We start from the raw sequence: 72,089 nt of genomic DNA on the forward strand, positions 1-72,089 counted from the left end.
TAAACTTGACTTGACTGAAACAAATCCAGGCTGACCCCTACTGTGCCAATTTGGCACACTTTGGCAGAGTTTGGCTGAATTATTGAAATTTTAAATGTATTCTTCAAATTGAAAATGTGGCTCGCTATTATATATTTGTTCATAAAACTACAGTTTTTATAAAACTACATTTTTTTTTTCAGCACCTTTTGTTTTCACACTCTAATTCCAAACTTTATATACAAACAAACTATAAGGAAAAAGGGTGAATAGAGAAAATGAAAAACAGTTCACTTTGAATCATGCCACACTGTAAAACAGTTCTTGGACATAATTTGCATTTGGCTATCTGCGTACTTTTTTGCATGGCGTTTGAGCTGTGGACAGTCGTTATAAGAATGAAGTAGATCTCAGATGAAGATCTGGACATATGACAAGAGTGTGTCAGTCTCAGAGTTAGACAGGTATGAGGTAAAGAGGCCAAGTCCCCTTGAAAGGGGACCTTCTGGCTTAAGAGGTTAACTGAGTCAATTGAGGTCTCCAGTCCTTAAGGCATTGTTCTGGGTTTTTCATGTGATCTCCTGGTTGATGCGTTCTTCTGCGGCAGTTTCCCACTGCTATTTGTTTTCTCCAGTTGTGGATTTTGGTTTTCCTCTTGGTTTGCTGGTGTCCTAGTTCTGGTGATAATCAGGCCTGGGTTTGGTTTGTAAGATTGAGTTCTGCTTTTAAAAAATGTAGTTTATTCAAACTTAATCCACGATTCAACAAGGGGAGGTGGTTTTGTTTTCCCTGAGGGCCAGGTTGGTTTGGATAGCTTTTTCCCTTAATAAATGAAATCCTCATTTGAAAACTGTTCTTTGTATTTACTCAGGTTATCTTTATCCAATATTAAAATGAGTTTGATAATCTAAAACTTCAAAGTGTAACAAAAAAGCAAAAACAGAAGAAATCTGTAAGGGAGCAAAAACTTTTTTTACAGCACTGTATTTTCTGAAAACTATGCCGGTGCGTTGTGGTAAAAAGAGAGCTGAGCCGAAAAGCAAAGCTCTCGATTTACTGGTCGGTCTACGTTGCTATCCTCACCTATGGGCATGAACTTTGGGTCATGACCGAAAGAACGAGATCCCGGATACAAACAGCTGAAATAAGCTTCCTTCGCAGGGGGGCCGGTCACTCCCTTAGACATAGGGTAAGGAGCTAGGCCATCCGGGAGGAGCTTGGAGTAGATCCACTGTTCCTCTACATCATGAGGAGTAAGCTGAGGTGGCTCCGGCATCTGTATCCCTGGACGCCTCCCTCGGGAGGTGTTCCAGGCACGTTCTACCAGGAGGAGGCTCAGAAAACGGCGCAGGATATGCTGATGGGACTATGTGTCTCGGCAAAAATACATTTAGATTATTGAAGCCTATAAATATTAAGGATATGGAACATGAGTAAATTATATTAACCCTTTCAACTTTTTCCAAGCAAATAATTTTAAAAGCACTCAAAAAAAGCCCTTTATGTATGAGTTTCTTCTAAACAGGAGGTCAGTACCTTATGATGATGGGGATGTCATCTTGATCCTCTGTGTCTGATGGACTATTGTTGTAAATAGAATATGGGCTGTTTTCTTTAATATAATACAGTTTATTTCAGATAACCTAAGCAGGAAACAACACAACAGATTTCTGCTCTACAACAAAAAATCTGTTTTGGAATTTTGCTTCTAAGGAGAGAAACAACCCAAACCTCCAAGGTAAAACTCTCAGAGAGCATTTCTCCTGACTTCCTCCTTACTGGAAAGAAATCTCTATATAAAATTCACTTTATAAACCCAAACTACTGATGGAGCCTTTGGTATCAGTCAGTCAGTCAGTCATTTTCTACCGCTTATTCCATAGTGGGTCACGGGGGAGCTGGTGCCTATCTCCAGCAGTCTATGGGCAAAAGGCAGAGTACACCCTGGACAGGTCGCCAGTCCATCACACACTTTGGTATCATTACTTTTGTATTGGGTGGACTTTGTGCTATTTATGAATACTCTATTTGAGTGATACATACACAGTGTCAAAAAGCTTTTGCAACATTTGTCTGCATTTACGTCAGCCCTTTTTTAAATGTTTTTCTCAATTTCAGTCATGAAAATTAGTATAACTGTTGTGAGCTAGAAGCCTAACATAACAGAAAGGGAACATTTACTAAAAATGAAAATGTTTAAAATTAAATCGCCCTTTAAACCTGGAAGTGTCCTGTTTCATCATTTCTTCCATTTAAGCTGCACTAGACAGCACTCTTGCTAGACTTATATTAATTTTCATGGTGTTACGGCCAATTGCCTTGTCTGATTCTTTTTAAATTTTGTTTTGTTTTGTTTAGTTGCAGGTGATTCCTGTTTGGAGGTCTTGTTCCTGGTTGGCACTTCCCGTAATCAGTTTTTGCCTATGTTGATGTGTGCATCAACTCGTTATCAGGAAGCAATATGTAAGATTACTTCCAGCTCAGTAGTGAAAGCAATGACCACGTTTTTCTCTACCATTGGTCTCCCTAGAATAATTCAAACAGATCAGGGCACAAACTTGCAGTCAAAGCTTTTCAAACAAGTTCTTAAAGTTTGTCTCCAGCATCTACCATCCCGAATCTCAGGGGGCGTTAGAACGTTGGTATCAGACATTAAAGTCGATGCTGCGTAAATATTATGTTGAAGCTAAAAAGGACTGGGATCAAGGAATACCGTTTGTCTTGTTTGCGGGTCGAGAATCCATTCAAGTATAATGACTGCTCTGCTGTGTCATGTTACTTTGTAGTTGGCAACAAGGTCCTAGCTTTGCTACCAGCTCCTGGTTCTGCTCTTTCAGCCAAATTTTCTGGACCTTATGAGAGTTGTGACAAGTTAAGTGACACTGATAATGTAATTGTCACTCCTGAAAGGAGGAGGATGTTTTGAGTGTGCCACAAAACACGTTGAAATCTTATTGTGCACGAGACCCAGGCTCCCCCCATGTACTTCAAAAAGGGTACATACTACCCTCCATTAGTTCCTAAGCACTTATTGTGATAGATTACCCAGAATATGCTAAAGAAAATGGCTTTAAATTATGTCCCATTTCATGTCAAAGTGAACGGCTGCCGAACTCTGAGAAGTTGAAGGTACTACCTAACCAACTTTTACATCTAACTGGGGATGAAAAGCATGATATTATCACCTTAGTTAACCATTTTCCAGGTGTATTCAATGATGTACCAACACAGACCTCAGTCTTTAAGCATGATTTTGATATCATCCTTACAGAATCAATCCTGTTAAAAGAGCTCTAATGAAAAGTGAGGCAGGCTATATGTTGAAATATGGATTTGTTGTGCAAAGCGCCAGCCCCTGGAGTCTCTTAGAGACTAGGCCTGATGGTTCGCCTCATTTTATAATAGATTTCTAAAAAGTTAATTCTGTTACAATCATTGACTCCTATCCACGTCCTCATGTGGAAGATTGCATTGATACCAGGATACCTGAAAGACCTATAAGCTCCGTGACTTGTAGAAGGAATAATGAGCCTCTCCTCTGGTGTCCTTACTGAACAGCAGACTTAAGCCCTCCCCCATCAAACCCTCATTCACAAACAATGTGTCTAACATTTACATATACATGCAATTTAAGGGGTTCATTCTTGTTTTGGATTAGTCCACTCCCCTCTTCCCCTAAGGGGTCTTAATGGTCCATTCCACATCACTGATGCTTCCTGATGAGCTTCTGTTAGACAAGTCTTTGATCTCCACCTAAAAGTTGCTCATTCATTCTTTTGTGACATTGTAGCTGTTCCTCTGCTCACATTTAAAAACAGTCATATCATAATAACATACTTCTAAGGAAGAGATTATGCCTCTGCACTGAATTTCGGTAATGTGTTCCTCAACAAGTGCTGATGACGTAATGTTAGGGAAATGATTCTTCCTCCCTCGCACAAACGTCAGCAGATCTCAACAGGAAACAATAACACTATATGAATCAGAGCTACATTCTGTTTAAATTTCCTTCCGTCTTGTAACTGTGTTTGAAGTAGTTCCGTAGGATCGTCATCAGATGAATTAGGGGGACACATCTGTGTGGGGCAAGGCTCCACAGGTCACTTCTGTCATCAGAAGATGGATGGAACTGCAGCAACAATACACCCAACAACTTCCCTTCATTCATCCCTCCCTCAATAAAACAGATGTTACAACTGTGAAGTGTTTTCTTTCCCATGGTGCAGTGTGGTTCCACTTTTGTTTATTTATGCTCTCATACACATCCTTCTCTTGAGTGGATGCTGAAACTGGATGTGCACACATCAAACAACAGTTGTGCATACGTAGGTGGAGGACTTTTACTAAGAGATTGCCCAAGCTCTGCCGCGGTGATCTGGAACCATATATTAATCTTAGTGTAACTCTGGATCCAGGTCTGAAGTTCAACAAACAGGTCAGCAGTGTTTTGCAGAAATGTTTTCAGTTATGTCAGGTTGCCATAATGAAACCAATATTATCTAAATATGACCTGCAGATAATAATCAATGCTTTTATCACAACTTGTCTAGATTATTGCAATTTACTTTATGCTGGGATCAGTCAGCATCTCTTTCACACCTTCAGCTTAGTTAGAATGCTGTTCTGTTCTTTCATGTCTCCACTGGCTGCCTGTGTGCCAAAATTTATTTTAAATACCTTAATGTTCTCGCTCCTTCATACCTTTTCAGTTGTGGCTCAAAAACTATGAAACAAGTTGCCATTAACTATTAGGCCGGCTTCTTCTCTTGCTGTTTTTAAGGCTCTCTTAAAAACACATGTATTTTTACTCGCCTTTGACACCATGTGACTGATTTGTTGTTTTGTCTCTTTTTATTTTATCACAGTCTTAGTGTGTTTTTATTCTGCTTTTTGTGATTTGGTCATATTTTATTATTGTTTGTGTTGGTTTAATCTGTTTCAGTATGGAACTATATTTTGGTTAAAAAATTGTTCTTTTAAATGTGCTTTTTAAATAAAATGGATTTGGATTTGCATGCACAAGATGGGGTTACTTGACCCTATTGTAAACCTGTTGGTTGACCCCCTGACCTTTTCAGATGTGATGAAATGGAGAGAAACCTCCCATTTCCCTCCACAAGGGTTTCTGGCTTAACTAGTCTAGCAGAAAGATTGTTAATGAGCTCCAGAATGGATTTTTAATGACACCATTGCTTTGTTTGAAGAGTAAGAGTGGAGCACAAAGAGCATGCAAGTGCTGAAACAGGTGTCTTTGACTTGACTGGACAGATGGCAACATCTTTTAGAAAGATTTGAAAAGAGGTCAGCATGACAGAAAACCATTGGAATTTGTGTTTTAGACTTGGGATTTTTGTCTTTTAAAATCATGTTCTCTGTCTTAAAATTTAAGAAAAATTAGAAACCTTAGATGTTTATGGAGATGGACCTTTAATCTTAAAACGTGTGCTTTATAAAGGACTCCTTTTATTGTGTTGACAGATACACACAGGATTTTAAATTTACAATAACAGGTTTTCCAAACAGATAGAAATTTAATGTTCCTTTTCCATGCTTATACATTTAGGTAAATATTTACATACAGTTAAAATAACCAGATATAAACCAAAGAGCAATATTTATCATATTTTAGAGCTAGAAAACCTAACAATCTAATCTATTTGATAATTTGATGAATCACAATCAGCCATTTCATTGTTTTTCAAGGCCAAAACCTATACTTTTCTGACACAAAAATTCTTCTTCTTTTTTTTTTTTTTTTACATAAGATTTTATTAGGGCTGAAGGATGAAGAGAAAACACAGTTCATGCCATGACAGATGGCTCTAACAGTTCTTCAGCAGCCAGATCATTGAGGTGGCCACAAGATGCTTGTGAGCATAAAGATTCCCAAGTAAGAAAATGGTTTGTTTTACAGGGGGTTTGTTTTTATGTATCTTCAGTTGGTATAAACCATCTTCTGATGTCCACAAATCACTTCATTAAATGAAATCAATAATCATTTTCTCCAATCTCACTTCATTGCATGTTTAACCTGTATAATAAGCTACAGCATCCGCACATCGAGCGACTGTGGATCATTATTTTTGACTTTTCATCCTGCCACAACAATGCAGCTTCAAATTGAAGGGACTTTTTGGTTTGAAACAGCCTGCTGTTAAAACAACCTGAGAACTAGATTAACGTAGTGCGGTTAAACCTTCTCGAGTAAAAACATGAGTAAAAACATTTTAATAATGTAAATTTGAGTCTTTTAAGCACTTCCATTCACTACATTTTAAATTTTCATAAAACGTGTTCTGCTTGGCACAGTTCTTTGTAGAAAAGTAAATACTGATGCACATATACTTCGTAAAGATGTTGGTTGGAATTGAAACAGAAAATCTGTAAAAATAAGGATTTCGCCATTAAATCCTTCTGTTTTCTCCCTTTTTACAAATAAAGTCAGATATAGTAAGTAAATATTAACGCCTTCAAAAAAGAAGCATTCCCATGTAAATATCTACTGAAACCATTCATTTGCTAATGTTTTCAGCTGAGTGGCACCCACACACAAAAGGAAATGTTGCTATATTATAACTCCTAGAAACTGCTACTGCTTTTCCTCCGTCGTCCTTCCTGCCTGTCTTGAACTTTTGTTTCCTTTGCTGAATAAGGGGCTGCTATGTGTCCCCAGTTAGCATGCAATGGGATGTGGTTAGGAAACAGGAAGAGAAACTCCCTCAGCATCAGGGAAATGATGGTTGTCCATACCTTGAACTTTGTGTCATTTACGAAGGCAGCATGTACCAATGCTGTGCTCACAGGAATAGGGGGTCAGTTAGGATGTGAGCAGGGCGGTCTGTAACCAAGCGCTAAAGAAGGCCAAAGGTCAATGTGGGCGAAACACAAGGTGGAATATTTCCGATGTTCTTCATAAGACAGACATTAGGGGTCGTGTTACCGTAATTATTTTCCTCAACACACATACGGGGTATTAACAGCATACAGGAAGAAGACACACCGTCATGTCAGTAACAGCACATTGGCACTGACCACACACCCAGACCTCCCTGACGCCTGTCCACCATTCGATGCGTCCTCACAAGCCGAGTGTCTCATGTCCTCTATTTTTACCATCTGGCGCTGAAAGCCTCTGGAAGCTCCTTGTCAATGGGCATCCCATTCCACTGCCAACAGTGTGTCACCATTTATTAAGTCATCATTACTCAAGGCTGCTTCAGCTGCCGAGGTGCCAATGGCTGTCGCAAATAGATCAGCAGCAATAGGCCAGGCTGTTGCTGCTCTCTCCTGAAGGGCGACTCGAACGGGCGTGCTCTGGCACATCTTTCCAGCATCGAGGATCGACGCAGGTAGTCAGGCTGGTGTTAGCACAGCTAATGCAGACAAATGGAAGCAGGGTCATGGATCAGGGCAGAGGAGAGAGGCAGAGGTCCGAAGAGATGAGATGAGTGACACAGTGCTTTCATGTGTCTGTCTGCACCTCTTTTTGTTTTGGGTAAACAACAAAAAAGGCTGTTTAGACTAAAAGGGTGATGAGATATGAGGCTGGGGAAGCCGATGTTGAGGAAGTGAATGCACAATGGAAGGCATGGCTGCATGCAGATACACACATGAATAGATGATCCTTAACTGATAAGGGAGCCTTTAAACAGGCATAGAATTTATCAGCATGCCATATGAGTAGATTACAAAAATACAAAAATCCAGCCATACAGATTTTTTTCTAGCTTTTTTTTTCTCTTTGGACAAAATCATTTGCAAAAGATGTGCTCAAAAGTAGAATAATTCACTGAAAACTCAGTCTGAAACTTCCAATTTGGAGATAAGAAAATAAAATTTTAAACTGTAATTGCTCATGTTATATCATGTCTATGATTCTTTTGGTTCAATTACTCAACCCAGATGCAGACCTGATTACTACAGACCTGTGGAATAAAGAATCCACTTGAATAGAACCTGACTGACAACATGAAGTATCACAAAAAGCAATAAATTGTGACTTGATTTAAAAAAAAAAGAACAAAGGTGAAAGAAAGTCATTGACGTTATTAGTTTGGAAAGGGTTACAAAGTCTTTGGGAGTCCAATGGGCCACAGTAAGAGCTATTATCCACAAATGAAGAAAACATGGAACAGTGGCGAACCTTCCCAGGAGTGATGGGCCTACGAGCACATTGACAAATCATCCAAGAGGTCATAAAATAACCTAGAACAATATCTAAAGACCTGTTGGCCTCATTTGCCTCTGTTAAGGTCAGTGTTCATAATTTAAGAATAAGTCAGAGTCCAGGCAAAGGTGGCACCCAGTGGAAAGTTCCAAGGTGAAAAACACTGATGATCAAAAAGGGACAAAGGCCTGTCTCACTATTCCAAAAAAAACATCTTGATGATCCCCAAGACGTTTTGGAAAACATTCTGTGGATTGTCAAAAAAATTTTGAAACTTTTAGGATAGCTTCCCATTATGCTTGGCATAAAACTAAGAGCATTTCAGAAAAAGAGCATCATACCTGCAGGCAAACCTCTTGGTAGTGTCATGGTTTAGGACTGTTTCAGGGCCTAGACAACCAAGTGTACTTGATGGAACCACAAATTCTCCTTTCTATCAGAAAACGTTGAAAGAGCAGGTCTGACCATCAGTTCCAGGACCTTAAACGCAAGCACATTTGGGTTATGCAGCAGGGCTTTGATCCAAAGTACACTAGCCAGTCCATCTTTGGAGAGGCCTAGACAAAGTCCATATTTAACTGCGACTGAAATACTGTTGCATGTCATTAATTAGGCACTTCATGCTCCAAAACCTTCCAACATGACTGAATTAAAACTATTCTGTAAAGAAGAGTGGGCCAAAATTTATCCACAGCATTTTAAAAGACTAATTGACAATTATATAAAACACCTGATTGCAGTTGTTGCCTTCAAGGATAGCACTACCTGTTATTATGTTTAGGGATCCATTATTTTTCACATAAGGCCAGGTTGGTTTGGATAGCCTTTTTCCTTTTCATAAAACTCACTGTTTGGAAAAAAAAAAGGATTGTTTTGTATTTACTGAGGTTACCTTGTTTCATAATAAAATTATAAAAAATCTGTAAGGGGACAAATATTATTTTACACACTGTTGGTTATAAAACAATGTTTTCCTTATAGAATTAAGAAAATACTTCACATGTGAGCATTTTGATGAGTGTCTCAAACATTCCTGAAAATACTTGACTACAAAGAAACAGATGAAATTGCAAAGTTTAGGATTGCAGTGGTGGTAGAAAATGACAAAGGGGCAAATTGACCCCGAGGCCTTATACGAATAAATAAGGAGTTACTGTTTATCATAAGCATTTAGATATAGAAATACAAATTTGCAGAACAGTCTACTTCTAGTAAAAAAATCTGTGAATAAAATTACAAAAATTCAAAAACTGCTCTAAAAGTCTTCACCCCAAAACTAACAAAACCCATGGCAAAAAGGTAGGCTTCAAACCACTTACAACAGACGCAACAATGTGAAATCAGATACACTTTATGATACTGCAGCAATAGTTTCAAAACACACAATGTGCATGGAAGTTCAGGGATATGCGGGTACCCTGATATCACATACACACTTAGGTTGCTTACAATATACACCATCCAAGCCCAGTTCTCAGGTTGTTTTTCTTTACTATCTCGATGTGTCTGAGTTAACACATCAGCACTCTTGTTTATCAAAGCTTTTATCACTTCACCATTGCCGTGTCACCCTTCAGAGGAAGCAGGAGGTGCACGCACACACACACAAAAAACACAAGCACACACCGGGACCTGTAGAGGCTGGCTTAGGTTAAGAGGAGGGGGCTTTGTTGACCTACATCACTGATTTGAATGACTTTACCAGAGACAGGATCTGTCTCAGACTATGCAGGTTGCCTACCAGCATGTGTTGCACTTAAGTGAAGGGTCTCATCTGGAAAAGTCAAAAACACACTTAAACTCTGTGCACTATGTAGAGAATAATGCAACTCTGACCGTGTCGTGTGTATTAGACTTTAAAGTTTTTGGAAAAAAAGGGACATTCTAATAACAAAATTAAACAAAAAAAATTTAATTCTATGTTTCTACAGTACTCCATGCGCTTTTCAAGTTGATATTTTTTGACTCTGTTTGAGGAGACATGTCAATATTTTTAACCAAGAGTACAAACTTCTTAGCATTGGCAGTGCATAATTAGTTATTCTCCGCGCATTCTCTTTGACATCATTTTGATTTTACTTCCAATCATTAACCTTGTCCACATATAACTGAAATCTGCTAGCAACAATCAACACAGAGCGAAAAACCTCAGTTCATACCTGTTTTCAACTATTCTTGCATTTAAAGCAAAAAAAGTTGTTTGCTGGCCAATAAACAAATTTCTCAAATCAGATGGATACAAAAGGATCAAACTACTTCCATTTCATGCCAGTAAACAAACTGTTTGGTGCCAGTGTACTTAACCAATATGTATCACTGTTTTGCTCTGGGTAGGTAAGCAACTTGATGACTTATATAAACAACTAAATGGCCAGCTTGTCATTGTAAATAAAAATTGCCTCTAAATTGACTGACCTGGATAAAAATGAAATATTCCTATAAACACCAATTCTTACATATAATTTAATTACATTTTATTTTCTCAAGATTTTATAGTATGGTTTGTTTTAATTCTTTATTTTCCTCATTTGGGCCTGCTGACTTCATAAAATTTGACAGCTGATTTCACAAAATTTTACATATTACCAGTGGTTGCACTAAAAGCCTTTATGATCTCTGTTTATTTACATCTAAAGTTTTTATCTGCTCGATGTAATGTGTTTTTCTGGTTTAAAGTATCTAAATCAATGAAAGAAACCTATAAAAGGTCTAGTATACAGTTTGGATGTTGGTCTGCAAACATGAACAATTACATAAGTACCTTAAATTGACAATCCTTTTAATAACAACTCTAGATGAAAAGTTAACAAAACTATACAAGTGATAGAAAAAAAGACTTTATTCAGTCAATCTTCCTGTAGTTTTTTCAGTCACACGTTTGAAACCACATTGCACAACAGCGTTTCCATCAACAAGTTTTGGTGAGTTTCACTCTTCTGAATAATGTTGTTGGAAGCTAATGTTGCAGGATGAGTCAGCCATTGAGATAGAGCAGAAGGTGTGGTGGTTGCTAACCAGAAACAAAACCTAGAAGTGAACAAAACAAACAAAACCAGTCAACTGGCCACAATGGAAAGACAAACAGAAGTGGGTTTTTGGAAATTTTTTTCTTTTATTGCATAATTCTAATGGTCTTTGTCATTTAAAATAAAGATATTTCATCAGAAATTGAATCAGTCAAATGCTAGTAAATTAGAACTATTTAAATAGACATTTGCTTCCTTCCCATAGGTGTTTTAGTAAAAATCCTCCTGCAAATCAAGGTGGCCAGATGGCAACTGTGGTTTACCTACTGAATCCTTGTTGCTTGAATTCCAATTTCTTTAGACAACATCTGGAAGTATCCTTTGGTGTGATGGCTGTTTTAGATGTAGTGCAGCACTGTGAAAACTTTCTGGATGCACTATATATCCGTACTTTTGACTAATGATACTAAACTTGGTATTTGATTTGCTTCTTTTGATTTTGTGCTAAAGTAACCCTGAACTCGACTATTTTACATTGAACGGAGACTCCTTAACACACAGTTTGAAACCCTTTATTTTCCTTTTGAAGCACAAAAAGAGCTTTTTCAATGTTTATTTTTTTATAATAGGATCCCTCTATATTAAGAGGACCGTGTAAACAGCAATACATAGACTGATCAAACTTTAACTCCATCAATCTGGAATGATTAAGACTTAAAATTTATGAAACCTTTACCATCTTAGTGAAAATAAAAGCAGCATTTACAATGCTTTCAGTTATATATTTTTCACCATAGTTTAATGTACACATTACTGTCTACTTGGAAGGAGACAAATTGTAAAACAAGGTTTGATTTTGGATAGAGCTTGAAGTGTTTTACAGCCGCGATTTAATTCAAGGCTGCAAAACTCTGATGGATTTTTAAGTTGTTGGCAGTGTATTAGCCATGTCTATCTTTTAAACAAACTGTATTCATAAATATTCACACAAGATAAAACAGTGTTTAAAAAGAAATCCTTCAACCAATTTCTTTTTTTTTTTCATTTAAACTCATGCATACAAACTAAACGATTTCTGTAAGTCAAGGATTTCATAAAATGTATTGGCAACTCTCTCTTCTGAATCTCTATCTTTTGTCTGACCAGATAAATCCTGCTTTTTAAGCACTCTAATAGGCCAGGTAGGGGCACTCAGTGATTAAACTTTAAATTTCTTAGTCAGAGAAAGTTAGTGGCTGAGGAATTAAAAGAAGTAGGGAACAGGGCTTTCATTGCTGTGAGGGAGAATAAATTAAGGAAAAAAATAATGACAAAGAACAAACGTGTGGAAAAGTCAAGACTATAAATCTTAACCATTCTACTTCCTTTCTATGACACTGCTTTCATCACTGCTCTCAAGTAATACCCCACCTCCTCCTTCCTCCTGCTTTCCCTCCCTCTCTCTCAGCTGCTCTGCCTCCCCTCCCCTCCCTTACTGTGGATGGTGTAGCTATCGCAGTCTGGTGGAGCAGCACACAAGGATTAGAGGGTTGCGAGTGTCTGCTCAAAGAGTGGGAGCCAGTGGATAGAAACAGATAAATAATCTCAAGCAAGAGGATAGCCTTGTTATGTTGGATAAATGGTTTGATTTCATTTTCCTCTGCCTTTACATCTCATCACAGTCAAGCTAAGGTGTCTTCACCTGGGGGAGGACAGATAAGTCAGTCAACTATACAACCTGGATTTCCACACAGGGAGCCATGTGAGCTGTACCCCCTCTGCCGACTTTACGCGACAGAACTGCCCCAAAAGTGTGCACGCTGAGCCGGGGAGTAAAACCAGGATTCGCCCACTCTCCCTGGAACCTCTACTTTCAGTGATTCCATACCTCAGCAGAGGACACCATTCTTGAGGTCGGGCTCTAAGTGGCCCCCTGGTCTGGAGGCCAGACAGCAGCACTCCAGCACCATGGATTACCTGCTTGGGACTGTAGTGTTGTTGTGTTTTGTGGTGCAGCCGGGAAGAGGAGTTGATCCCAAGCACAACGTTCCCAGGCTAAAGCTGTCATTCAAGGGTAAGCCCATTCCTTGTGTTTTCTGACTCCAGGTTATATAGGATTACTTGTGTGTTTGCTTTTATACCAGACCTGTTTTTCTTGCCCATGGGTGCTCTTTTGTGCTGTTCTTTTCATGTATTCTTTGGCACACTGAGTATTCCTTTTTTTTTTCTTCTTTTCTAGTCTATTTCTGCTTCTGTTTGTCTCTTGGTCAGTGCACAAGACCTATCTCTCTTCAAAACCTTCTTTATTCATTTATCCCATTTCCTCGCTGCTTTCCTCACAGTCACACTGGCTGTCTCTAAGAATTCACCATTCTCCTTACAAATGGGGAGATTGTTTCCATATGCTGTGGAAGCACTCCTGCCTAAAGTTAAATGTATATACTGGCCCTGTATCATTTTTCCTCCTGTGCTGTCCCCTTCTGCTGGTACTGCACAACCCTGTTAAGTGCAATGAACAGGCAGCAGAGCGTCAGTTCTAATGGCTTCTGTCCCAAAATCTCCAAAAAGGGGAGGGGGGATCTTGCCTGTCATGACACAGAGCCCCTCTTTGAGGCTTCTCTTTACTGTATCCTAAATTCAACAGTTGAAGACTTTGAATTCACTAAGATTGAGCTTTTTTGCAATAAGTCACCTATTTGCATATTTTGTGGAGTGTAAGAGAATTTATCATGCACGTGTGCATTCTTGACTTACACAGCAAACATGTTATTCTCCCTGCTTCTGTGTTATTTTGAGGGGAGACTGCGGAGCGCCGGTTCTTCCTCTCCTTCTCCTCCCTCTTTCTCTTTTTCCCGTCTCGCCTCCTCTCTCACACCCTACACTAAATCAGGCTCCATGTAATAGCAGACTTTTCAACTTGGACAGAAATAACTGGCAACATTTTTGCCATTTTTGGGGGGACTTTTTGGGAAAGTACATTGCTTGAAGTGTGGTCTTATGACTCCTCGCTGCGCCCTCTGAAAATTTATGAACAAACTGATTTGCAGCTGAAAGCATGGTTCAAGTCCTCTCACACATTTTATTGTCACAAAAATCTTTGTTTTATTTTTTCAATTTTAATGTTTTTTGTTTGTTTGTGAGGGAGAATCAAATGTTGACCTTAAGCATGGGCTGAATATAATGTCTGTCACCAATTTATGTCTATGTTTAGACAAGACATTTAGTGCAACTTATGTTTAGAGGCCAGCTATATGACATGCTTTATTCTTTAGATGGATGACAAGTTGTAATTTGAGGGCAGTATAGTTCCCTTTATCACCCTTTCAGTTTCCAAATGAAGATGATTGCACATGCCCTTAGGCTAAAATAACAACAGTACTGACTTAGTATTTTTTCTTTCTGTTTAGTTTTCTTCACAAGTCATGATGTCAGGCTTTAAAATGTGATGACATGAGAAGATCAATTGTTGGACTTACCTGCTTCATGTCAAACATCCCATGGGCTCTATCACGTCAGTTCACAAAGCGAAGCTTTTAAGGATGATAGGGAAATGTCAGCTCTTCTTCCATCAGGCATCTGCTTAAAGAATGTGAATCTAGTCTTTTGTGGTCCTCTATGATGTTCCGTCTGACAACTGAACATGTTGCCGACAATAGTGCGAGACAAGAGACATGTCGCTGAGCATCAAAGTGTGGATTGACAGACTGTATGAGTGATGGATGTGCATTGTCAAATTGAGAAAGCAAGTCTGTTTCTTGTCTTGTTATATATACAATACTGTAATATAAAAAATGCAGTTTGCTCTAAAGTCATGTTGTTTGTGCTAATGTTCTTGTTAGATCTTGGTGTGAGCACTCAACACCCTCTCTTGTGATTTCCTCTCCCTAGGCTGGAAGAGGTGCCTCAGCCTGTGTGCAAAAAATGTGTCAGGTCTTGCAAGTCCTAATATATTGAGACACCTGGTTTTGGTGCGTATGCACGAGCTCACAAATTGGGATCTTTTATCAGACTGTCGAGTTCTCTGTTAAACATGTGATTATAGTCAGCTGTTGGCTCACAAGAGTGTATCGTGTGCAACCTTCTTTGTGTTGCCCTCTGGCCGGCATCTTTTGTTTTTCGTCTCCACAGGTGTATGATGGCTCTCGGAATGTCTGTCAGGAAACGGTTAATAACAATACTGTGGAAGATGGTTGAGGGGATAAGCATTCACTTTTTTTGAAGGACAAGCTGGCAGATGCACAGCAGATGACACAAAAGGAATGGAGGCTGGTTGTTAAGTAAAGTGTCAGTCATCCCCTCTACCCTACGTGAAGCCAGCATAGTAATTAAGTCAAATAAACAACAGGGAGGAATTCTCATGGGAAGAACAGTCAAACAAGCAAATCTCCAGAGCAGGATGATCACATCCTGACTCCCAGGAGTGTCTCAAGATTTGGGGTACTCAGATAAACACAGAGCATGTGACCAGAGTCCCATGAAATTATCCTCAAATAAGAGCTGATGACAAGCCCCAGAGGGATTGATAGTCGCATACAAGTGAAGAATTCTCATCATCTAGCAGGGGACAGGCAAATGACTGCAGAGTGGGCAGTTTGCAGTGAAGAACGACTGAGAAATGGAGACAGGTAGATAAAATGACCCCTCATGGGACATTCTGGCAGAGCAAGTGGAGAGTAAATGATTTCCCAGTAGGGTCAGTTAGACATTCAGCGAAAAGGTTGCGGTTTCACGGGGGACACTGCGATGATCACAGCAGTTAATGATTTTCTCTTCTCCTTGAGATTGCAGAAATGCTTACTTTTCTCACCTTCACTAATATTATAAGGAAGGCAGGTGGGTGAAAATAAAAGTCTAAGAAGATGTGTTATTATTTCACCGCAGGTCAACTTGTTGGGATTGCTGATAAAAAATAATATAACTTTGTAATTATGGTATTGAGAAAAGCTGACTTAAGGTTACTGCTTTATTGTAGCAGCCATAAAAATTACAGGAGACAGTGATACACTTTCATGAATTAACGCATAGCTACAATCACATTCCCGAATACAATCTGTGTATTGCAATCTTGCACGCTGTAGGCAGCCGTCAGGAGTAACACTGACCCCTAAAGGTCAGCAGAGGCACAAACAGCACAGGCATGCAAACAGTAAAGGTAGGCAATGGATAAACCTTGAAACGCTGACCCTTTTTGGAAATGCAAAAAGAAGCCAAGAGCCAAAAAGTGTGGAGGTTAAGGTTAGGTGACCCTAATACATGACCTCCTCATACCATCCTCTCCATCAATTGAAGCAAGAGTAAGAAAGACGGTAAAAGAGTGAGAAAGGTATAAGGCATCTGCATTTGGTTTGCAATCCTTTAAAATAGACACTTGGTGTGGAACTACATTTAGAGATGTCTAGTCTGAGCCCCATAATAAGCCTGTATGTGTTTAGGAGTGACTGCTTCTCTGCAAAATAACTGCAGTTTGTTTGTTTGTGGGTGTTTGCATGTGTGTTGGTTTATCTATTCTTGATTTTCTTCTCCTGTTTAGTCTTTGATGTGCGAATTACCATGTGAGTATCACATTTGGAGTGTCTCTCATCTGTATCTATCCGTTCTGCTGGCTGAGGCTGACAGAGCGGATGTAGATAATTACAAGGTGTACTCCCAACGCGCCAACCTTGAAGATGCCTGCCTCCATCTCCCTCCTTTCCTCTCTTTCTCGTAGTTTTTTTCTCTCTCCTGTGGCTAAGTTGTCTCTCAAGGAACCACAACACCACAAACCCTAAGTGCAATCTTTAAGAATCTTGTGTGTGGGGGTATTTTTTAACATCTCTTCTCTTTCTGTCTCTTTGATTGCAGGTCAGTTAATACAGATCTTTTTCATTGGTTGTTACTCTTTTCAACTTTTATTTGGACAGACAACCTCCCACTAAGACACACATGCACTGAACCTTCATCTTTGCTCCCACGCAGCCACATTTAAATAGTAAAACCGATGTTTTCCAGTAGACTCCATTTCAATGTGCCCCCATGTTAAACTTTAATGTAATTCATTTCCATGCACTCACTCACAAACCTGACCACAGTTTGTTACGCTCCCACTATTCTGGTCCACAAGTTGAAAGATGGTGATGATGAATGTGTAAAAAGAGTATGCATCTGCGCTGACTCTCGTTGCCCCACAAATAATTGTGCAGTGACACAGCTTCATTTGCGAAACCAAAAACCATTGGTTTCCAGCCATCAAGAAATAAATCACTTGCTTTCATTGCAACAGCAAATAAAGCATATTGCCATTTCTCTAATTTGTGAGGTTTAACAAATGTATTTTGGATGTCTCTGTTGTAGGCATGGTTACCATATCAAGATATGCAAAGGTTTCAAAACGTTATGGCTAAAAACTGCTACAATTTTATGTTATACTGTTCCTCTGCATTATACTTCTTTTCATGAATCAAACTGCTGCATTGACTTGAGTATTCTCTGACCATAATTAGCATAAAATGTCTCCAACTCTCATGCTGCTGTACACTGCCAGTCAGCTGGCTGAAAGAAGGCCACTGTGCTTTTCCAGTGAAAGAAAAACTCATTGAGCTTTTTGGAAATATTTCCTGTTATGTTAAAAAAACTGAAAATCATGGCATGGTAGCAGTGCCACCTTTTAATCTTAAATGATGTAGCCTTTGCTTTAAAACTACACTTGGCAAGGTACAAGCAGTGTCTGTTTGGAGCCACTGCTTTCAAAATGGCAACTGATACAAATAGCTCAGCTTATATCAGTTTGCTATAGTTGTCATATTACATAAAGAGTATAATGGCAAAAAATTTACATTTTATTTTGTGTAATTAGGCCTCAGGTATACTACTCCATATTTTTAAACAGATATTTTTCCTCTAATTTTGAAAATAAAAAATTGCTAACACAGTCTGTGGTCTTTCTGCACCAGCAAGTAGCAATCACATTGACATTAACTTCATCGAAATTGAAAAGACAAATATCCTAAGCGCTAAAGCAGTGGTAGGCTAAAGATTTTCTCCAAATAGCTGTTGCTCATATTGTCTTTGATTACCCGTCCTTGCAGTCATTCACTTCTTGATGGAATGGAGGTTGATGGAATGGGGATGTAAAGAAAATTTGTATCATATATATATATATATATATATATTTATATATATATACATATATATATATATATATATATATATATATATATATTTCATCATGGTTATCACTGTTATCACAGTTTTCTTGAAATGTGTTACAAATATCCATGCAATAAAATTATTTACATGCTAAAGTTACAGTTAAGATAGAGTCAGAACAAACAGATATGGGGGAAAAAAAACCTAAAACAACCTTAATTGCCATGTTTTTTTAGTAACGAAAGCAAGAGTGGGCATGTGCAAAATTGATCTTGATTTTAAATAATTTCAGATATGCAGTCCATGTGTATACACCAGAGTATTTGAAGGTCACCACTTAAAAAATGTTTTTTTTTTCCCTTCAATGTTTAGTGAAAATATAGTGCACATAGAGAAAAAAATGTTTTGCAAAACACATGGGTAGGTGTGGATAGGATCTGTTTTCCTGAAAGCTACTACTGAAATTAGCTAGTGTTTATTCTATATATTTGCTTTAGTCTATGTATCACAATAAAAATAACAATACACAAATGTTTTAGAGTTATGTAAACTATCATAACTGTAATAATCAATATGTTAGATTATCAAATGTTATCAGTTGTAGGACTAAATATAACTTTTATTGTTTTAATAAAAGCCTTTGCATAATGCTATATGTTTTTGTGAATATTTGTGTAAATACTGTGAAGCTGCGAAATTTTCTGCTCACCAATATTGTATCATGAGAATATCATACTTGCCTATTCCTTGTCTGTGGGTTTCTTCCTAGACTATGTTTTGGATTGCAGCATATCTCCCTTTTAAGAAAATGCAGCCATGCACAGTGTTATTCAAACAGAAATGCTAAAAAAATATGATTAGAGCTCAAAAAGTGTAGACAGAGAGCAGCGTCAGCACCGTTTGTGTTTTTTTTTTTTTTAGCAATTAGTCTTCGTGTTGTATATATACTAAGGATTTTATGTCTATGTGTACTTTAGCAATGCACAGGCATGCACAGCAGAAAAATACCCCGTGCCTTTGCATCTGTGTTTGGGAAACAGGCTTGAGTTACAGCCTTGTGCAGATTGCAGTACTGTGGGTATGAATGGGTCCCACCACCTGCTAAGTCTTGTCAGTCAGATGGAGCAAGGGTGCACCGTTCAATCTGAGCAGAGTTGTGTTATGAATAAAAGGGACATCTTTGCAGAAAGACACACAGAATGAGTGACAAAGGAAAAGGATTAGCAGGCAAACAAACATGATAAACAAGTAAATGTAAGGATTTGTTTTGGAAGTTTATGTTAATGTGCAGTGATTTATTATAAATAAAGAAAAAAATTATATTTAACATTTAAGTTCCTTCCATTTGTCCTCTTTTTACAGTTTGCTGTGTATTGGTTCATATTTCCCTCTGCTATTTTTCTAAAAAGAAAACCAGAAGAGTATAAATTTATTACAATTTAGACATTTTCATTCAGTATAATTTTTCATTGCATCGGCATCAATAAAATGCATTTAACAGTTACACAAAAAATTGTTACACATTATCCTCAGAGAGTGTATAGAGCTAGGATCTAAGATTTTGTCATATATAACCGAGTCCCTCTTTCGCTTTAGCGTGTTCGATGTCACACTTTGCCGAGGTTACATTCAGATCTCTAGCCTTGCCTCATTAATTTGTAATAAAATGGCAGAGCTGACATTCAGCTACACCGCGCAGCTGACAGGCTGCACTAACAGGCTCAGGCTCCAGACATGGCCATGATAACCACAGCCTGGTTCCTCTCAAAGTCCATCCATCAAACTGCCTGGTGATAGCAGTATCTCCCCTTTTTTGCAGGAGTGATATTGTGATAGACCCTGCCCAATTTTAACAGTTTATTCTATTTCATCAGGCTCACATTGGTGGCTTTATTTACATACCAAAGACAATGCGCATGTGTGTGTTTTTCCGGGGCAGCCTGGTTATTCCATGAGCATTTTAGCAGTTTGTGAGTACAGCTGGCACGGCCAGGCCCCAAGCAGTCTGTGGTCTCTGCGCTACTCTCTGCGCTCCAGCCGTCCATTGACAACAGGAGATACACAGTAATAAAATGGTTCCACATTTTACTGTTTTTCTTGTGTGAGAGTTTTTTTCATGTGTGCTCATGTTTCTGGCTTAGCCTGCTGTCATTATCCCTGATTTTAGGTTTATGTTGCCTTTATCTTTTACTCTGCTCCACTTTTACTGCTTTACTTATCCCATCAAATCCTCTAGTGAAATGTGCTCTTCTATTCTGTCTTCCTCCCCACTGTCACTTTTTTCTCAAAGGGAAACAGGAATTTCTCTGGTCACAAAAATAAGTCTACAATTAAGGTTGAGAACAATTTAAGTAAAAAGTGAAATTCAATATATTTTTATACTATTCATATGGACTTATTGTTATTATTATTATGGAGTTATTGTGTGCCATTTCTTTCATGAATTTGCAAACATATGTTGAAAATATGCAAAAAAGTGTTGTTACAAGCGGAAATTGTTGCAGTGGATCCAGCAGGTAATAATAATAAAAATCAAGTTATCTTTAACGTTATTAGTATTAGCAGTAATAGTTATATTTTTAATTTTAAGTTTTTCTTTCCTTACTAGGATTATCTGCATATATATGATTAAAATAAAACAAAGTAACTAAATAAATAATTAAATCAGATTAGCAAAATTGGTATCAACATTGTTATGGAAAAATAATAATTCCAGTGAAATACCACCTTAGGAGATTTGTGTAGAAGATTACATGTGTACTGCTGGAAAATAAAAAGGAGTCCAAGAGCTGCTGAATATTAAATGGACAAATATGTAGCAGTTCTAATTCTGTCTACCAGGCATAAATCATAGAGCACCCAGAATTTATGATCATTTCCAGTGTTTTTACAATCGGGAATTATTCAAGTTATCAAATTAATACAGCTGCATGTTATTAAATTGATTTCATGAACAAATTACAGGTTGCAATAGGGATGTAAAGATGTGAAAATTTTAATCATATAAATTTTGTATATATTTATCATGGTTATCACTATTATCACAGCTTTGTTCAAATATGTTATAAATATCCATGCAATAAAATCATTTACATGCTAAAGGTTCAGCACTAACGGTAAAGCCTGCAGCTTAAATATCAGTATTATTTTTGTTGTTAGTAGCATGTATTACATATATTAACAAATTTGAAAACCATCCATTTATTAAAAGAAGTTATAAACTAATTACATTCCTCAGTCCAAGCACACAGTGCACCAAGCATTCAGACAGTTGTATTTTTATGAGGCAAAGGTGATACTTGTCTGTCTACTTTGTGTTTAAATTGGCTTTAAAATAGGTTTTTTGATGTTGACATCACAGCATATATGGGTGAAGGTTAGCGTTTAGTTCTCTGTCTTTTATTTAGCAAGACAGAGAAGTATATACTACTTGTCAAGGATTAATCTCTCCTAAAAGTTTACTTACTTAGCAGTAGTCACTAGGCTGCTGAAGGCAGAGGGCTACTTGTGTAGTTTCCTTCATTGTGGTGTTATAAAGTCAAGAATACAGCTACATTTAACACTTTGTGTCCTTTGGTGGTTGAAAAATTCCTGCTTTACTTTCACAGCCTTTTGTCAGCATGTTTATGTCAGAAATGCGGTGTTTCATGGACAATCAAAAAGTGGTGCAGTAACCCAATATGCATTTAATGGCAATTTAATGTTAAACAGCAATAGTAACTAAATATAAAAAAATAAAAAATACTCCTTTGTATTCATTAAAGCCAGTCAATACTTCATCCCCACTACATAAAACCTAGGATCGGGTGCGACGCTGGCGGTGTAGGGGTTAAGCGCGTGACCCATGTATAGAGGCTACAGTCCTCGAAGCGGCCGTCCCGTATTCGAGTCCCAGACCTGGAGAACTTTGCCGAATGTCTTCCCCCTCTCTCCCCCTATTTCCTCTCCGTCTACTGTTGGAAAAATTTAATCATAAAGGCCTCTAGTGCCGTAAAAAAATAAAAATAAATCTAAGATCAATCTGCTTGGCTATGCAACTGAAGGAAATGGAGGATAATAAGACTGAATCCTGTGCGAGACCATAGAGCAGCAATGCATAGAATGTGTCTTATATATGTAGTCAACAAACTCTTAATCAGCCACGATCAAATGTCTTGAAATCGCTCACCCTTACTTATTTAGATTCAGTGTTATTTGGGGTTCTGGATTTATTTCTGTTTTCTCACTGGATTCTTTTGGATTGGTTTAAATGTTGAAAATTGTGTGTAAAGTCTGATTATTAGAGCTTTACTGCAAAATTTTCAGTTGTAGCAAACATTTAGTCAACACTTAACTCATTTTTGCCCATGTTTTCTTTATAATCTGGAAATTAACACTAGATCTGTTCTTTGCCCAAGAGTTCATGGTAAAATGCATGCTGAAAGGAAACTCGTTTCCTGTCATAGTCTGTCACTCAAGATACACCTGAATAAGATCTCTAGTGGTCCGGGTAGCGATATTTTACAAATAGTTGCCATGGAAACCAACCCACGCCCGCTACTGTATTTAAAAAAGACAAAAAGTGGAGAGGTTTGTGTACCCTTGAACTTAAGACAATATTTTAACATTTTATTTTGCAAAGCTCTTAACAAATTTCCATGTTGCGGTTGTCTGTTTTGATCCTAAATTTTATGTTTACTAACAGAAGTGAATTTGTAGGTTTTTGAAAGGAATTTTTCTTTTAATTCCTCCCCTTTTTGGGACATTCACTGTACAATTGAAGGATGAAACAAGTCTTGAAAAGAGCTCTGATGTTTAATGGAATATTATCTATTTGTTGGATCTCAGTCAAGTGTTTTCTGCTGTGGGGCTTTTGTGTTTCTCGTCACTCAAACACACATTTGCACAGCCACATTTACTGGCATTCAGATAAACATAATTTAATGCCCTGTCGCCTTTCTTTCATTGAGTTTCATTATTTCGCCGTTGCGTGGCATGTAGGCGTATAAAAATGCCTGCCTGCATGCTGAATGGGGGAGTGAAGGGTACTCCATAGACAACTGCACTTGCATTTTGAATAAAGCTTTTTTTTATTTCCAAAGCTTTGTGATACATGATGCACAGTGTTTTCCATATTGAAATGTGATAGAGAGACAAATGCTAATTTATGTGACTCATTTGCTCATACTTGCCATACTTATTTATGTGCATGAATTAAATTTGAATTTAAAGTCATATTTGTGTGCCAAGTTGGTCTAAAGCAGTCAAGCAAATAGATGGTATTTACTAAGCTTTAAAATCTACTTTCATGGTATTTCTTTGGAAATTATTGGTTGAAGTAAATTTCTCAGCTTTGCAAAGTGCCCTGACAGAGTGAAATGTATTTTCTCAGTTATTATTCCTGGGCTCTTGTAAACAGCTGCCCAGCACAAAGAAAATAAAAAAATACAGTTACTCTCGTATCCGAAGACAGCTGTAAAAAGATACAAATGTATGTTGTAAAGTTTAAGAGAATCTAAAATGTTGATGGAATGTTCTAATGTGTAGCCACAACTGCACAGTTATAATCTTCATGAAGAGACGTCAGAAGAAACCAGTTCTGTGTCTTGATAATTTCTGTTTTCCTTAATTTCAGGTTTGCACGTCCTTTTCCTTGGTTGATGCAAATAGTATGAATTTGTCCGGGTTAGGTATTTTGTGATAAATGTTATTTTTTTAGAATTATTTTTTGTTCAAGTCTTTAAAGCTTAATACAGCAATTGGTGTTGATTCAGCACCAATATACCACAAAAATTAAAATGCATTTTTTGAATATACTACCATATGTGGTAGATTTAGTTTTTATTCCTGCGATATTAAATCCAATTAAACTCCCACATTTGGTTGTATTATTCATGAACATTTTTTATTCATGGTAAGAATAAATAATAATCGCATGTATGAAAAAAAAAGTAATATGTCTTTGACAGCCTTAAAGGAGCAGGTTTTTGTATCACCAAACGTATCTGCCTAAACAAGGCATTTTCATTAAGGTTTCATTAAGTATGAAAAACAAAATTTTTGCCTCTAATAAACAGGGTTATGTGTGAATGGGAGAATACAACGGTCAGATTCATGTCACCCCATCCACTTGACAGGAATGTTTTAAGACGTTCCTGTCAAGTATACATTTTGCTTTCTGCACCTGTCCATGGTGTTCTGCTCATTTATGGAATACGATCGTCTGCAATTTGTAATTCAAGAAACAATTTGAGAAATATTTGCCACAGTATTTATGCATTTATTCCTTGGGACAAGGACGTTAAAATATATTTTCCTCTGCTCTTCTTTTGAAAAACAATTGACAAAACAATGCATTATTATCATTATGGCTGGTTAGAGTGAAGATTACATCTTTGAGTAAAATGTTATGGTTCAACTCATAAAAAAAAATGGTATGAACACAGTTGCTGTATTATGTTGCAGAAGTGATCTATTCTAAAAAGGTTGATCATTTCCGATAGTCAGTTGTATCTTTTACTCATACTGAAGGCTGAGTTCTTGCGGTATGTTGATTTTAATGAGACATGTTTTACAGTGTGCGCAAGCTGTACTCTTGTATGAGTTTATTTTTAATTACTATAAAAAGTTGAGTTTTGCAACTTAAACACACAATCACATCCATAATGAAATGATTTAGATGAAAGCATATTCAGATGTTAGAATTATGCAGTCAAAGTTCAAAAGTAAATATAATTAAGAATTTGTAACAATGCTGTAGCAAAGACAAACAATGGGCAAGACTTTGGCTCTAGATGTCCAAAGATGGACTAGACAGTGGCTAAATACAAATGCATTCCACACTTTTAAGATTATTTACTCAAAAGTTTCAAAACTATGTATTATTTTTGTTCCACTTCACACGTATTCGCTGTTTTGTATTGGTCTGGAGCACTAAACATGTGCTTATAATGTAAATAAGGATTCATGACCAAGTTTTCATGTTCCGTTACGTTTACAAACATAACTAAATTCAATTTTAATAAATCTCATATGCATGCAGGTGTAGCTTCTTGTTCGCATCTGCTTATGAGTGATTGCAAAATGTTTGTGTTTGTGCGTCTGTCTGGTGGGGTTCCCCTTGACCAGTGTAGCCTTAGGTTATACATGTGAAAAACAGAATTTGTTAGTGGAAAGGAGTAGATGAATAATTTGTAAGAGAGAATGCAACGCGAATACTGAATCGATAAAGACGCCCTATGTCCATGAATTGTGCTGTAAATTTGCAAAGAGAAGTATTTGTGTGTCAATATATCTGTGCATTAATTGGCTTGTGTGAGCCTGGTGTGTGTGGCAAGAGGGGCACATTTATTGGAGTGGTTGTGTGTGTTTGGAGGTCCCAGGTTAGGGACTGTATTCTATGTGAAAGCTGCTGTTCAACTATATTTATCCTGCATAAGCAAAAAATGTAATTAGATTAGAACATATGTTCATTGATTGAACATGTCTGGGTTAAGGAGAACATGTGGTGTGTGCATAGAATACGTCTAAGTGTGGGGTTTGCAACTTTAAAAATAACCGTCCATTTATGTTAAATCTCCTTTTTCTTTTTGTGCCAGTGTTTATGTGCTCTGTGAATATGTATGTCCCATGCCCAATTGCTGTATTTTGTATGAGCTCTGCTGTTCTCTGTCTCTCGTGCTCCCATCTTCAAACGAGCGTGTCTGTGTTTAGGTTGGAGGTCCTTAGGTGCTTACGCCCCAGTTCCCCCAGAATTTTTCCAAACCACAGTAGATCTCAGTCCAGATAAAGCCCTTTTTGTGTGTTTTCATGTGCACAGGCCACCTTGTCTTTGTCAACGATCACCACATGTCGAGAGATGTATGTCTGTTTTTTTTTCTCTTTCTACCTTGGCTCATTTAGAGGAAACCTTTCATGACAGAGTTCATGTTGGATTAGCTTCTGGATTCAGCTTGTTTTCACATCACACGAGCCATCACGTACAGATTTTGCTTGACAACTATTTTTCCCTTTGATTTACCATAAATCTTGATTGTCAAGTATTCAAACTTCTCCTGTTTATCTTATGCCATCAATTATACCACAATTATTTGTTTCATTCCTAATTTGTTGTCCACGTTTTTTACTATGTCCATTTTTTCATTGCTTAAACATAAGAAGACTTATTGGCACTCTGTCAACTGAATATCGCATTTCCTTATTTCTCCCTTGAACTCATTCCCTGACCCTGCAGCATCACATCTTATTTGTAATGGTTTCTGGTAGAGACGCATTGCTCAGAATTTTGTGGCAATTTCCGATCTCTAGAATTTGTTAAACCTGCCGATACAAGCTTTGGCTCTCCATTTTAGAGCTACAATGTAGCAAATATGGGAACATCAATTTATTTGTAGCCTGTGTGCCATTTTTTTGGCAACTTATATTAGCTGTTAGTGTTGTTGACACTAGTAGCATTGCAAAAACAGCAGTAGCCGTGTTTGTGCCCAATAGAATGTAGACCCTTACCTTAACTCTGAGATTTCCAAAGGACTGCAACATTTTCAAGTGTTCAGTGGCAGATAGAGGTTAATAGCTCGAAAGCATAATACAGAGCAATTTTGCTGTACTATATTCAGCCTTCCTATTATCTGCTTTAAGTCAAACTCTCTCACAACCTAAATGGTTTTGTTTCCAGCTTTAATTTGTCGAATTACTGTTGGTGCAGTCCTGGATCAGAAAAAGGATCAAATATTTGAGTTTAAGACAGGCCACCAATCGTGGCCTGATTAAGCTAAAAATCATCTTATTAATATCACCTGCCAGTTTTCCTACATATCTCTAGTTTCTGGTTGCTTGCTACAAAGCAGATCTGAACCCAAGTTCCTAAATCAGTTCATGTTTCCAAATAATTCCAGTCTGGGATTGTAAAGTGGAATTTAAGTGGTAACAGTTATGATAGGCATTTAGTTGTGAATGGCAGGATATTGAAGTGAAGTAATGATACCTTCACCATGAATCCCACACACATACCCTTCTCTGGCACTCTACAAATGTTCACACAGACTCTTGACCACAGACCACCATTCATACCCACACCCACCCGCTCTGTTTCCTTCAGCCTCAAGCCCAAATCTAGCTGACGTGGATGAGCTGCAACTATCTTTATTAGGTGATGACCACTCCCCTCTCACAGTCCCATGCCACCCCACTGATATTCTTACAAAGCAGATGGTCAAAACACCCCATCCTTTATCTCCCTTTCCATTAGTTCATTATTTTATGTGGACACAGATGTACAAGATCTTACACACTATGACAGGGTGCAGATAGCTCCTATTTCGGCCTGTCAATCAGAATTGTGTGGGGATAGATTGCTGAAATATTATCTTATGTGTATTTGTATGGTTGTGCTTGTGTTGATGTCATGTAGTAGTTAGGGTCTTTGGTGTCTAGTCTCGACACTGATGGTAATGCATGATGTAAATCCAAAAAAGGTTGATTGAGAATCTTCACCAGCATGATGCGTGATGCAGTGATTTGTCTACAAGTTCTGTAATGTTACTAGTTGCTTTATAATTTATTTACGTGATATAGTTTTAGACAGCCTTACCAGTTTTAGAACTATTGCGAGCTTACATTTTGCACCTTATTGTTAAAAAATATTCAGATCTTTCATACAGAAATATGCCAAAATTGTATTTTCCTTTATAAAAATGTACATTGAATATCGAACTGCTGTTGTTTTTGTGTTTGTGTTTTCATACACAGTATGGTTCTTGAAATTTTAGTTCTGGCAGCTGAAATAACAAATTAAAGAAACATGCTGAAAATAAAGAATACTGATTAAAGAATGTTTTGTTTTTAAATTATCTTTAGCTTCAGCTTGCAGTGCTAGAGTTTTATTGCATTTATCACTGATATCATTGAAACTTGGATAGCTGTGCTCTATTGCAGAAGTAGTTTACAAAGTTTTAGTTTTCCTAAAACCCCCATACTGAGACCTTTTAATGTGAAGGACAACGGGATTTGGGCATTTGGTTGTTTGCTGCATTCTGCCATAATAACTAAAACCTTCAGTTCTCATTCATTGGCACTATTTGAAAACCGAATTTGAATTATATATGAAATGTCCCAGTTTCAACTTGGAAGAAGTCCCCCAGTTGGAATTCCAAGCAGGAGAGTAGGTGGTTTTACCACCAACCCCGACCGTAAAATCCAGTTTGCCAGCCTTGCATATAAAAACAAGTAATATCTATTACATTTAATGATTTTGATCTCTTAATGTCTTTTACAGATACACTGTCCTATACAATACAGTTACTATAATGAACATCTTGTGTATAAAAGTCTACCACAGTGTATAAAATCCTATGAAATGTATTGTTGTTAGCCTGAAGCCTGCTCAATGAGAGTATGAATAAGCAAATCCCACTGTATTTTGGGGTTTTATTGGGTTAGATGTGACTCCCAGATCCTAGTTCTGACCACAGACATCAGAATCTGAGCCGCCAGCACAGTTTTGTTCATTCTCAAACTGTTTTGTCCGCACGTCTTTTGAAAAGTTTAAAATGTGCTTGAACAATCCCTTTTTGTCTGTTGGTTGCATCTCTACATCATAGTTAACTCGTGTTTATTTACCTTGCACTGGAGAGAACCAACGTATCCATACAGAAGGATCCCAAGCCGGTATAAACCCAGGACCTTCTTGCTGCAAAGCAGCAGTCCTAACAACTTTATTCCTCATTTTTGCTACGTATTGCAATATTGATCCAATATTAAACCTGGTTGGTGCTTAGCTGGGCAAAGACTATTCTGAGGTACATACTACACACTTCTTTCACCTTCAGACTTAAAGACCTTCCATTTGGTGACATTTACCCATCCAGCAATTCATTGTGGGCCTCAGGGGACATTTGAGCATCTTCCCTGGATAGTACGATTTTTCTCATATCAGTAGCACCACAAAGTATTTGAACTTATACTACTGCAGAATAATACTGCCACCTACTGTCCAGCTTAATGGCGTAGAGATTTGATCTGACATTGCTGCATGGGAAGCTGTATGAATCTTTGTAGTCAAAAAAAGTTTCCATGCAAAAAACATCTCAGGTTACGCTCTGTATGTTCACACCACACATGTTTTTGCCAGAAAACAACACAACAACAGAAAACATAGTAACAACAGTGTTGTTACTATGACCTGGTAGCACTTAGAATGGTGCTTTTATTGATCAGAAAAAAATGTAATCCTTATAATTGTACAGATCCAGTAAACCAACTGATTATCATATTGTGCTATAAAGTTAAATTCATGAAAACATAATTTTATCAGACAAATTACACTAAAGCAAAAGACAGAAAAATGAGGTATGCCCAAATACCTGCTAAGCAAGAATCATACAAATGTGCTGTTTAGTGAAAAATCTTATCCAAATCTGTATTTTTTTAAAAACATAAATAAAAAGAATAGCACGTAATTCTTCAGGAAATTAAGTATATGAAGTTGTCGGCTGATTATCAGGAAAGCTGTTTCTAGTATTATTTATAAGTGGTCTTTGTTGTTGATATTGTACTGCAACACTAAACCCCTAATAGTTGATGAAACCCAGCTTTGGTGATTAAACTTTAACCGATGGATGAAGTATCAGCTGGACTTTAGTACACATGTAAACTGCTCTTGGTTTCTTTTTAGCTCTGACACATGGAATTTTAATACGCTATACGAGTCTATACGAGTCTAAAATGAACCATTTTGCAGAAGTATGTTTGCAAACAGACGGATCGGTGCGGCTGCCACAGTAATGGGGGCGCTGTGCCGGTCCATTGTGGTGAAGAGAGAGCTGAGCCGAAAAGCAAAGCTCTCAATTTACTGGTCGGTCTACGTTCCTACCCTCACTTATGGCCATGAACTTTGGGTCATGACCGAAAGAACGAGATCACGGATACAAGCGGCTGAAATGAGCTTCCTCCGTAGGGTGGCCAGGCACTCCCTTAGAGATAGGGTGAGGAGCTCGCCATCCGGGAGGAGCTCGGAGTAGAGCCGCTGCTCCTCCACATCGAGAGGAGCCAGTTGAGGTGGCTCGGGCATCTATACCGGATGCCTCCTGGACGCCTTCCCCGGGAGGTGTTCCAGGCACGTCCCACCGGGAGGAGGCCCAGGGGACGGCCCAGGACACGCTGGAGGGACTATGTCTCTCGGCTGGCCTGGGAACGCCTTGGGCTCCCCCTGGAGGAGCTGGAGGAGGTGTCTGGAGAGAGGGACGTCTGGGCGTCTCTGCTGAGTCTGCTGCCCCCGCGACCCGGTCCTGGATAAGCGGAAGACGACGAACGAACGGATGTTTGCAGCCGTAAATTTCTTAATAGTAATTTATGCAATAACCTATTTGCAGATATATGAATTCACCCTTGCATAATTCCTTACATGAAGTGTTTGCACTGTTCCTGACTCCTTTATGAATTATTTAACCAATCACACGGCTGAGCAGTCTGAGCTCAGTTCTTGATTATGACTTGCTGTGAGCTCTTAAAACTGCTAATGCCAGATTTAAATGACATGTGTCAATTTGTTAGTGCATGCAAATATTTATGGGGACAATCATAAAACATGTTATTTCCTTAATTGTAATTTTGTAAAGCAAGGCATTCTGAGTAGGGAGGTATTTTTTACAGTTACTAAGAGAGCAGAATATGAGCAAGCTGCAATACATTTACTGGTACTAATGTATGTGTTTTAATTCAAGGTTGTACCTTAAATTTAACATAGTTTTTTTTTCATGTTTCCTTCTTCCAGAAATGTTAGAATCCAGTAACCTCATCACCTTTAATGGCCTGGCAAATAGTTCAAGCTATGACACTTTCTTATTGGATGAGGAGCGAGGGAGACTGCTGGTCGGCGCCGAGGACTATATCTTCTCATTCGACCTAGTCAACATAAACAGAGACCACAAACAGGTAAAATTCTAATCCCTCTTTGTGTGATAAAAGTTTGGTTATTTTTTTTTGTGTAAGAACAAAACACACTCAAGTTTTATCTCCGCTCCTTTGCTGCCCGAATCCCCTCTGGAATCCATTACTCGATCTCCCTCTCTCCTTGCCTTCATCCGCCCACCGTCTGTCTCAGTCCAGACATGGCTGTTTGTAATTCCATTACTCCACCTGGACTAGGTTAACAGTCTTTTTTATCAGATTCATTCTGCTATCAGACATACAGGTCCGACACGGCTTGCCTGCAGGCTGCAGAAAATGAAACTGATGAAAAACACATAGTGAATGCAAAGAACACAGAACGTGTACCCAAATTTATTTGTCTTTATACATGGAAGAAGTAGAAGTTTTTTGGTAGATTTTATTATCATTATAAGACTAATACAAAAAAAGCTGTGATTAATCCAATAAAATATAATTAGTGTAAAATATGTTACACAGGTTCAGCTGATTCCGGAAAAAGATATAGCACAGTAATGAAATAAGGAACTGTGAGTAGATAATGCATGGACATGTATGTGCATATATTTCCATTGTTTACTGACATTTGTGTGACCAGGAGCAAAAAAAAAAAAACTCATGTCAACTCTTTCCCAAGAGTACAATCATTCTTTTACTTAAATAGAGCTCAAACATGCACACTCATTCCCTCCATGTGTGTTTATAATTAATGCGACACCAGGGGCCACATATGAATGAAACTGAGGCCAAACTCCTCCAAGTCATTGTTGCAAACCCTAACTTTCTGACCATATTTGAAGTGAAAAGTACAACCTCATGTTTAAGATTTTAACAAGTGGAAATTTGAACTAGGGCAGCTGCTGACACTCCTTGATATTCTATCCTTTCCAGTGCATTTCACAAAAACACATGGGGTGTTTTAATTTTTAAAATAATATTTCTTCATTCATTTGAGTTCCCTGTAAGACTGTTTTCATACCAGTATCAAGAATATGTTGTAAATAAAGAAATAAGTAACCCAATATGTATCACTTTAATGAAAATTTTACTTACATTTATTGGAACTATGTCCCTTTATCCATCTGACTTACGTTCAGGATTTACCATATTCCTGCATCGGTCTCATCAAAGAACACATCATCTTTCTCCCAACCTTCAGTCTAATGTGAATTTGTCTTTCTCCTATTTGCACAGATTGCATGGCCTGCCACCCCCTCCAAGAGGGATGAATGCAAGTGGGCAGGGAAAGATTCAGCAGTAAGTCCCTCATTCATCATTGCATCATGTTTGGATTCTTTCCATGGATTGTTTAAGGATTTGTTACCCATTTGATTTGCTGCTTTTTCTCAGAATCCTTTCAGATAAATCTAAAACGTAATTTAAAGCAGAAATAAGGATCTTGATGCTACATTCTTAAAGGGACAATGGAACTGATGAGTTAGAAAATTACCTCTGATAGAAGTGATGCTCCATTTCACCTCTGGCACATTTAACCCTCTACAGGCCAGTTCACCATCTCTCAGTGACACCTGCAAATAAACACACAGATTGGATGTACACTGTATATAAATGGAGCAGGCACAATGGCACAGAAGTTATTTGCTTTTGTGATGAGCAGATTCAATTTGTGAGCGTGGTTATGTACCAGACTCAGAGTATGCATGTGCATTTTTATGTGGAATTCAATTGTTTGAGTTCTTGTTATCTGACACCATGTGTTAGCTCACATGGCCATATCTGCTTGAACACAGACTGCATGCAACTAACTTTGTGTGCTCACTGGTGTTAGTGTATCTTATCTTTGTGTTGCTGTTTAGAAAGGCCCTCTCGCTGTTGTATCAGATCTCAATTTCATGGCAGGATGGGTTTCGAGCGCAGGGACTCAGATTTTTTAGGATTATATGGTATTGCGTGCATCCTCTCAGCGGTTCCATTGGGTTCCGACTCAGCAGTAGATTTTTTGGTTTAGCTTAAAGTAAAAATTATAGCCCCCTTGCAAAGTCATTCATTTCCATTAAACAATACAACAACTTGTCATGTTACAACTAAAAACATTCAAGTAATTGATTAGAATTTTATGTGATAGACCAACAAAAAGTAATTTATTTTTGTGAAGTGGACAGAAAATTAATGCTGCATGTCACCCTGCCCATGCTTTTCCAACTGTGAAACACATTGATGGCAGCATCACGATGTGATGCTTTTCTTAGGCAGGAACAAAGAATCATATCAAAGCAGAATAGAAGAGCGGAGCTGATCACAGGGCAAATGATACACGTTTTTTTGCATTTTCTCAGTGTTAATACTGTGCAATCACCTTCTGCTGCAATTACAGCTTCAGGTCTTTTGGGTTATGTCTATACCCACTTTCCACATCTAGCAATTTAACTTTTTGCTTATTCTTATTTGTTAATAAGCTCAAGCCCAGTTTGATTGGATTGAAAAGCATCTATGAAGAGCGTTTTTAAAGTCTTGTCAGACTTTCAATTGGTTTTGGGTCTGGTGTTTGACTGGGTCATTCTAGCAATGTATGCTTTAAGCAGTTAGGCTAAACAATTATATCGCTGCGCTGTCTTTTTGTTTAGGCTTGTTATCTGGAAGGTTAACCTCCACCCCAGTCTCTAGTCTTTTGCAGCCTCTATCAGGTTTACTTCCAGAATTGCCTAATGTTTAGTTATATTCATTTACCCAAAAGAAAACCCACAGCATCAACCTACCGCCATAATGTTTCACTGTGTTGATGATGGGTTTAGGTGAAAGCACAACTATAGTTGTGATGTGAGAAAATGTGGAAAATTTCAATGTATGTGAATATGTTTGCATACAGAAGTACATGAGCAGTACATTTGCCCTTCATCACACAGAAAAAGGAGTTCACAGAATCACACAGTATACAAAATTAGGTTTTTGCATGCTGTGAAAATGTTTACCTTTGAGAATGAGGCAATGAGAGATGGGATACAACACAGAAAGGCCTTGATTAGGACATAACAAAATATTTAGAACTCCCAAAGCAATGCCTTTCTCTAAACCTCAGTTTACAACCATGAGCAAATGTAACAGCTGCCGTCCTCCAAAAAATGCCTAAGAACTTTATTGCTATCCCCATCCCAGTGACTGTAACATGGCCCAGGTTGTTGCACCTCAATGCAGTGAACCATGAGTTCAGACACACGACTAGAGCTTTGCGTTGCAATTCTTGATGTCATTCAAAAATTGCTGCCCAGTTACCACAAAAAAATTACTAATTCAGGAATTTTTTCCAGTACATTTTCTGGATTTATTCAGAGATCCTGTCATTTTTCTAAATTATCTTAACTTACCCACATATTTCCAAATCTGTCCACCCATAGAGGAGAGTCATATTTAATGCCAGGTCCAAAAAGAGTGATTAATGTATCCAAAAATGAGTCATTTATTCTCTATGTGGATTGTGTTTGTCACGGTTTGTGATCAAGGAAGCAGTTTATTACTTGAGGGCAATACACAGCTGCACTCGTGTCACTCTGCCTAACACCTGTCAGTGTTTAGGCACAACTTTACCTACCGCATTGCTGAAGAATCTAACAAAGGCACCCGTGTTAAATTCTTAACACAGATTACCCTGAAGGGCTTTATAGGAGTTGATGAAATGCACATAATAGGGCGTGAGAATGATGTGAGTGGGCATAGGGCTTCGACAGTTCGAGAGAAAAAGCAGAAGGTAAAGTCGTTAAGCAGCAAAGCAAAGTCAGAAAATTCAAAGAAACACAGCCTGGAGCTCTGCCATATTACACATAGGTTTGGTCCGATGTGTAATAAGGTTTTTAAGTGCATCATATCATTAATACTTTGTTATGATATGGACTAATTGTATGGGCTGCACGATGGCACAGTTGGTAGCACTGTTGCCTTGTAGCAAGAAGGTTCTGGGTTTGATTCGTGGGTCTTTCTGCATGGAGTTTGCATGTTCTCCCCGTGCATGCGTGGGTTCTCACCGGGTACTCCGGCTTCCTCCCACAGTCCAAAGACATGCCTGTTAGGTTAATTGGTCACTCTAAATTGCCCTTAGGTGTATGAATGAGTGTGTGCATGGTTGTTTGTGTGTTGCCCTGCGATGGACTGGCGACCTGTCCAGGGTGTACCCTGCCTCTTGCCCGTAGACTGCTGGAGATAGGCACCAGCATTGTAAAATCCAAAATGTTGTGGGTAATTAGTGATCTGCAATTTGCATTGAAAGGAAACATAATTTCTGCACTATTTTAGATTTTTTATGTTCTACCATTTTCAGTAGTTAGGATAAATATTCAGTATATTATATATTTTTTATATAAACTGCAATGAAAAACAGTGTATTTGAAAGGTCAAAATCTTGCAATGCAACTCTGCAGAAGGGTGCTTTTATTTGGAAAGCAAATGTTTTTTTTATATGTAATTATTTATTTATTTTTGGGACATATTTATACACATCCTAGCATATCAAATTTGTTGACTTTGATATTTAGAAACTTAAAATTGTTAATATTTTGTCAAACAAAAGCTTTAAAAATTCTCCCACCCCTAACTTGCAAAAAGAAAGAAAAAAATATATTAAAAGGGTGGTAGTCTTGGTAATTGTATTATTTATTAACAGGGATTCTCAGATGTCCAACTCAATGTAGCTCATCTGAGCATTGGAATTTACACTATTACAAATTCAGTTTTGCAAACGTAGCTACTTTGTAACTGCATTGACTAAGTATTCAGACCCCTCTTTACAAAACACTGACTAAGGACAAATCCAGCAACTTTTTCTGTTATTGAAGACCTGTGAAAACTGACAGGACAGTATTTATCTGTTTTTATTCTTAGTTTTCCCAACAAGCAGTTGGGGCTGCTATAGGCTTAAAACCTCTCGCAAAGCAGTCACAGGCAGCAGTACCTGCTAGCTGCAGTGAAAACAGGAGATCTTGACTATTCCTAGACTGTGATTAAATTGCTCCTGAACCTAAAATAGGGCCAAACTACACTGCTCAAAAAAATAAAGGAAACACTTAAACAACACAATATAACTCTAAGTAAATCAAACTTCTGTGAAATCAAACTATCCACTTAGGAAGCAACACTGATTGACAATCAATTTCTCATGCTGTTGTGTAAATGGAAAAGACAACAGGGGGAAATCTTTGGCGATTAGCAAGACACACTCAATAAAGGAGTGGTTCTGCAGGTGGGGACCACAGACCACTTCTCAGTACCTATGCTTTCTGTCTGATGTTTTGGTCACTTTTGAATGTTGGTGGTGCTTTCACACTCGTGGTAGCATGAGACGGATTCTACAACCCACACAAGTGGCTCAGGTAGTGCAGCTCATCCAGGATGGCACATCAAGGTTCGCTGTGTCTGTCAGCGTAGTGTCCAGAGCCTGGAGGCGCTACCAGGAGACAGGCCAGTACACCAGGAGAAGTGGAGGAGGCCATAGGAGGACAACAACCCAGTAGCAGGACCGCTACCTCCGCCTTTGTCCAAGGAGGAACAAGAGGAGCACTGCCAGAGCCCAGCTAAATGACCTCCAGCAGGCCACAAATGTGCATGTGTCTGCACAAACGGTTAGAAACCGAGTCCATGAGGATGGTATGAGGGCCCGACGTACACAAATGGGGGTTGTGCTCACAGTCCAACACCATGCAGGACGCTTGGCTATTGTCAGAGAACACCAGGATTGGCAAATTCACCACTGGCACCCTGTGCTCTTCACAGATCAAAGCAGGTTCACACTGAGCACATGTGACAGAGTCTGGAGACACCGTGGAGAGCGATCTGCTGCCTGCAACATCCTTCAGCATGACCGGTTTGGCAGTGGCTCAGTTACGGTGTGGGGTGGCATTTCTTTGGAGGGCCGCACGGCTCACCAGAGGTAGCCTGACTGCCATTAGGTACCAAGATGAGATCCTCAGAACCCTTGTGAGACCATATGCTGGTGCGGTTGGCCCTGGGTTCCTCCTAATGCAGGACAATGCTAGACCTCATGTGACTGGAGTGTGTCATCAGTTCCTACAAGATGAAAACATTGAAGCTATGGACTGGCCCGCCCGCTCCCCAGACCTGAATCCGATTGAGCCCATCTGGGACATCATGTCTCGCTCCATCCACCAACGTCACGTTGCACCACAGACTGTCTAGGAGTTGGCGGATGCTTTAGTCCAGGTCTGGGAGGAGATCTCTCAGGAGACCATCCACCGTCTCATCAGGAGCATGCCCAGGTGTTGTAGGGAGGTCATACAGACACATGGAGGCCACACACAATACTGAGCCTCATTTTGACTTGTTTTAAGGACACTACATCAAAGTTGGATCAGCCTGTAGTGTGTTTTTCCACTTCAATTTTGTGTGTGACTCCAAATCCAGGCCTCCATTGGTTGATAAATTTGATTTCCATTGATGATTTTTGTGTGATTTTGTTGTCAGCACATTCAACTTTGTACAGAACAAAGTATTCAATGAGAATATTTCATTCATTCAGATCTAGGATGTGTTATTTGAGCGTTTCCTTTATTTTTTTGAGAAGTGTATTTCCCTTCATTTTCTCACATAGTCTACCAATTTTGTGTTTACATACAATATACAACAGTGTTATGGTTACAAATGTTCATGTTTTACTATGACTTGTTATAAGGTCCAAAGTTTAAGATTAACAACTGAAAATAATAAAATTAGAAAATAAATAAATCTTAGGAGGGTCTGTTAGGGGTTATATTTGCTAGTCTCAAAAAGGTTGAGGTTAGGACTCTAGTGTGGAGAAACTTGACTGGCCTGCACAAACTTTATACACCTGCAGCCATGGAAGTGATTGTAACACTGGAAATTATTGATTTGGGGGTGTGATCCAACATTTTTGCCAATACTATTGTATGTAGGTCATATAACACTCAGTTTTTTCTCTGCTACAAGATCAATTACAATAACATGGACATGGACAATTATACAATTTGGGTGATAAAAACAATTAGCAACTTTTAGCCCTCACTATGGCTAATTACCTTACTGAGAAATTGACAACACCGTGTACAGCGATTGAAACCCAGATGACAGCTGCATAATTGTTGATATTAGATCACCTTGTTAAATACTTGACATAGCAACCTGCTGGCATGCAGTTGCAGTTATTTTATTGGAAACCAGTCAAGACAAACTGGGTCCTATTACCACCCATGAAAGCATAAATGTACATTTGTGTCTTTTACTTACTGTACAAGCTAACAATCTAGCTGCTGAAAGCCAGCGAGCAGTTCTCTACAACTTAATTCCTACAAAACAGTGAAAGTGATCTCCCTCTTACACAAGAAAGTGAAGCACAAGATTTCTCACAATGTGAAACTTTCCATTTAAAGAAAATAACCAATAAAAAAAGTCAGAGCTGAAACAACAGTTTCTGCCCTTTTAAAAAATAACAGAAATTTCCATGCTGCGGAAAGGGATGCAGCTTGTGATCACACTGTTAATTCATGCTGCTCTGGAAAATGTCATCACTTCAACCTGATGCCCTGCATCCATTTTTGTCTCACAGCGCGAGGACATCATCACATAATCAGAGTGAGGCATTTGTGAGCTTGAAAGACTGAACAGATATATGTGTTAAAGAGGCACGAAGAGAATGGAGTAATTTGGCTGTCATCTAATGTGATGTGTGTTGTGTTTCCAAATGCTCCTACAGATGTGTTTCTTAGTGCTATGTATAGATTGAGCATGTATTGGTAATTGGGCTAACCTAATCTTAATCTCTTAAACACATGTGCCTAAATCAGCTCCTCAAGGCTGCTAATAAGGCTTTGCATTAACCAGTGCTGCTGATTAGCACTCTAATAAACAGTCTCACACCACTGGGACTATCAAGACATAGAGGAGAGCCAAACCAAACAGCCTTAGTAAATTCAAGCACACGGATCATTAAAGGAGCTGTGGCTGATTTGCCTGATTTGACTTCCAGGTGGGATTTATTTTGATGGAGACTCACAAGGCTCTCCAAACCAACTGGAAAGTCGCTGCTTATACTAAAGTTTCATCAAAGCTGTTCTCCAAGCCCAGATATTTTCTGTTTCCAGTTAGTCTACAATCAGTTTAAAGACACCACAGTTTCTTGTAAAAGTATTCACACCTCCTGAACTTTTTAAAAATGTTTTTATGTTACAAAAACAAACTTCAGCATACTTTATTGAGATTTTATATGACAGAAAAACACAAAGTAGTGCATAATTATGAAGTGGAAGGAAAATGATCACTCAACACCTTTACCATGATACCCAGCTCTACATTCCTTCACAATAAGTTGCCTTCACGACTCACCAGGTTAATGAATATAGTCAACCTTTGTGTAATTTAATCTCATAAATCATCCTCTCTACAAGTCAAGCTTTTATTTGGGAGTAGCAACAAGAAAGCCTTTTCTAGAAAGATAGCTGTATACTGTATGTTGTCAGCAGTTTGCCAGAAGCCATGTGGGGGAGACCAGTCTGGATCATTCACTGAGCTTGGACTCTGTTATGAAAGAGAACAAGCAAAAATATCTGTCTCCAGATGTGCAAAGCTGGTAGACACATACAGACTATTATCAGGTGTAACTGCGGTGATAAGTGGTTCTACAAAATATTGACTCAGGGGGGAATGCAAATGCTTTTTTTATTGTATGTGTGTATTTTTTGCTCTACTCTGTGCTGATTTCTCACATCAAATCACTGTAAAGTAAATTGAAGTTTGTTGCATTGTGACAAAATGTAAAATGTTTATTGTGTATGAATACTTATACAATGCATTGTAAATGTTCATTACCAAAATAGAGCAAATAATACAAATACATGAATTAATACCCATGTCTGTTATTTACCTGCTATGTTTCCCTTGTGTGAGGTTACCCATAATATTAAAGCTTAGTGTTTCTTTTACATGTTTTTCAGAAGGAGTGTTCTAATTTCATCCGGGTCCTTCAACCGTATAACCAGACCCATCTGTACATCTGTGGTACAGGAGCCTTCCATCCTATCTGTGCTTATCTGGAAATGGGTAAAAAAGCAGAGGTATTTGATGATTTAATATACCCAAAAGTAATTTAAAAGTTCTAGTTTTAATCAGTTATGTGTGTAGGCAATTTAAATAGGTACGTACTATCCAGCAACATTTAGTTTCATCATGTATTTTTCCATTTGTGTTTTCTTTTGTGTAAGAAAGTATGAGAAAATTGGGTTTGCGAATAGTACATGTGCAGTAATTGGATATTAAACAACTCTTCTCTTGCATAAAAGATTGATCAGTTTTCTCAGTAGAGGTCTGAAGGTTAATCAGTGCACCAGCATGAGTTCTGCAGACCAATAATGGGGGAGTGCTGTGAGTGTGACCATGAACCATAAACACCTTAGCTTAAACATTTCCTCACTTGAGCTTTAAGAAGTGGCCTCATTGTATAAAAAATCTGCTTCTCATCTGTTTATGCTCTTATTCTACTTCATGCTTGATTATTTTAATATCTGCGTTTTACTATTGTTGATACTATCATTGACCTGCAGCAGAACAGCCTAAAGGTGTTATAAAAAACTTATTACTCACTGCTCATGTCAGGCTGAATTTGTTTTGCATCCCAGCCCATAATAGCATGCTATAATGAGAATATATTGTAACTTGAAACAAGGACTATAAATGTACATTCAACCACACCTAAATGTGGCTTTCATTGACCTCGGGCTGAGCTTTGACCCCTTTGACCACAGGACAACATATTCCGACTGGCCTCACAGTTTGAGAATGGCCGAGGGAAAAGCCCCTACGACCCCAAAATGCTTTCAGCATCACTCCTGCTTGGTGAGTTTGATCACTGCCTTTATAACCTCATGGAAGTGCACGTTCAATGTAGATGTGGTTGTTTATTTTTAATAAAAACTCATTGTCGGCAGATGGAGAGCTGTACTCTGGAACATCTGCTGATTTCATGGGAAGGGACTTCGCCATTTTCCGTACCCTCGGAGATCATCATCCAATCAGAACGGAGCAGCATGATTCAAGATGGCTAAACGGTATGATAAACCTTTTCTTTTTTTATGTCAAACAAATTAGGTACTTACGTTTTTCACTCCATTTGTACTGCATTTAGATATGTAGATAATGGTATTTAGTGTTCATGCCTCAACTAGTCTCAGTCAATCTCATAACTTGTCGAGTATAATTATTTCCATCTAAAGCATTAATTCTACGTTCCTCCGAATTAACAGATGCACCTAAAAAGAAGAGGAGCGTTTGTATATTTTATATGATTATTTATTGAAAGAATCAACTTGGACAGTTTATTAAAGCTTTTAGAGGAAAAATCACATTGTATACTCATCATTGAATACCTACTCACAACTATTGAACTAAGACTAAGAAAAATAACGCAGACAAAAACCAATAATCTATAAGACTTCCCAGCTACACAACATTTATTAAGAGACTGTTAATCATAAAGAGTGCTCTTTTGCCTAAGACTGATTAAAAACCTCAAATATAATAAATGTTGACTGTCAGGTACCACAAAAAAGGTCATGTTAATACTTTAATTCAAACTTTTTTGACATATTTTACTCTAAGATATAAATAAGGTAAACAAAAAGTTTCAGAGTCATCAGGATAATCAGCATTCTCTCTTTGATGGACAAAAGCTTCCTTTAGACTTCAGTTTTTCAGTCTCTTTGACTTTGAAAACTGCACAAATTTTCCGACACCTGAAGTTTCTTGTAGAGGAGTGGTCATGAGGGACTGATTAGCGAATCAGAAGTGGACTTTGGTGAAACCATGGCAAATAGTTAAGGGTGGGAAATAGACATAATTGGGCATCTTCTACAACTTCTGAGATAAAAGCTTGTGCAGATGCAGAGTATCAACAATGATCTTAGTCACAATAATGGTAATAAAAGTAATTTTTATATATGCAAAACAGTGAAACGATTCAGAAGGTCAGGAAGCCATTATTTTGAGAAACCAGTTTATCATTTTAAGAAGGCACCTCTAACAACAAAACTGTGGGGATTATTTTGGGAATTACTATTCCAAAGGTTTATTAATGCTACGTATTTGTACAGTTTCAAATTTTTGTCTTTTTAAATTTGCATCCTCCATAAAAATGTACTTATAAAGTAAAATTGGATTAGTGTGGTCTAAACCACAATCACAGCACATTATTGGAAAAAAGACATTGTTGATCATTTCATTAGACTTTATGGCATTTAATTCTTCCCTAAGCCTGAAGTCTTGAATCATTTCCATTCATGTGTAGACATCAGATATCAGAGCTCATTCACAGACTCACTGGATTTTGACTGTTCTAGTAAGATTAGAGCTGCAGTGAGGGTTATTGACTTCTCAGTCTGTCAGGCTATCTTTCACCACTGCAAGTGGACTAAAGGAGCCACAAAAGGTTGGTTTGAACTTTTCCCTCAATCTGTGCAATCCCCTCTCCTCCCTCTTTCCCACATAACTAATCCACTTTCAGCTGTTTTCCTGTAGTGGAGTCAAATTCCTTTCAGTTTCTCTCAACCCACCCATACCATCAGAATCACAAAAACTGGTCTTGGTGGTGCTGATTGCCATGACATATTAATAGCAGTAATTTAAAAGGGAGAACTCTTTGTTACAGCACTAATCTCCATCAATCTTTCACCTTGTTCAAACAAATACGCCGGGGATTGCAGCCATTCGGCTCTGCAAAATCTAGCAGAGTCTATACAAAGGGAGGATGGTAATTGCATGGATTACTGGGGAGGGGATATTCCATTCAGCCTTTATCAACATGGTTACATGGTACTCAAACATAACAAGAGCATTGCTTGGGATTTAATTAGTAATAGCAGATTAATCTTAAAGGATTTAGGGTTAAATGGTACCTTTAAGTTTGGTAGGTTTATTTATGACTCTCTTCACATTTCTCTTCACACTGAAATTGGATCAAATATCCTCTGAATAAGGAGCTTTTTTGTCTGAAATATCAGATAATAATTTAAAAATATTTTTTAAAGCTTGATGGATTTCTGATGGTGTACATTTAACAGCATATATTCACCGTGCAAAGGTCACGAGGGCTACATATGATATATAACAGAAGTCTCGCACAAAAGCGGTGCTTATAAATCTATTCCCCACCTTGGCCGCACACTGCTTTTTCACAGCTACTCCATATCCTAAAAGGTTGTGGAGATGTAACATGGCACTGCTTGTTTCTACCCAGCTAACCCCTAAGCTTTTTAGACGCAGGCTCAGTTTACACTTTGTGATGATGCCTTCAGTGACTGTGTTAGCTTTCTGTTTGCTAGGTATACAGGCTTTTCCGATTGGCTTTGATATCTTCTCAAGCTTATGGTTATTTTAAATGTATTCAAGTATTACCTAGAATAATGAGAATCGTGTGTTTTAGTGAGGATGATATGTGGAGACAGAGCTTTTATTAGATTTGGTTCTGGCACATTCACTCCAGGTGAACTTAGATGGTGTAGCAATATGGCGTAAAGTGCCGGGTTGATAGTACTTTACCAAATATACAATGAAAGGTACTGTTTCAGAGGTGTGACATTAGAATAAAAAATATCACTGAGATTGAGATTAGATTGTAAAAATAATTGGTCTAAATTAGGGTGAGTGAGCCCTGCTTAGATGCATTTCTGATGTTAATACTTCTATAGTCTTGATAAAAGATGTGCTTCCACGACAGAGACGTTATACAGAAAAAAGGGTAGTTTTTGTGTGGCCATTACGTCCCCTGCGTTTCCACTGCATTTACCAGGTTAAAAACGTACCAGGGGACCTGTTGGATGGAGCTTTGTGGAGGAGGAGAGTTAAGTATTTTAAATTGGTTACATCCTTTCAGCATTATAACTTAATCATATCAGTTTAAAGTATTTTACTGCTAATGTTTGTTGGTGGGGGGCTGCACGGTGGCGCAGTTGGTAGCACTGTTGCCTTGCAGCAAGAAGGTCCTGGGTTTGATTCCTGGCTGGGGGTCTTTCTGCATGGAGTTTGCATGTTCTCCCTGTGCATGCGTGGGTTCTCACCGGGTACTCCGGCTTCCTCCCACAGTCCAAAGACATGCCTGTTAGGTTAATTGGTAACTCTAAATTGCCCATAGGTGTATGAATGAGTGTATGCATGGTTGTTTGTGTGTTGCCCTGCGATGGACTGGCGACCTGTCCAGGGTGTACCCTGCCTCTCGCCCATAGACTGCTGGAAATAGGCACCAGCTCCCCCGTGACCCACTATGGAATAAGCGGTAGAAAATGACTGACTGACTGACTGACTGACTGACTGTTTGTTGGTGACTTTAACCATTGCTCTGTTTGTGAGTCGGTTATTCTCCTTTGGGACACATCTCTTATTTTTCTTTATAAAATATATATGAATGTTACAAACTTACTCTGACATTGAAATGGTTTTAATTCAGTTTTTCAGCAAAAGCACTGTAAAATTGTCCCTAGTTTATGGCTAAAACATTGGGTTTTAACCGTGACTGCTGCCCCAACAGGAACAGCTTTTAAAGGGGAAGCTGCAGCAGCCAATACAGTCTCTGTTGTACTTTGAGGACCATTCTAAATGGCAAAGAGCAGTGTATGTTGGAGAAAACCGAGATTCATTACACCAAAAAAATCCATTCGGTGCACATAAAAGTCACATGATACATCAATAAAGACTGGTAATAAAGTTAAGTCAGGGAATCAGTTTAGTTTTGAAGGTTCTGTGATTTTGAATATATCTAATGGTCCTCTTTTGGTCCAGACCCCAGATTTATTGGAGTACACTTGATCCCCGAAAGTGATAACCATGAGGACGACAAGATCTTCCTCTTTTTTAAAGAGAATGCAATGGACGGAGAGCACACTGGGAAGGCTACGATCGCCAGGATAGGACAACTGTGTAAGGTAACAACACCCACAAACAGAATAAAATCCCTTTCATGATCTCAATAGTAATGACAACAACAATTTTGCCTAATTCTGTTTTTGGTCATTCAGGTATGTAGAGCTGACAGAAATATAATTTGTCTCTGCAGAATGATATGGGAGGTCACAGGAGCCTTGTGAACAAGTGGACTACTTTTCTGAAGGCTCGGCTTATCTGTTCAGTTCCTGGGGTCAATGGCATTGATACACACTTTGATGAACTGCGTAAGTGTGGGTTCTCGATTTTCAAAATTGAAAAAGACAAGCTTGCTGACCATCTCTTTAAAAATGTTCTCTTATTTTTATGTCTGATTTATAGAGGATGTATTTCTCATGAGCTCCAAGGACCCAAAGAATCCAGTTATCTACGCCGTATTCACCACTTCCAGGTACAGACCTCTAATACAATGACCTTTAATCTCTGCACTTGAGGGGTTAAATAGTGTGACCATCTCCGGTCATGTCATATCATATTTGTTTTGTTGATTTGCTGCTAGGATATAAGTAGTTGATTTATTTCTGTTTCTTTTTGTATTTGACAAACACAGGAAACATGTTTCCTGTCAAGTAATCATTAAATATTTAGATTTCTTTTTGCATAATTTTGTTAGGATTTTAAGCTCAGAGGAGGATGTGACCAACCAAGCATGGCTCCGTCAAAATTCCCAGACAGCACTCCTCTAATCCACTTACTGGTGTCCCATGGTTGTTTTCCTCTTCAGTCAAAAACCTCCTCACATCTCTGCCTAGGAATTACTTTCATCCAAATCCCCCATTCCTCGCTACCTTTCCCCCATCTCATTGAAACCCTGGCAAAGCTTGTCAGGGAAATCAGATTATGGAGCATGAGGGAGCCAGAGAAACATGATATTCACTTAGCAGAAATGCGCGATCCTCCCCTGGCCACCGCCCCAGCCATGAATGGGGTTTTTAGGGGCCAGGCGTGGCTCTTTTGAAGCATGTGGAGAGGTGAAGGCACGGGGAAGGACAGATAAGTGAGCTGAAATGGCACAGATGGTGGCACTTATCATGATGATGGTAAATTTGCATTCAGGAAGGGAGGAGGGGGACTTTTTTGCATCCACCGTGTGCGTCTGGGGCTTTGAAAGAGGACAAACACATCCCCATCAATCACAGCCAATGATAAGATGAACTGAATGGAACAGAGGTGGAAGCTAACACATACGTACATGTGCTTTGTATTACCACACCCGTATGGCTTTTCTCTGCTGAGACTGGTGAACGTTAGCAGGTGTCTACCTATACAGTTACATTCCTGCTGCACACAAAGACGCACATATACACAAATGCACATTAAAATTCAATTATAGGGCATTGAGGAATTAGAGGGGTTTAATTGGTTTTCTAAGTGGCCGATTTCTAGAGATAAATAGAGCAGACACTCAGAACGAACTGGCTTTTAATATCACTGCTTAATGAGGCATATGCAAGCTGCTACTGACAGATCACTGTTCGATTGTGCCCGTGTGCTCGTGTTTTTGCGCGAGCATGTGTCTGTGGTTGTGTTTGTTTTAGCATGTTATATTTGGTTGTGTAACACGTAACTGCTCATCTTCCTAAGCGCACATATTGGAGTGTCTTTTCTTGCCCCTGGAGTTAATTGAATTTCTTTGTAATTAGCATTTCCAAATGCTAATCCATTCATCTTCCATGCTTTGGTGAATAATGTTTGCTGTGTGTGTATGCCAGCCACATCCATAATTAGCCTGATACAAATTACCATTGTAGTCAGCAAGACAAAGGACATCTTGAAAGTTCCTGAGACATTTGGTTCCTTAGTTGTGCCAAAGATATGCTTTACAAAATCAAATCCTACATGTAGGGAATCTCATAACAAGATGTTGAAATTCAATTAATGAGCTTGGGTATATCGTTAAGAGCTAACGGACCATATCATATAATAACCTGAGTCTTGAATCCAGGGTTCCTACATATTTTTCAATAGTTTTCAGGACTCCAGTTTGCATTTCTTAGTTCTCAGTCCTTTAAGGACAATTTTAAAGTATAATTACAAAAGGTCAATTTGAATTAATGATTTTTTTCATTTTTACATTTGTACAGTGGGCATGCTCAGCTCAGAAAGGAATAAATGAGTAAATAAACAATCATTTTCTTCCAATCTGAAGGAAGGAAGAAACAAAGATGAAGGAAGAACATATGGGTGTTATAAAGAAAAAAAAACAGGAGTAATAAAAAGGACGGAGAAAGGAAGAAATGAACAAATGAAAAGAAATAAAGGGAGCAAAGGAATGAGCAAAGGATTGCATAAAAGGAGGGATGGATGAGGGAAGGAAGGACTAAGAGGAGATTAAAGATTGATAAGAAGAATAGGAAGAAGAGGAGATAGGAAGACATGAAGAATAAATGAAAAAACAAATTATCTTTCCTTACTCCAATCTTAAAGAAAGAAGGCAAAAAAATAAGTGATAAAAAGTAAGGGAGGGAGGAACATACAAAGGAGGAAATAAAAGTAGGAAAGGAGGAAGGAATGATTAAAAGGAAGAAAGGGAAACAGGAGTAATAATAAAATCCAAGGAACAAATGAACAAAATGAAGAAAAAAAGGGAGGGAGAAAGAAATGAAGGAAGAGAAGATTTTTCTTTCTACTTCATTTGTTGTTCTGAAGTAAGAACTAAAAGATAAAAGAAGAAGGGGAGGAATGAAAAAGGAAGGAAGTAGAGAATGAAGGTTGAAGCTAAGAGGGAAGGAGGAAAAAAGGAATGGTCATAGGAAGGAAGAATGTCAACAGAGAATTGGATCCAAGTTTTTAGGCAATGGGATTAGGAATAAAGTCTGGAAATACAAATTGTTTCATGCTCCATTTACGTTTTCCATACTTATCCAGGCCTAGGGAATTTTTAAATCAAATTCCAAAATATCTCAGACTGCATAAGAGCCCTGTAAAACTGTACAAAAAATATCTAAACGATTAAAATGTCATTGACTTAAACACACATTGTCACAGTATCGTGGTATGATGCTGTAATATTCATCGGGAATTACCAAATTCCCCACCTAGATGAGTCAGTGCTGAAATTGCTGCAGTCTGTTTGACCTCGACAAAGCATAAACTGAATAGGTACCTCCCACTCATTTTTTTTCCCACATGATTGTTCGGTCTTGCCTGTTTGGAACTCATATGTACCAGGAAGGCAAAATCCATCCATCTGGCTCAGGCAAAAGCTAGCAAAAATATTGGAAGGGATTTTAAGAAAAGCTCTCTAGCAGGTCATCTGTTTTGTTGGTGGAGTGCCCAAATTCCTGTCTGTTCTCACAGGGCTGAAAACAGTCAGAGAGAAGTTCCAATCTATCATCTAGTACTTAGGTAACGACAGCCTTGCTCCTCTCCATCTTTGTGTGATGAAGGGTCATTTTGTTGTCTTTCCTCAGTATTCCACAAGCTCTTAATCCCTGCCTTGTGTCCAATCATTTATGAATCCCCCTTGTTTGTCTATAATAAACCTTTACTACCCCTTTCCTACTCCGTATACTTTTTCAATCTCGCCCTTCCTATGTTTGACTGTCTCCCTCCACAGTAACATATTTAAAGGCTCAGCAGTGTGTATGTACAGCATGGGTGACATAAGGAGGGTTTTCCTGGGTCCCTATACCCACAGAGATGGGCCCAATTACCAATGGGTGCCTTTCCAAGGGAGGGTGCCCTACCCGCGCCCTGGCACTGTGAGTCCTGATCTACAATTTACACATTCTTACAGCTGCAATGAATTTACGGGAAACACACAATTGAAAAATACATTAAACAGCTTCACTTTCTAACATTTTAGTGTCCCAGTAAAACATTTGGAGGTTTTGACTCCACAAAGGACCTTCCCGACGATGTCATCACCTTCGCTAGGAGTCATCCTGCCATGTACAACCCAGTGCACCCAATTGGGGGACGGCCCATCATGGTTCGAACAGATGTGGACTACCAGTTCTCCCAGCTGGTAGTGGACAGAGTTGAAGCGGAGGATGGGCAATACGATGTCATGTTCATAGGCACAGGTACAATAATTACCTATGGCAGGTTCGTCCAATAAAAGCTTTTAGTTACATAAGTCGGTAACATGTGGCATGCAGTTTGACATGAAAGGCTCACCTATTCACAGTTTTGTAGTTACAAGCTCTACTGATTTGATCTAGTTATGCTGATGAAGATAAAATATAAATGAGGCATGAATAATCTAATCTCTAAAACGTATTTCCACAAATAGTTTTATTATTTAGTAGATACAAATTACATATAGTTTTATTAAGGTCAAACTTAAGGTCAAACGTTTACCAAAAAAAAACTTAAAAGTGTGGATATCTGTCAAATTTGTAGGTCTGGGCTTTGACTGAACCATTGTAACTTATATAGTTATGTTGATCTCAACCATTCCATTGTAGTTCTGACTGTATTTTTAGCGCTGTAGTCCAGCTTGAAGCTGACACTCTTCCCTACTCTTCCAGGATTGTCCTTTATTTAGCTCCATCCATCTTCCCAACAGCTTTGACTAGTTTTTATGCTCCTACTAACAGTGTTCTGTAACAAACCTCTAAAGCCTTCAGAGATGGATTTATACTCTAATTAAAGGACACATAGGTTGAATGCATTTACTAATTTGGTTACTTCTGAATGGACCTGGAGGCACTATATTTTATTCAGGGGTATCTGTGTAAAAAGGAGTGATTAGAAATACACACCATACTTTTTATATTTTTATTAACAAAGCATTTTAAAAACTATTTCTCATTTTCTTTCACTTCACAATAATGCATTACTTTGTGTTGTTCTATCATATAAAATGCATAAAATGCCAATAAAACACATCTACAGAATCAACTATTGAAAGAAACTGTTAAGCATCTGCAGAATTCACAACAAATCTATTTCTAAAAGGTTGTTCTTAGATGGTTTTAACTTGTGTGAAGAAATCAGAAAATAATTATTCATGTTTTAGTTTTGTTTTCATGACTTTGACCTTAAATCTTCATTCTTTCTCAAGCATCCTTTACCACAGCCATTTCCACCACACTCAATCAATCGTTTCCTCCCACTAACAGAAAAGGAGCATGAATGACCAAGTTTGATTTCTTGGGCTTCTAGCAATCTGAACTTAGTAATGTTCAAATTTACTATATTTGGAGAAAATAAATTGTGGAATGACTGAGAGAAAGATGTATAGGGTATTTAAGCAATTTGAGTTAGCTGAGATAGTCCCTGAAGTTTTAACACAATGTATTAGGCACATTTAGTCATATTTCTATCTGTTGTCCTCAGATGTGGGAACAGTGCTAAAAGTGGTAACAATTCCCAGAGAGAGCTGGCATGACCTGGAGGAGGTTGTGCTCGAGGAGATGACTGTTTTTAGGGTAAGATGATGAAAACTGAGCATTTTATGTGCATTCTATCATCACGGTTTAAAATGTCAAAATGACAGTTTTTTTCTTTGTTGTACAGATCTATTTGTTCTTGCAAATCCACACTTCATCACTCATATTGTGAACTTCATGCTTTATGTTTGTTTTGCACAGGAGCCAACTCCCATTACTGCTATGGACCTTTCCACCAAACAGGTACAAGCTTGTTTTCATACATCATAATTATTCCAAAAATGTCTAAGTTAAGTAAATGAATAGCCGTTTGTTGGTTTTTGAGCAAACGAAGATAATGTCTCTTCTAACAACAAAACCCACAACCACCTTCTTTTCTTTGTGAGGAATTTTCCAGCTGAGCCATGCAGGAACATTTAATTTTACGTGCTTGCCTTTTCTTTCACTCCCACAGCAACAGCTGTACCTTGGCTCAGCCTTGGGAGTATCACAGATGTCTTTACACCGCTGTGAGGTGTATGGGAAAGCTTGCGCCGAGTGCTGCCTGGCCCGAGACCCATACTGTGCTTGGGATGGTGCTGAGTGCTCCAGATACTTTCCTACTGCCAAGAGGTAGAAGCTAAGACACATTTAAAACTCCCCTTTAAGCTTAATTTATCCTTTGAGGGTTTGCTTGGGCGGTATGCTTTTTCTTTGTAATAATGTTAATGAATATAGTTATTCCTCAAAGCTATCACTACACCTGCAAACTGCAGTGGCATTTGGCCTTAAGCTTGTCCGTTTGATTGAATCATAAGATTTGTTTTTGTAATGCCAGATCTCCACTGGCCTATCAGCAACTGTTGAAAATCCCAAAAAAACTCAAACATATACACAATTCACAGGCTAAACCACCTAAGTATGGAAGTAATCAGATTATTACACAGGCACAAAAAAAACGTAATTTAATACACGCAAGCACAAGCATGCATTCCAAGAAATACAATCCTGCAACCTGGGTTTGTATTTACAGTCAGGCTACACACACACACACACACACACGCATACTCATAAATATACATACTCCATCTCACATGCACTAAATTATAGCCAACAGGGGCTGTCTGACCGTTTCACCCTGCAACAAGGAGGTATGAACACCCTCAAATTACTCTCCGCTGTAACCAGCAGGCTTAACCTGACCACTGTAGCTCTCGCACACAACGAACAACACTAGCCCTCTGTCTCATTCATCCAGAACTTCTCACACCAGCAGAAGTAGGCCAGTGAGTTTACTCCAGCCTGGCAGGGTTACAGCCGAGATGGCACACCCCATGGTTAAAGGCTGGAGACGGCTTTTCTCAGTTCTCGTCTACATTGCAAATAGTTTCCCTCCCAGAACAAGAACCAGACATTTAAAGAAAGACATGTTAACCCGAGAAATGCACAGAAAGTGTTTGAGCAGTAGAGAGTATGTTGAATATGCAGATATTGCTAAAGCACAACAGGTAGTTGTACTGTCCCTTGCAAAATTACTCCGTATCCTATATTTACATGTATTCGCCACCGTGTATAAAACCACAAACTCAGACCAACACGATGTAGTTCTAGTCCCCTTTACTCTAATACTCTTAAATAAAACCAAGTGCCAGTGATTACCTTAAGAAGTCAAAATGTTCCCACAGCATGATGCTGCCACCACCACAGACACATATTGTGTGGTCAGTGTGATGTGGAGTGTTAATTTTCTGTCACACGTAACATTTTACATGGATACCAAGGAGTTTAATTTGGACAATATGACCACATATCTGCTGTTTTTTCTACATGGCTTGTGGCAATCCCTAAATAAATATAGTTTTGGCTTTCTCCTACCAAAAGCTTTCTTTTTGCCACTCCTCCATAAACACCAGAATTGTAGCATGTGTGAGTGAAAGTTATCATTTCTCCAGATTGTTTCATTTGGGATCTCTGAAGCTCCTCCGTGGTGACTATGGTCCTCTTGGCTGCTTCTCTAACTTATGCTCCACTTGCCCAGCCAGTCAGTTTAGGTGGACAGCAGGGTCTCCTTAGGTGTGCAGTTGTGCCGTACTCTGTCTATTTTCAGATTACAATTGATTGCCCTGGAATTATGGGTACCACAGTAAAGAGTAGATTTTAATTCCCCCCAAAAAAGACGTAATATATTATTTGTCTTCTACTTAACAATTATGCACCAATTAGTATTGGTATATTTTATAAAATCCAAATAAAATACATTAAAGTTTCTGGTAGTAATGTGACAAATTGTGAAAAAAATTAAAGGGTATGAAAATGTTTGCAATGCACAGTACCCCTTAACCCCTTAAATATATTACACAATGCCCAATGACCATTTAAACCAATGCTTTCTCTTTACTTTTCTCTATTCAGTTATTTTCTTTGCAGCCCTCATGTGGAGCTCTCATATTATTATTACACCACAAGTCGGCCTGTCAACAGTTTGAAACCGTGACAACTAGAAGCAGGAGGAAACGTTCACAGCTAGTCAGTAAAGCTGCACTATGAAAATGCCTCACCATTACGATAAAAAGCCAAATGACGTAGTGGAATTTCACAACGAGACGACAAAAAATGAGGCCCTTTCTTTGAGGCACTTCAAGGGCAAAACAATTCTGAATGTGTTCCATAATAACGGTTCAGCAGAGGGCAATGAAGCATGGCATTGCCTTGATCAGCAGATTTATGTTACTGACATTTTTCCGGATTTTAGGATTAATTTTTTTCGCCTATTCATGTGAATAAGCAGGGGGATAAAGGTTGAGCTAATGCCAATGTTCCCTTGTACTTGGTAATATTACCCTCTAGTGTTTAAAAAGGAACAGTACAGGCTATATAACTAGTGGTGGGGTCAGTATGTGCAACATGAATTGCTTCTCAGGTACGTTTTCATTACCAACTCTTAAACTGTTGTTCAATCACAGGAGAACCAGGCGACAGGACATCAGAAATGGAGACCCGCTTTCACAATGCTCAGACCTTCAGCACCATGGTACTGAAAACTATCACCCACACATGCACACACTCGCTCTCCCACCGGTATCACACTGTTCAAATTTCTCTGTGTTTTTTTTTTTTCTTCTATCAGATGACATGGATGGCTTAGGAGGCAGCATAGAGGACAGGAGTGTGTTCGGTGTGGAAAACAGCAGTATGTTTCTGGAATGCAGCCCAAAGTCTCAGAGAGCACTGGTTTACTGGCAACTGCAGAGGCCCAATGATGACCGCAAGCAAGAGGTCTGTGTAGACATTTATGCGAGCATGTGTTGTTTTGTGATTTATAGAAAACATCCTTTAAGAATGTAATAATTTCTGGATTTAAATGGTGTGTCTTTGTAGTATAGCTGATGGCTGATTAATAAATCTGAAGTTAAGAATAAACAATCTATTTTGGAATATGACATTTCTGCAAACAAAATATCTTTTCGTATTCCTGTTCCATCTTCTGAGCAAAAACCTTTGTTATCTTTAACCTCACAGAACTGGAAGTGCAAAAGCCATGGGTGTGGATGTTTAGGTTCACTTTTTGACCCTAGGATGTAACCAATTACATTTTGAAAAGATTTGCACCGTGGTAATATTTTTCTAGCTGGTCACTGAGACCATGTTGATTCAGGATCCAGTGAGAAAGAGAAATAGGATACAGGAACCTGAGCTGAGTTACAGAGCCATGGGTCTGAAGGCTTATCTGATGCAAAACAAAGGGGCTTTATAAGTTTATCTGAACGGATATTACAGCTGGATTAAAAATACAGATTCTGGTATGTATTGACATAAAAAGAGTGGGCAGGCCTATGTACAGTGCTTTGTCTTAACTTTTTAAGAAACTGTTCACATTACAGCCACAAACCTCAATGTTTTTATTAGGATTTTATATGATCGATCAAAAAGAAGTGCATAATTGTAAAACAGAGGAAAAAGGATACATGGTTTTAAAATGTTTACAAATAAAAACTTGAAAATACCCCAAAATAAAATCTAGAGTAACCAGTTGCATTCAGAAGTCACTTCATTTGTAAACAGTGTACACCTGTGTGTAGCTTATTCTCAGTACAGGTCCTTCTCAAAATATTAGCATATTGTGATAAAGTTAATTATTTTCCATAATGTCATGATGAAAATTTAACATTCATATATTTTAGATTCATTGCACACTAACTGAAATATTTCAGGTCTTTTATTGTCTTAATATGGATGATTTTGGCATACAGCTCATGAAAACCCAAAATTCCTATCTCACAAAATTAGCATATCATTAAAAGGGTCTCTAAACGAGCTATGAACCTAATCATCTGAATCAACGAGTTAACTCTAAACACCTGCAAAAGATTCCTGAGGCCTTTAAGACTCCCAGCCTGGTTCATCACTCAAAACCCCAATCATGGGTAAGACTGCCGACCTGACTGCTGTCCAGAAGGCCACTATTGACACCCTCAAGCAAGAGGGTAAGACACAGAAAGAAATTTCTGAACGAATAGGCTGTTCCCAGAGTGCTGTATCAAGGCACCTCAGTGGGAAGTTTGTGGGAAGGAAAAAGCGTGGCAGAAAACGCTGCACAACGAGAAGAGGTGACCGGACCCTGAGGAAGATTGTGGAGAAGGGCCGATTCCAGACCTTGGGGGACCTGCGGAAGCAGTGGACTGAGTCTGAAGTAGAAACATCCAGAGTCACTGTGCACAGGCGTGTGCAGGAAATGGGCTACAGGTGCCGCATTCCCCAGGTCAAGCCACTTTTGAACCAGAAACAGCGGCAGAAGCGCCTGACCTGGGCTACAGAGAAGCAGTACTGGACTGTTGCTCAGTGGTCCAAAGTACTTTTTTCGGATGAAAGCAAATTCTGCATGTCATTCGGAAATCAAGGTGCCAGAGTCTGGAGGAAGACTGGGGAGAAGGAAATGCCAAAATGCCAGACGTCCAGTGTCAAGTACCCACAGTCAGTGATGGTCTGGGGTGCCGTGTCAGCTGCTGGTGTTGGTCCACTGTGTTTTATCAAGGGCAGGGTCAATGCAGCTAGCTATCAGGAGATTTTGGAGCACTTCATGCTTCCATCTGCTGAAAAGCTTTATGGAGATGAAGATTTCATTTTTCAGCACGACCTGGCACCTGCTCACAGTGCCAAAACCACTGGTAAATGGTTTACTGACCATGGTATCACTGTGCTCAATTGGCCTGCCAACTCTCCTGACCTGAACCCCATAGAGAATCTGTGGGATATTGTGAAGAGAACGTTGAGAGACTCAAGACCCAACACTCTGGATGAGCTAAAGGCCGCTATCGAAGCATCCTGGGCCTCCATAAGACCTCAGCAGTGCCACAGGCTGATTGCCTCCATGCCACGCCGCATTGAAGCAGTCATTTCTGCCAAAGGATTCCCGACCAAGTATTGAGTGCATAACTGTACATGATTATTTGAAGGTTGACGTTTTTTGTATTAAAAACACTTTTCTTTTATTGGTTGGATGAAATATGCTAATTTTGTGAGATAGGAATTTTGGGTTTTCATGAGCTGTATGCCAAAATCATCCGTATTAAGACAATAAAAGACCTGAAATATTTCAGTTAGTGTGCAATGAATCTAAAATATATGAATGTTACATTTTCATCATGACATTATGGAAAATAATTAACTTTATCACAATATGCTAATATTTTGAGAAGGACCTGTATATTTACAGCTGTTGTGTGAAGATTTCAGAGGTTAGTTATAAAACAATATCTTAACCAATGAACATCTCATGGAGCTCTGTTCAATTGAAAAAGAAAGAGTATAACATAACAGCAAATCTACCAAGCTATCCGTCTGAACCAGGGGTCAGCAACCTTTAACAATCCAAAGATTCCTTTTTTACCTTGCTCTTGCTATATAAAGTTTACCAAGAGCGGTAAAACCTAAAATCCTGTAAAAAGACTAAATGAAATGAAAATAAAAAAAAGTTATCTGGTCACATAAGACAAAAAATGGACTTTTTAGTCCACATGCCGAATATAATCTGGAGGAAAACTACCACATCACCTTGAAAACACTATCCCTACTATAAAACATGCAAATGGCATCATGATGTTGTAGGAATGCTTATCTTCAGCGGGAACAGGATGGTCAGAGTTGCTAAATACACTACAATCCTGAAAGAATTCAAATGCACACAACAGCTTCCTGGAGAAATATTTTGAAAACCATGTCTTGTTTTCCTTCCACTTAACAATTATGTGCTACATTGAGTTGGTCTATCACATAAAATCCTATAAAAACATGTTGCAGTGTGTGGATGTAAGGCACTGAAGCAGAATTATCTGAAACCTTTTCAAGAAAGTCCCCCCAGGATCAGTAATTTTCTTTCCAGGGAGTCCTGGACATGACAGTTGTCTTAAACGTATTCTAAAAAAACAAAGGATTAAACAAAAACTACAAACATTTCTGTAATAATCTAAAGTTATTTAGTGTAACAAAAGTTGTGGATAGATTAACTGTGGTTTAGACTCATTAAACAACCGCTCTGATGTTTTGAATATCTATTCTATATTATTGTGTCTGTATGTTTTATTTCAGATTAAGATGGATGATCGGGTGCTGCATACAGACCAGGGTCTGTTGATCCGCAGCCTGTTTCAATCTGACTCGGGAGTCTATCACTGCCAGGCGGTGGAACACGGCTTCATTCAGCCCCTGCTGCGTCTCAACCTGCAGATCATCCCCACCCAGAGACTGGGGGACATTCTGCCTGGGCTTCCCGGGGCAGGAGGCGGTGCAGGTAATTCAGCCAAGCACAGGGTGTGGTACAGAGATTTCCTATCTCTCTTAGACCACCCGGAGCTGAACAGTGTGGAGGAATTTTGCGACAGGGTTTGGAAGAAAGAGCGCAAACAGAAGAAGGTAAAAGCTCCCAACAGCAAATCTGACAGCGCTTCAAACTCTGCCTTACGGCCCAAAGCTGCAGCCCCCACTGCTCAGAAGCAGCAAGCCAGTCCACCACACAGTGGGCCGTGGCTTCAGGCTGGAGATACAGTGGCTGAGCTGCCAACCCGGAGCCAGAATACCCAGAAAGGTCAACCAAATCTAAGTACAACCCCTAAAAATAGCCAGAAGACTCAGAACGGAGCGAAAGTGCAGGAGAGCCAGGGTGGTTCACAGGTAGCAGGGGGGGCTCGGGTGAGCAGCCAGCATGCTGCAAAGTGGAGGCGAATGCAGGAAAATAAGAAGGGACGCAACAGGAGGACCCATGAGCTTCAAAGACCCCCACGTAGTGTTTGAGAAAAGGAGCCGAGGTGCACACATTCAAGCAGATCTACACACATGCAAGCACAAAGCCATGCATCCGCATCAGCACATTCTATAGGTTGTGAATCCAGAACAACAAAAGAAACTCATCCAGCACATTTTTTTAAGATAAAATACATAAACTGTATCCCTGTCTCAAAAACAAGACAAGTGGACAGAACCTGTGAAAAAGACAAAGATAAGCAGAGGATTGAAAACCAGGAATGCATTCTGTAAATTTGTGAGAACATGCCTGTTTGCTTGGGATACATTCTGGCAGACACTTTCAACCTCCTGTATATAAGCTACACATACTGTAAAAAGACTGGGACTGAAAAATGTTAAGTCCGGCATTTGTCTGACTTAGAATGCTGACAGGACAGCTGCAGGCATTTATGGAAGCTGAAACAATTAACTCACTGCAACTTTCTGCATGTGAACTCATACATGGAAAATGGTTGGAAAACTCCTATTCCAAAGAACTTTGCAAGGAGAAGACAGCACCCTTGAAGCAGGAAAGAGAAGGGGTCACCTCAACGTGGGCACGGCTTGCACCAGTAATTCTCAAACAAAGAAAAACAAAGGAAACATGCCAAGTTTTACCACTGTGCAGACCAAGTTCTCCATCATAACCAATTATTGTGAGGCTGGGAAAGCATTGTGCATGTTGTTGTCAATCAATATTTTGATAAGCTATTTTCTTTATGTGTTACATTAAGAGTCTGAATTTTCAGTTGTGTGTGTATCCTTTTAAAACCTGTGCTCAATTCTGCAGCACAAATACTCTAAAATTAATCCAGTTCCTTGCAAAAGTACTCATTTCCTATTTACAGCCACAAACTATTTTTGGTGTATTTTCTGGACATTATGTCATAGTCCAACATGAGTTTGTGCATTACTGTGAGGTGGAAAGATCTGAGCACATGGCTTTCCTTTCTTTCCAGTAAAAATCTGTTTCAGTGCTTTGTAGAACCACCTTTTGCTGCAAGTACAGCTCCTCAGGCTCAGTTAGATTGGGTGTAGCACATCAAAGAATTAGCATGTTGGCAAAAGTTAAGTTTTGGTTTCATATTGTGGGAGCACCTTCTTTTACATGTTTACTGTGCCCCCCATGTGGCTTGAGGCAAACAGTGGAGCCTCTTTTTTATTAAGGCAAGATTTCTCGAGTGCATGACTAAAAGATGTCCAGTCAACTGATTTTTATCACCTGAAACGTGGATGTTTGCAATAACTCCAGGGTTACCATTGGCTGCTTTCAGATTAATGCTCTCCATGACCACCCTGTCAGCTTAGATGGACGGTCATGTTTTGGACGTTTGCAGGTGTGCCATATACTCTAGTCATTTTCAGATGGGAGATTGAGCATTGCTTCATGAGATGTTCATAGTTTGGAATATTTAATAGCCTAACCCTGTTTTGAACTTCTGCACAACTGTATCCCTGACCTGTCTGTTGTGTTCCTCAGTCTTCATGATGCTGTTTGCTCACTAATGTTCTCTAGAAACCCCTGAGGTCTCTTCAGAGCAGCTGGATTTACACTGAGAATAAAGTAAACACAGGTGGACTCTTAATTAGGTGGTTTCTAAGGGCAGGTAGTTGCACTAAATTTAATTTTAGGTGTATCAATATTAAAGGGTACTGAATAAAAATGCACACCACACTTGGAAAACTACATATTATTTTCTTTCCACTTCCCAATTATTGAATGCTTTGTTTTAATCACATAAAATTGCCACAGAAATACATTGAGGTTTAGGGTTGTAACATGACAAATTGGGACAAGGTATATGAATACTATTGCAAGGCATTGTCCCATTTTTATGTGCATAAGCCTATCTTCCCCGGAATTTCTTGAGTAATTTATGATGTTAATACTTTTTTTAATTAATAAAAACTGGGACAAAAATCCCAGTTCAAAGCTATGCTAAAAACCCAGTCTGAATTGCTTTGTGTACATAAATATACATCAACCTTAACTATCTGTGTATATACAGTAAAAATACAGTACAAGAGCACCACTTAATTATTATTTATTGTTCATTTTTTGTGAAAGGGTAGGATTTATTTTTGATATTAAAGTATTTTTGTTCATCAGTGCATTGGCAAAATGATGACATCAGCAACAAACTCAAAATTACTGGACCAACTAGCTAAAGTTTTATTGAAGAGTGCCCCTTTTTTGGGAAGAAAAATAGTGTAAGTTTAGCATTACAACTTTTTGTGAATTCATTATTTAACCTTTTGACAACGATAAGCACAATTTTATCTCTTTTGCCTTTGATCATGTCCTCTTTCTCTCTCGATCCAGTCACCATGTCCTCATTTCATGTTGTAGCTGTTATGTGTAAGATAATTCTCCGAAATGAAAACATTAGCTGTGAATCTCTGTAAGAAATAGTGGAGAATATTGTTAAATCTAGTCTGAGGAGAAGACACGTTATACTGCATGTGAATGCTACCTTACAGTAAGTGCATCATTTTTCTATTGTCTTTTTATGTGTTTTGAGTGAGAGGTAAAATTCCCTTGAACATTTTTGTCTTTTTGCCAAAACAGTGATTTGAATAACACACGTTCTGGCCAAAGCCATTAAGGATCTTTTCTCCCTTAATCCTTGATTCAAAGATGGCGCCTACTGTGTCTTTCCCCAATCCTCAACTTGACAAAGTAAAGTGTCACTACAATACATTAGAGCAAAAAGTGTTCCACAAAAACACTCAAACGTTTGTCTCTTCCTGAGGTTTAGAAATATGAGAGTAGAGAGTTACTGCTGCTGTGACACAGTTTTTTCTGGCATGCATTCAGTTGTCTAAATAAACATCTCCGTTACAAAAAACATTTCTGTGCTCTCCTTTCTTACAAAAAGCTAATTCACAGTTTAATTTAGGGAACATTTTTGTGTTTGTTAGTACAATGAACTCATTGCAGCTCACATCTATCCAAACATTTAGCCTGAGGCTTCCTCACTGAACCATCTTTAACATGACTGAAGTCCCCTGGTAAGTGATTAGTGTAAGAGGATTAATGGGCTTGAATAAGGTTAAAAAGCAGCAGGGCTTTGGGACATATTACTTTACCTTGAACACATCAATAAATATGCCCGGGTTTTGGAGTAGTTTAAGTGAAGTGCATTTGGAATTAATTGTCAGATATGAGTATAACAATTTCAAGCCATTTTAGCTTGAGAAAACTTCTTCAGAGTCACTGAAGATTGGACCATCGCCATTTCCCGTCCTGTACTGCATTAAAAGTGATAAAATCAGTATCATGTACAGTACAGACCAAACATTTGGACACAACTTCTCATTCAAAGAATTTTCTTTATTTTCATGACTATAAATATTGTAGCTTCACACTGAAGGCATCAAAACTATGAATTAACACATGTGGAATTATATACTGAACAAAAAAGTGTGAAACAACTGAAAATATGTCTTATATTCTTGGTTCTTCGAAGTAGCCACCTTTTGCTTTGATTACTGCTCCGCACACTCTTGGCATTCTGTTGATGAGCTTCAAGAGGTTGTCACCTGAAATAGTTTTCCAACAGTCTTGAAGGAGTTCCCAGAGATGCTTAGCACTTGTTGGCCCTTTTGCCTTCACTCTGTGGTCCAGCTCATCCCAAACCATCTCAACTGGGTTCAGGTCTGGTGACTGTGGAGGCCAGGTCATCTGGTGCAGCACCCATCACTCTCCTTCTTGGTCAAATAGCCCTTACACAGCCTGGAGGTGTGTTTGGGGTCATTCTCCTGTTGAAAAATAAATGATGGTCCAACTAAACGCAAACCGGATGGAATAGCATGCCGCTGCAAGATGCTGTGGTAGCCATGCTGGTTCAGTATGCCTTCAATTTTGAATAAATCCCCAACACTGTCACCAGCAAAGCAACCCCACACCATCACACCTCCTCCTCCATGCTTCACTGTGGGAACCAGGCATGTAGAGTCCATCTGTTCACCTCTTCTGCGCCGCACAAAGACACGGTGGTTGGAACCAAAGATTTCCGCTGGTCTAATGTCCATTCCTTGCATTCTTTAGCCCAAACAAGTCTCTTCTGCTTGTTGCCTGTCCTCAGCAGTGGTTTCCTAGCAGCTATTTTACCATGAAGGCCTGATTCACACAGTCTCCTCTTAACAGTTGTTCTAGAGATGTGTCTGCTGCTAGAACTCTGTGTGGCATTGACCTGTTCTCTAATCTGAGCTGCTGTTAACCTGCAATTTCTGAGGCTGGTGACTCGAATGAACTTATCGTCCGCAGCAGAGGTGACTCTTGGTCTTCCTTTCCTGGGGCGGTCCTCATGTGAGCCAGTTTCTTTGTAGCGCTTGATGGTTTTTGCGACTGCACTTGGGGACACTTTCAAAGTTTTCCCAATTGTTCGGACTGACTGACCTTCATATCTGAAAGTAAAGATGGCCACTCGTTTTTCTTTACTTAGCTGGTTTTTTCTTGCCATAATACAAATTCTAACAGTCTATTCAGCAGGACTATCAGCTGTGTACTGTATCCACCTCCTGAACAACACAACTGATGGTCCCAACCCCATTTATAAGGCTTGAAATCCCACTTCTTAAACCTGACAGGCCACACCTGTGAACTGAAAACCATTTCAGGTGACTACCTCTTGAAGCTCATCAACAGAATGTCAAGAGTGTGCCGAGCAGTAATCAAAGCAAAAGGTGGCTACTTTGAAGAACCTAGAATATAAGACATATTTTCAGTTGTTTCACACTTTTTTGTTCAGTATATAATTCCACATGTGTTAATTCATAGTTTTGATGCCTTCAGTGTGAAACTACAATATTCATAGTCATGAAAATAAAGACAACTCTTTGAATGAGAAGGTGTGTCCAAACGTTTGGTCTGTACTGTATATGCTGAAAAACTCTTTCACTCTAAAGTGCAATAAAATAATACACTTTCTACAGTGTTTTGAAAAATTGATAAAAACAATATAAAATCTGACAAAGATAACCTGAAATAAAACAGCAAGTGATGCAATCAATTTATTTTGTTTAATAAGAGAAAATATGCTGTGGGCTCTCTGGAGACATTAGAGCCCAGCTCATAGGGCAGAAAGCTGCCACAGCCAGTACACTCTCTTACACTCTGACCATCATTGTAAAGTGAAAATATCTTAAATTATTGGAGAAAACCCAGATTCCTTAAAGCAACAAAATAATCTGAAATCCCAAAATACAGTTTGGCAATCTGCAGACATAAAAAAAACAGGCTATTATTTGAAAAAAGGGTTTCACAAAATCCAGCCACAACGCTAACATTGGGTTCAAAATATCTGACTGAAAACAGGTCAAGACTGGCTCAATGTAGGAGCTTGATTTGTTTTCGAATGTGAATAAATACAGACAAAAGCCTGGCCAAGAGGACACCCTCAAATCTCTGTTTACATCTTGTTAATGTGATGAAAATATTATTGTCATAAAATTATTGGACTTTTTGCCTTAGACAACAATGTTATCTGGGTTTAGTTTCCTTTTGAAAAACCTATGTCCAAGGTTCTACCATTTTGAACCAAACTTTTTTGAGGTAAAAGTCAATTATATTGAATTAATCATCCTCCTTTATTATTTCATCCATTTTGGGAAAGTCGCCGGTACCTCTGGTTGCTAATCAGCCCCACAGCATGATGCTGCTACTGCCATACTTAACAGCTGGGTACAGTGATCCTAGGTTTCATGGTTACTTTCTGGTTTTAACCATCACTGATAAAACTATGGTGCACTGTGCTTTTGCTGCTGCAAAATATACTACTACTACTACTATGGCTGCTGCAAATAACAACACTGATAATAATATTGTAAAATTGCATTAAAAGTATATTCTGATTATTCAGAGTTTAACATTTTGCATTATTTTGAAAATGGTTTTCAAATGCAAGAGATTTCAATGCATCAAAATTCAAAGTTTACCTTTTTTTGTAATTCAGAAAAACATTTAATAAAAGATATGTATTTTTATCATTTATTTAGCTTAATTTTAATCATTGGAGAATATTGTAGCTAAGTAGATGAGAGACCTGTTCTCACAAGAAACCACCAGAGGTCTCTGTTTAACAGCCCCTGTGGTCGCTTCTTAAAACACAGCCTTTTGTGCTACATGATACCTAATTTTGTACTGTAAAACATTGACCTGTTATAAAAGTTAGAAATGAAATTCAGACAGCAGTCAGCTCATGGGCAGAAATGGCACCGTGTATATGTGTGTTTGGTGGTGTCAGCCTTAGAGTGCTGGAATCATGTTTCTGTCCTCAGGGTTCATGAATTTGCTGGTTACCATAACAACTGTCACGAGTGTTTGTCTTAGTCTTTACAAGAGTCATTTTCAGCAGCACAGAGGGAAAGTCTTTGCCTGTATTCAGGAGATTTTTATTAACGTTTTTTTTATTTTATTTAATGTTCTCTGTACACACTCTAAGCTGCTTTCTTCTTATATTGGCTCCTTATTTCTTTGCAGGCATATTCAGGCTTTTAGCATTTAAATAATGAGATGGTTTAGAAAATTTTGGTTGGTAGAATTTTTCAAACCAATTTATCAGAGGAGCAAGCATGAGACAACAACCAATCTGTTACATCTCACACCACCACCCTGAGGAGTGCAGAATATCTTTGTAGGCTTCTGTAAACTAATTTCTGTGGGCATATTACTTTAACAAAGTACATGATATGTGTTATGTGCATGTGTGTCTGTACAACTAGAGCTGCTTTAAGGTCTTGTAAGTGGGGTTTATTAAGAAGCTCTGACTCATTCCTTCTTGCCCAGGAGTCAGCCTGAGGGATTGTGGGAAATAAAGGCTGTGGGCAAGCACAGAGGGGAAGATTTACCTCAGCATGAAAGGATAAGCAGGCTCATAAACTCATTTTGGAGTTAAATAAACTTACATTTATCATTTACAGTTTTATCTCTTTAGTTTGTTCTTTCATTCTGCTGTTCTATCTTGTTCTCTTAATTACTCTTGTTAGATGAAATTCCTTATGTAGTTATCCAGCTGATACCAAAGCATTTGTTAATGTGCTTCACTCTTATTCACCTGCTCCGTCTTGTTATAAACTCCTGGTAAGTGCACTAACACATATCTGCAGATATTTGCATGCTGCAGTCTATCCCAGGGGGTCTGCGGCATACATCATTGTAATCTTTAAGGCATCCTGTAATTGGCAACCCCGCAGGTGAGTGGCAGCTGTGGAAGAATCTATGGCAACTGGAGCAAGACCCACAGAAAGAGCACCTCTCCCTGATGACAGGTGACATTTTCCATCCAGACTGAACCCTGCTGTGTTCTCCAGGTGCACCTTTTTTCTTAGCTTCATGTTGAATGCAACAGACTGTTATGTTAGGAGAATACACTTTAAAATAAAAATGCTCACCTTGCCGGTCAGTTTAGTTGGACAGGCGTCTTTTAGTAAGTTTTCTGTTGGGCCACAGATGTTCCATTTTTAGTTGACTGATCAAAAAAAGCCATTTGAGATTTTCAAAGCTTTGAATATTATTTTATAACTAATCCGTGCTATGAACTTCCCCACAACTGACTTTTCTAATGCGTTTCTTGATCTTCAGTTTGTTCATTAGTCTTCTCTTAAGATTATCTGAGATAGTCACAAAACACCTGTATTCATATTGAAAATCAGTAGCAAGAAAAATGCTGTTAACAATCGTTTTCCTTCCAGGTTTACTGAGCTTGAGCCTTTTTGCGATGGAAAAAAAGTGTCTTAATTCAAAGCTATCAAACATGGTTAATCTTTTATCTTAAAAAAATCTAGGCTCTCCATTCACAACCAGACTACTTTCCAGGCTGTTGTTTACTCTGAAAGGACAGCTGAAATGTTGTTGCTATGATTTCTATCTCTTTATCTTTGAGGTATGAGCTGTCCACTCATGACCAGCACCAACTTCCATCTCAACCCCTATCCCAAAACTCTGCCTTAGATTGATGGAGTAATCAATGCCCTGATCCTGTCCACCACTGCAGGGAATACTGATTCACACTTAGCTACAGGGTTACAACCAATGGCATCAAATGATCTTTTTTTCAGGACTGCCAAACCTCTATGGCCAAAATGTCATTTTAGATTTTATTAAAGCTGTGTCAGGACTTGGGAAGTTACCTCTGGGAACATGGTGTTAGTGGGCGTGGACGTATTTTATGTGGCCCACTAATTTGCTTTATGTTGTGCTGTGCTTGCTTGCACATGCACACTTGAGTTTGTGGCTCATCTGTGTTCATCCACACACAGGGGACTTACTCCCTCGTTGTAAAATGTCACGATGCCTTGATTTGTGAAGCACTTTGTTGATAACAGGTGTGAGCTGATAAAGATTCATGAGCGATAAGGGCGAGCATATGGCTTAATTGGCAATGAAAGCAACAACATTAACATTATTGCTCTCACGTCTCTTTCTGAAATAGGACCTTTCTCTCTGAGGGATTACAACTTTTCTAGTGATGAATCAGCTTTAGATCTTGAGCATCAGTTAATGTTATTGAGGTGTGGATGGTTTTTTTTTTGGTTTTTTTGGGGGGGTGGGCTTCTTTAACCCTGCACTTTAGTCTAAACATAAAGAATGTAGGAGATTGTTGTCACAAGTAGAACATAATCAGTAGTTGTTGAAATCTATTTGTTGATGGCATTCATCATTTCACCATGGTACACGAGGAGTGCTGTAGAAACATATTTGTACCTGTCTCCTGGCTGATTCCTTATAACAATGAGATATTATTGATCCTTGATAACCTCTCTGTAAACCATGATTTTGATGAGGACAACTAAACTTTATTTTAGGTTAATCAGGTTCTCTTTAACAGATGGCATGGGTGTACTCAAGAAGATGGAATGGTGAAATCACATTAAAATGTGTTTGAGCAAAGTATAAGTATTAAGGATTAACAAGGAACAAATAACTCAATTGTTTTAAGTTGCATTTTTTTTCCATTGAATACTTGTTCATATTCTGGAAAAGACTCTTTTCTCAAATAGTCCCAGAGAACAATTGTAATTAGCATCTCCTTAGAGCAAACACAGATTAACGTTAAATTAATTGATTTTCAAATGTTTTGAGGGAAAACATATCACAATGAATCATTACAAGGAAGTGCACACAGGCAATGCACAGACTAGGCACCAAGTGAAAACTGTAGTTAATGTATTCCCTCCTCACTGTTACTACTTCACATTTATGCAGCAAATAGCCCATCCTGTTGCTACATCATTCAGCTGCTGCACTCTTGGCTTTGGAGATTTGGCCTCCAGACAACAACCAGCAAATCCTATTAAGAGTCCTGCTACACCATAAAGTACCCTTCCCCTGTCCTTCAGATGAGCCTCAGAACATCACCTTTATATAATTCCTGCACACACTGACTTATGTTTTTGACAAATATGGAAAACATTCAAATTTAGTTGATGTGCACTAAGGTCCTATGCAGTATTTAAATCTTTGCAATCACCGTCCAAAGATGTGGGTGACATGTTAGTTGGGTCAAAATTTGAATGCACTGTATGTTTTCACCATGAGGTTTAATTTTACACATTTCAGCCATGAATGTCTCAGATGGTTATGAGCTCTAGCTTTTCATCAGCTGTGTGCAATTCTCTGAGTTTTGCTGCATTTGTATGAAACAAAGGGACTTATCTAGGCTCTTCACTGTTTGTAGAGTCAGAATCAGATGTCGCTGTGCATCCTCGGGGACAGAGGAATGTTATTCCCACCGTTTCTGTGGCAAAAAACTGCCTCCGCTTGCAATGAAAAAAATGTTTGTCCTACTTCTCTAAAAATGCTAAGTGTTGATGTTTTCTCTACTGCTGTTGCTACAACATGCCATATGCTTCTGTTTTTCTGTTGTGTTGTTTTTAAAGGGGTCAACAGATCATGGTGCAATGGTTTCTCTTATTGCCTGAAAATAATTGACTGCTGTGAGAATGTTCTATGTTTTGCCATTTGATTACTAGTTTGACCCTCATCTGTGACAGCAAGCTTGAGCTGGACAACCCACACACTGCACTGTGTGAAAACAGCGCACAGGGCAAAGCAAAGTGACTGATTGGACTATCGCTCAGAAGAAAAGAGGATTAAACAGGCCACTTAAGTCTGTGCATGGATGCACCGATGTTGGACTGTGTGTGTGTGTGTGTGTGTGTGTGTGTGTGTGTGTGTGTGTGTGTGTGTGTGTGTGTGTGTGTGTGTGTGTGTGTGTCTGAGCTTGTAGCAGGTGCACCCAGGCACATCTATTGTGAGCATACATGGATAGTAAGGTGAGGTGAGGGAAGCACGGGGGAGCCTCAGTAACTTTTAAATAACTCTTTATCCCCAGTGACTCAACTGAGAGAAGAAAACTGTCCCTTAGGACAACGTTGGACGAGTGCCGGGATGCTAATAAGGATAAGTAAGGCTCAGCCCTAATGTACGAGAAATTAAATGTCATTTGCAAGAATATTGTCACCTGGGAACTGTCTCTCCTCACCTCTACTCTTTGAATTGGAGGATACAAACAAGAGGACACTCCCACAGAGTACAACAGGTATGTAACTCTCTCTTTTTACACATTCTAATAGAAAGAGGGCTGGGTTATGAAGTTAAAGCTCTCAGGGGTTCAAGTAGCTTGTTTAGACAACTATTTCACAAAGGTGACTCTTGAACATTTTTCTGTATTAGTATTAGTAAGCCGGGTCTGTTGTGGTGTTTTTTCAGCTTTATTTGGCCTGATCTCGAGAGAAAAAGAGGCTGCCTTTGTTAGTTTCTTGCCTCATGCTCTAAATGAGTATTCAAATTTAATGAGCCCCGTCTGTGTTATCTGTTTACCAGACTCAAGTTACATCAGTGAGGGTAGGCTCCATAAGCACACAAATCTTTAAAACACCAGGGAAACCAGGAGATATCATCAAAATATAAATTCAGAAGTTGAAGGCATAGTCCTCAATATAGAAAATTTCAAAATAGTTTCCCTGAACTTGAATGATATACATATAAAATAGATATAGAAATGAATAATTTAATCTCAAAAAGTGTCATATATAATTAATTTTCTAATTCCAGTAATTTAAATGCAAATACAGTGCAATGAAAAAGACTTTCCCATCTTCTGATGTTGATGTCTGATGTTTTTATGTTTCAGGTCACTAAACAAATTTTTATATCAGACAAAGATAACTTGAGTAAATACAAAAGGCAGTTTTTTGATGCTAAACCACAGTGGAGTGTTTACAACATTGACGACCTATTTAAAATGACTTCACAACATCTCAGTTGAGCTTAGGTCCAGGATTTAACTAGCCCCCCCCCCCAAAAAAAAAAAATTTGTTTATCTTGAGCCATGCAAAAATGTCATTTGGAATAATTATTTTATTGGTAACCCAAGTCTATTTAAGCTTAAGGTCACAAACTGACAGCAAGACCTTTTCCTTCAGAATTTTCTGTTAGAGAGCAGAATTCATAATTCCATCAAATACAACAAATTGTACAGGTCTTGATTCAGCAAATGGGCCCCCATCACACTACCATCACCATGTTTAACTGTCGGTATGATGTTCTTTCTTTATAAATGCTGTGTTGGGTTTTGTCAGAACTCATAACATTTTCCCGTAAAACATTTGGAAACATCATCTTTTTTGACAAATGTCAGACTTGCCTTTTTGGTCAGCAGTGGTTTTGGCCTTCTAATTTTACCATGGTTCCTATTTTTGCCCAGTCTCTTTCTAATTGTTGAATAATGAACACTGATTTTAATTGAGGTAGGTGATGCCTGCAGTGCTTTGCATTTGTTTTGGGTTTGTTTGTGAACTCCTGGATGAGCCATCAATGTGCTCTTGGAGTCATTTTGCTTATCCAGCCTCTGCTGCAGAAGTTCTATGTTTTCTCCATTTGTAGACAATGGCTCTCGTAGTGGTTTGTTTGAGTCCCAAAGCTTAGAAATGGTTCTGTAATTCTTTCCAGACGGATATATGTCAGTAATTTTTCTGCTCTTGAGTTTCTTAACATTGCTTACCTCATGTTGTCAGAAAGGTTATTGTGTTTTTATCCTATTGGTTTTGTATTTGGATCATTTTTAGTTGTTCTTTTGTTTTTGATCTGTTACTCACTGCTCAAAACAGAGTTCATTCCTTTGTGCTGGGAGTCGTAGATCTTTCTTTTGTTTTGAAGTAGGTTAAAAAAAAACATAAAAAATCCAATAAAATCCATAAAAATCCAAATATAATATGTAGTTATTGGTCAGTTAGCTACATAAGCACATGTAATTAGATTCCTTACAACTCTCCCAAGCTATAATAAAATTCCCTTGAACATTATTTTGTATATATATATATATATATATATATATATTATGTTGAGAAAACATCAGGAACTCACAAACAAGAGAGGTCACACCTTTGCAGATGTTCAGACATAAAAATGTTATTCATTAAAATGTATTTAAAAAAGACATAATTTTTCATACAAATACATGTACAAAGCACCCCAGTGATAGTCCAAAATCAGACAAATTGTCACATGATAATTAAACGGAAGCTAACATTTCACGCCTGTACAGTGGGCAATTATAATGAAGCAGCTCATTTTAAATTGTACATTTAAGCTGCTCTTCATCCTTTTGGCCACAAGATGCCACTGAAGAGTACTGTGTTCAAAACGTTATTTCAATGTTGGTCTTGAATTTTTGGTTAAGTCAGGCCCTTTTGTGTTCTGTTAGACCCCTGTTTTATTGGTTTTCTGTGATAACTTGTCAGTTCCTGTGTTCAGGTCCTGACCCAGCTGCTTTGCCTTCTGGTGATTAGGCTCACCTGGCCCTTGTCATTCTAATCACCTCTGCAGCAGATAATAGCCAGTCCGTTTTATTACCTCTAGTCACATTCTTCCATTATCCATAGCCTTCTATGCGGCAAGCCTTTGTGCCTGGCATCAGTGCTTTTGTTGGTTCCTGTTGAATCCTCTTCAGTTCTTCTCATGTCTGTTCCTTGCATCAGTAAGTTGTTGTTTTTTTTTTCTTCAAAAACATTCACTTTGGCATGGAACTGCCATCATTCTGTCTGTAGTTGGGTCCAATATTTTTATAAATCATGACAATTGAAATGTTTTCTTGGTTTCTACAAGTCAGTCAGTAATCATGCCAGGGTATGACTAGTGAAATTGAACTAACAATGTATCTAATTCCTGTCAATTCATATTTTTCGTATAGTCATATACCAATTTAACAATAGGAGCTGATTACCTTTTCAGAAAGCCCCAATTTGCTTTTTTTTCCCTAAGAAAATAATTCATTTTTTTTTTAGGCACTAGAGGCCTTTATTTTTTCATTTTTCCGACAGTAAGAAGACAGGAAAGAGGGCAAAGAGAGGGGGAGACATTTGGCAAAGGTCGCTGGGTCCGGGACTCAAACCTGGGACAGTTGCATCGAGGACTATAGTCTCTGCACATAGTCGCGTTTAACCCCTATACCACCAGCGATGCGCCCCATAATTCATCATTTTTAAACAGCTTTTTACATTTACTCAGGTTGTCTTTGATAAATATTTTTATTTATTTAAAACATTCACATATGATAATTAGTAAGTGGGGGGTACTTTTTCACAGCACTGCATATTAAATAAACAAGGAGATGGAATATAAAAGGAAGTTATTATTTGTGTTGAGTTATGTTTGACAAAATGTACAGCAAGAGCTAAAATCAAACACTGATGTGCTTAAGTTTTGAGAGTCAATTTAAGGGACCGTCTTGTTAATGGCCTGTACTTGTATAGTGTTTTATCAAGTCTCCAGAGACCCCAAAGTGCTTTACACTACATTCAGTCATCCACCCATTCACACACTGACAGTGGTAAGCTACATTGTAGCCACAGCTGCCCTGGGGCAGACTGACAGAAGTTAGGCTGCCATACACAGTCGCCACCGAGCCCTCTGACCACCACCAGTAGGCAAGGTGGGTGAAGTGTCTTGCCCAAGGACACAACAACTGGCACAGACATCGCAGGGGCTCGAAACGTCAACCCACTGGTTACAAGACAAACCACTGCCAGGCAGGGTGGGAGAGTGATCCACTTACTCTAAACTTAATGCGTTTAGAGTTAATGGGTCAGTGTTTAAAAAAAAAATAAAAAAAAATTGATTAGTTTTTGTGTGATTACTTTTAAGATAAATAGACATTTGAATGTTTTGTTTTTTTTTTTTTTTTTGTGTTAGGCTTTCCATGCTTCCATTTTAATAAAACGGTTTGTTGGAGTATACTTAATTTTCACCATTTTAGCTTAATCTATTTTCAATTAACCAGTGACATGGTTGAATGGGCTTCCGATCAATTTATCCCTTTGCCAGTTAAAACTGTCATTTTTTTTATTTTTATTTAATTCCTACTTCCAATTGTTCCATAAACAAACCATGTCATGTACTTAAACCATTTTGTATCACATACAATATTTGCATCACAACGTATTTTCCATTGCTAACTGTCCTGATCC

General features: G+C 38.5%; 1 protein-coding gene across 2 annotated transcripts; it reads left to right on the forward strand.

Moving 5' to 3' along the window:
* The first annotated feature begins 12,620 nt into the window (after positions 1-12,620).
* Positions 12,621-60,466, forward strand: sema3aa (sema domain, immunoglobulin domain (Ig), short basic domain, secreted, (semaphorin) 3Aa). Of its 2 annotated transcripts, none has more exons than XM_047389799.1 (17): positions 12,621-13,165; positions 30,965-31,125; positions 32,314-32,376; positions 40,029-40,148; positions 40,836-40,926; positions 41,019-41,138; positions 44,860-45,002; positions 45,134-45,248; positions 45,343-45,412; positions 48,581-48,725; positions 48,830-49,049; positions 50,308-50,399; positions 50,562-50,603; positions 50,815-50,972; positions 53,303-53,370; positions 53,467-53,615; positions 56,925-60,466. In XM_047389799.1, the coding sequence occupies exons 1-17, from the start codon at positions 13,060-13,062 to the stop codon at positions 57,624-57,626; spliced, it is 2,565 nt and encodes an 854-aa protein (XP_047245755.1). In that variant the 5' UTR covers positions 12,621-13,059; the 3' UTR covers positions 57,627-60,466. The 2 variants fall into 2 exon arrangements, with proteins under 2 accessions (XP_047245755.1, XP_047245756.1); XM_047389800.1 differs by having other exon boundaries at positions 40,032-40,148.
* The last annotated feature ends 11,623 nt before the right edge of the window (positions 60,467-72,089 follow it).

This window comes from Girardinichthys multiradiatus, chromosome 17 (assembly GCF_021462225.1).
Source record: "Girardinichthys multiradiatus isolate DD_20200921_A chromosome 17, DD_fGirMul_XY1, whole genome shotgun sequence".
Classification (NCBI taxonomy): Eukaryota; Metazoa; Chordata; class Actinopteri; order Cyprinodontiformes; family Goodeidae; genus Girardinichthys; species Girardinichthys multiradiatus.

Coding starts and splice junctions, on each gene's coding strand:
- sema3aa (XM_047389799.1), top strand. CDS start 13,060: ATGGATTACCTGCTTGGGACTGTAGTGTTGTTGTGTTTTGTGGTGCAG. Junction 45,413..48,580: donor GCCGTATTCACCACTTCCAG/GTACAGACCTCT, acceptor CTCCCTCCACAG/TAACATATTTAAAGGCTCAG. Junction 53,616..56,924: donor ATGATGACCGCAAGCAAGAG/GTCTGTGTAGAC, acceptor GTTTTATTTCAG/ATTAAGATGGATGATCGGGT.